The sequence below is a fragment of the Chiloscyllium punctatum genome, chromosome 36 (assembly GCF_047496795.1).
Source record: "Chiloscyllium punctatum isolate Juve2018m chromosome 36, sChiPun1.3, whole genome shotgun sequence".
Taxonomy (NCBI): Eukaryota; Metazoa; Chordata; class Chondrichthyes; order Orectolobiformes; family Hemiscylliidae; genus Chiloscyllium; species Chiloscyllium punctatum.
This window is the reverse complement of record NC_092774.1, coordinates 73,311,292-73,382,801: the sequence shown is the minus strand read 5'-3', so window position 1 is coordinate 73,382,801 and position 71,510 is coordinate 73,311,292. Positions and strand designations below refer to the sequence as shown.

The 71,510-nt window shown below is 47.6% G+C and overlaps 1 long non-coding RNA gene and 6 other non-coding genes across 7 annotated transcripts; 6 read left to right on the top strand and 1 right to left on the bottom strand.

The window, feature by feature from the left end:
• The first annotated feature begins 9,317 nt into the window (after positions 1-9,317).
• Positions 9,318-9,391, top strand: trnan-guu (transfer RNA asparagine (anticodon GUU)). The gene has a single exon. It is a non-coding gene; the product is annotated as a tRNA-Asn (tRNA).
• A 2,483-nt stretch (positions 9,392-11,874) lies between these two features.
• On the top strand, positions 11,875-11,946 carry trnae-uuc (transfer RNA glutamic acid (anticodon UUC)). Its single transcript has one exon. It is a non-coding gene; the product is annotated as a tRNA-Glu (tRNA).
• A 4,773-nt stretch (positions 11,947-16,719) lies between these two features.
• On the bottom strand, positions 16,720-16,791 carry trnaw-cca (transfer RNA tryptophan (anticodon CCA)). Its single transcript has one exon. It is a non-coding gene; the product is annotated as a tRNA-Trp (tRNA).
• Positions 16,792-20,836: 4,045 nt separating this feature from the next.
• LOC140460684 (uncharacterized) lies at positions 20,837-38,531 on the top strand. Its single transcript, XR_011954281.1, has 3 exons — positions 20,837-21,107; positions 27,254-27,358; positions 37,059-38,531. It is a non-coding gene; the product is annotated as an uncharacterized lncRNA (long non-coding RNA).
• A 3,416-nt stretch (positions 38,532-41,947) lies between these two features.
• Positions 41,948-42,019, top strand: trnam-cau (transfer RNA methionine (anticodon CAU)). The gene has a single exon. It is a non-coding gene; the product is annotated as a tRNA-Met (tRNA).
• An 8,035-nt stretch (positions 42,020-50,054) lies between these two features.
• On the top strand, positions 50,055-50,126 carry trnam-cau (transfer RNA methionine (anticodon CAU)). Its single transcript has one exon. It is a non-coding gene; the product is annotated as a tRNA-Met (tRNA).
• Positions 50,127-55,483: 5,357 nt separating this feature from the next.
• Positions 55,484-55,555, top strand: trnam-cau (transfer RNA methionine (anticodon CAU)). The gene has a single exon. It is a non-coding gene; the product is annotated as a tRNA-Met (tRNA).
• Positions 55,556-71,510: the final 15,955 nt, after the last annotated feature.

Genomic DNA, 71,510 nt, shown 5'->3' with positions numbered 1-71,510 from the left:
ACTTAGGGAAGCTCAAATCCCATAAAAGGGTCGAGCAGAAGGGCTGGATTTACTCAGCAAGTCTGGCACCAGTTATGGAGATAAAAACAGTTCGTACTTCGGGTCATTGAATGATCTTACATCAGGGACAAACTTTTGTGGAAGCTGCAAGAGTAAAAGGCACTGGTGTAACTTCAACATCTGGGTGAACTCTCTCAGCCATGGGGGTCAGGCTGACTCAGCATTCTGGTCCTGCTCATTACCTGTTAAATTCTCAATTTGTTGTTCTTGTTATATTTCAACATGGTTGACATATTCCTATGTTTTAAAATGAAATTCCAGCAGACAGGAATTTTCCATGTAAGTAATCATACATTAGAGGGTTTGGAACGTGAATGTAACTTTTAAACAGAAAGTATTTATTCATGCATGGGGTGTGGGCATCGCTGGCAATGCCAGCATTTATACCCATCCTTAACCACCCTGTGGTTGGTTGGAAAAGTGAATGAAGGTGTCTGAGATTGTCTTGATCAGCACAGCAATCTCAAATATGGGTGTGCTCAGGTAGAAGTACCGTCCACTCCCACAGCCAAGTCTGCATTCACTTCAATTATAGATGCGATCTAAACCTCCCAGGACAAGGACAGCATGGGATGACAATCAGAATAAAGCTTCCTCTACTCTTGAATTTCAAGTGAAGCTACCTCAACACTGTCCCCAACAAACACTGCCAAGACAGAAACAGCATTGGGTTAGATACAGAGTAAAACGTCCTCTTCACTTCCCCATTCATACAGTCCCAGGACAATGACAGCAGAGGGTTAAATAAACAGTAGAGTTTCTTCCATTCTGACTGACACTTAGTACGTCCTACACCAATCCTCAAGGAAAATTCAGAACTGAGACTGTTATCTGGTACTGAATTCACACATCCTAACGGGAATGACAGCAACAGAAAATCATGTAGTGAAACACAGATAAAACACACACAATGTACAACAAAACTAGACTGTTATTGGGATCAAAGACATAGTCCCTGCAGTGATCCGAATGTGAGCTGAACAAATTTCACACTTGAACAATATTCTCTGGGAATGCAATGTCCACCTCACTGCTGTCTATTCAGTCCTCTGCTCTCGTTCAGGGCTGAGTTGCGGCTGAACACATTGTGGCGTGGGGGTCAAGAGGTTGGACAGTTAAGGTCAACTTGGATTAAGGGCATCCTTTGTCATGCCAGTGAGGTGGAGGGTCGCTCATTTACTCAACTTATAATCGGGGACAAGGGGATATCAGGCTGGGCTTGTATCAGTTTGAGTTTAGAAGAAACAGATGATCCGATGGAGCTGTATAACATCTGGAGAGGACTTAATGTAAATGTAATGTCAACTCAATTCTAGACAGAGACTAGTCTCTCATTTAAGATAGGAGAGTTTTGTTTTTCTCTCAAGTGTTCTCGAGTCTTTGAAATTCACTTCTTTCGAGAGCAGCATGTGGTGGTGGCGCGGTGGTTAGCACTGCTGCCTCACGGCATCAGTGACCTGGGTTTGATCTCATCCTAGGGCCGACTGTCTGTGTAGAGTTTGCACATTCTCCCCTTGTGTCTGCATTGGCTTCCTCTGGTGCTCTGGCCTCCTCCCACGGTCCAATGGACGTGCAGTTGACGGTAGATTGACCATGGGAGATGCAGTGTTACAGGGATAGGGTAACGAACTGGGTCTGGGTGGGACGGTCAGTCAATGTTGACTCGATGGGCTGAATGGCCTACTTGCACGCAATTGGCCTATATCAATCAATAGTATGCACTTGCTTTATGGTTACCGACATCAAATTACATGAGTGGTTTTGGCTAATTCATCTCTTATTATCGTATTCAACCAACTACAGCATCTAGAAACTTACTTAATCACAATATCCAATATCTGCAGAGTACCTTTTCTTTTTGTCACGACCATGATCTTGAACTCTGACGTGTGACCTCCTCATTGCTATCAAAGTTCTTTATTTATACCGACATTGTCATGGTTTTACTTTGTCGAATGTCTTCCTGGCATTTGCTGTTAAGACCCGATATTCTGCCCTCGGCAACATTTTCCCTTACAATTCTATACTAAGGATTTCATGAAAAACCTCAGAGTGTGGTGAGACTGCGGAACTCACTACCATAGTGAATAGTTAGGGTGGAAGACACGACAACTAAGGGTAAGCAACCCAATACAAATGACTGTCACTGTCACCAGATTCACAACACAGTGAAATTTAAACATGCAATGTCCCTCAATTTCTCAACTGTTCCGAACCAGACTTGATGAAGAACAGATCTTGCACATCAACATTATGATTTAAACAAAAACCAATAATTATAAATATGGCAAGTTTGCTCGGGCAAAGTTAAAGAAGATAATCTAATTAATGCCAATGATTTAAACCCTTTGATCAAGTCCCCCACCATCTCAGAGACTGAAACTTAAGCGGCAATTTAAGAAATATTTTTTTTTAAACTTAACAATTCAAGCAAACAGTTTCCAACATGGATTGCCAAGCCTTTGTGCAATTGTTTGGACTATGACTGTTTCACAGACACGTAACTGTAAATCTAATTTAAAAGTCACTGCTGAACACCCCAGTGTTCTGCCATTTTTTACAGGCTGGTACTCATTCCCAGAGAGAGCCAACAATGCTTTAACTGGACAGTCGAATCTAGAGAGAACAGCTCCTGGTATCAACGAGCAGCAGCGCCCACTGCAAGCAAATTTGCAGAGGTGGGGGAGCACGACGGCATAAAACAAAAAAAAATCCGACCGACTCTCCCTTGAAAAGCAATGTCAGAATGTGCAGGGGTTCCGTCCTCGCAGTGGACAACAGCAGCTTCACCAGCAGAATCCGATTGTTGGGAGCACTGGTGTGTGCGCTGGTGCTTCTGCAAGGTGCAGAATGATGAGAACCTCCGCTTCCACTCGGGGCAGGTGAACGGCCTCTCCCCGGTATGGCCCCACCTGTGCCTCAGCAGGTGGGAGGAATTGCTGAAGGCCTTCCCGCACTCTGGGCAGGGGAAGGGCCTCTCCCCCGTATGGACCCGAATGTGGGATGCCTGGGTAAAGCCCTTCCCGCACTTGAGGCAGGAGAACGGGCTCTCCCCGGTGTGGACCCGCTGTTGCCTCAGCAGGGCAGAGGTATCATTGAAGGCCTTCCCGTACTTGGAGCAGCTGAAGGGCTTCTCTCATATGTGGACCCGGCGGTGGGTCAGTAGGACGGAGGAATAGCTGAAGGCTTTCCCGCATTCGGGGCAGGAGAATGGCCTCTCGGCTGTGTGGACCCACTGGTGCCTCTGTATAAAGTAGGAACTTCTGAAGGTCTTCCCGCACTCAGAGCAGGAGAACAGTCTCACCCCGGTGTTACTGTGCCCATGAGTCTCCAGGTCAGATGGGAAATGGAAGCCTTTCCCACAGTTGCCACATTTTCATGGCTACTCCACAGGACGGGATTCCTTGGGTTTCTCAATGACCGAAGCTTCAGCTGCACACAAACGCGTGTCCAGCACCTCCCTGCCGTGAATTCCATTTCCCAGTCTGTATAATTTTTACTGGCTCCACAATCAGAGTGCTGCAACAGTAGGGTCTCTCTTCCAGTCTCACTGATGCTGAAAAAGCTTGGTTCCTTCTCACAGAATCATCGTCGAAAATTGTTATAGTCCCGATGGATTCAGTGACTGCCAGACATTGACGTGAAATTGAGGACTGCAAATGCTGGAGAGTCAGAGTCAAAGCACAGCAGATCAGGCAGCATCTGAGGAGCAGCAGAGTCAATGTTTCAGGCAAAGCTCGTCATCTATTGATATTGAAACGTCCGTCTTCAGATCTTCAGATAATCTGTAAAATGAGATTACAAAAGTCATCACTGTCAGTCCAGGTTAGAAATTCCAAACAAGCAATTCTACTTTCCGCAGAACATTCTTTTCTTTTTCCACAAAATTGAAAGCACCATCCCACCCCCTCTCCCCCCTCTATTCTCACTCCGCTCAAACTAATCCTCCCGACGGTCCTGATACAGGATCTTACAGAGACCGAAAAGTGAAAACATCGAGACTGACACCTCTGAATTTTGGATACCTCCACCTGAAAGTTAGTATCTTTCACGACATCTAGGAGTGAATAAGTCTGATTTTGGGAAGCAAAAAAAAGTGTCAATTCAGGATGAACCTTCAATGCAACCTCTTTAGAAACAACCAGACACGAAATGGTTAACATCTGGGGAGGTGGAAGTGGGGAGATGGAGGAAATGAGATATCAAGGCATTGACACCGACACCAGACAGAAACTGAACACACAGGCATGGCAAACATTACGGGCAAGCCAGAGTCATAGAGATACACAGCACAGAAACAGGTCCTTCAGTCCAACTCATCCATTGCGACCAGATAGCCTAAATTAATCTCGTCTCATTTACCAGCACTTGGCTCATATCCCTCTGAACTCTTCCTATTCATATACCCATCCAGATGCCTTTTAAATGTAATAATTGGACCTACATCCACCACTTCCTCCGGCAGATCATTCCTTACACTTGCCTCTCTCACCCCAAACATATTATTCTTCTATTCTGGACTTCTCCCATCCCAGGGAAATGAACTTGTCTATTTATCCTATCCATGCCTCTCATGATTCTCTCAACGTCTGTAAGATCACCCCTCAGCCTCTGGTATACCGGGGAAAATAGCTGAAGCAATGCGTTTAATTTTAGCTTCACACTCACTGAACTTTACTCCCGTGTAAAACATTGTTTCCCTCCCCCACACTGTCCATGGGAAAAACCAAGAGTGCTGAGACTCTGGATTTGGGAGAATGCCACGTAGAATTCCCGCAATGTGGAAACACGCAATTCAGCCCAACAAGTCCACATCGACCATCCAAAGCGTAACCCATGTGGACACTTTCCCCTATCCCATTCCACTACACTTCCTGCACACTATGGACCCATTTAGTATGGCCACTTCTCCCGAAACTGCACATCATTAGATTTTGGGAGGAAACCAGAGCACCCGGAGGAAACCCAGCAGACACGGCAGGGAGAATGTGCAAACTCCACACAAACAGTCGCCCCAAGGCTGGAATCGAAAGCGGATCCCTGGCGCTATAAGGCAGCAGTGCGAACCACTGATGCATCGTGCTGCCCATGGGTGCAGAAAGAGGTGGGGGCTGGGAACTTTGTTAATTGTACCACACAGTGGTTGTTGAGTATGGTTAAATCTCACGGGATCTAGGGAGCGCTAACCAACTGGGTACAAAATTTAGAAGCGCGTTGTTGTAGATGCTGGAATCCTTTATGAAAACAACAAATGCTGGAGATCACAGTGGGTCAGGCAGTGCTGTGCTACTCTATGACTGGACAGTGTGGACGTGGAGATGATGTTTCCACTAGGAGAAGGGTTGAGGATGCCAAGTCATTGAGGCATTTCAGACAGAGATAGGTTCTTGATTAGTAAGGGGTCAAGGGTTATGAGGAGAGGGCAGCAGAATGGGAAAGAGAAACATATCATCCATGATCGACTGGTGGAGCAGACTCGATGGGCCAAATGGCCTCATCCTGCTCCTGTGTATTATGGTCTTAAAGCTGGGCATATGACTTAAGGGGTTCTCACAAACTATTTCAGAATCCCGAAGAGGAGTTGTTGGACTCGAAAGTTTAACTCTGCTTTCTCTCCACAGATGCTTCCAGTCCTGCTGAGTTTTTACCGTGTTCTCAGTTTTTGTTTCAGATTTCCAGCATCCACAGTTCTTTGTCTTATTTATCAAATTCATTTCTTGCCCTTCCCAAGTGTCTGGAACTTCATCTCCCTGATCTACAAACTGTTCACTTACCCTAGAAATGACCACTACCTCCTTATCAAAGTAGACCCCTTTGTTGCAAAATGATTGTTCAATTCTGTGACCAAAATTATTGCATTCGTAATTACTTACACCAGGGACTCTCAATATCTCAGGCCAGAACACAGCTGGATTGTTTCAGACAGTACATTTATGTGATTTGATGCAATTCCCTATTCCCGACCTTTCCAGCGTGTTGCAGGGAATGGAGGGTTTGAGTTAAGAAGAAGCTGGGACATTTTTCCAATGGAGCCGAGGAAGTTGTCAGATAACTTTATAGATTTTTAAAATCAGGAGGGGTATAGATAATGTGTCATTTTCAGGAGGCTCAGAATATTTTATTGCTCCAGAAGGTGTAAAAGGGGGTCAAAGCTTCAACAGAAATCGAGCAGAGCTGAGAACAGACAACATTTAACTCTGTGGGAACAGGGAGATCAGAGGACAGAGAAATCAGGACCTGAAATCCGAGCTGACACCAGACTACCATGCTATCAGTGCTTTGATTAGCAGTGCCCACCCTCTACCATTACTGAGCTTCTCACTCGACTTGAATGCCACGTATCCCTTCGATATTCCGGATCCAACCCTTGTCATTCTGAAGCCACATCTCTGTAAGGAGTCTCAGATCATAATTATTCTCTTCAATGTGTGCTGTCAATTAATTCGCTTTTGTAACAATGCAGCACACATTCACATACTGAGCTTTTAGTTTTATTTTTTGTGATGGTTAGAATCCAGTTTTGATTGCTAGTACATTTATTCTCCTTGTCCCTTTCTATCATTCTCTGGTATTTGGTTTCCAAATCACTACATTGCTCACTGGCCTTGATTTGGATTGGCTGTGCTAAATTGCCCAGTGTCCAGGGATGTGCAGGTCAGGTGGGTTAGCCATGGGAAACGCAGGGTTATCGATTTAAAGTAATAGATGGAGTAGGCCATTTGGACCATCGACCCTGCTCCGCCATCCATTAAAATCATAGCGGATCAATCAATCGTCTCAGCTCCTCTTAATTGCATTATCCCAACTACCCTTAAGTCCCTTACCACGCAGAAAACCCATCCAACAGTGTCTTAATGAAGCTGCCTCTACTGCTTCCTTGAGCACAGAATTCCATTAATTGACCATTAACCACATAGGTCCTGCCCTTAATTGCCTCATCAAAATGCAACAGCTCATATTTGTCTAAATTAAACTCCATCCACGACTCCTTGGCCCATAGGCTCATCTGATCAATTATAATTTATATTAAACTTTCTTTCCTACCTTATTCCCTCAAAGCTGAAAATCTCCATCCCACACTCTAACCCGCCATTCTCACTTTGTTGAATCTAATCACGGATGTCCTCATCCTGAAATGTTTGGTTCATGCTGATTAACAGGCCCACATTCAAGGGAGCTCTAACTGAAACGTACAGAACATTGAACGGCCTGGACAGAGTGGACATTGGGAAGATGTTTTCATTGGGAGGAGAAACTAATACCCATGGGCATAGCCTCAGCATAAAGGGAGAATGGAGATTAGGAGCAATTTCTTTAGCCAGAGAGTGGTGAATCTATGGAATTCATTGTCACAGAAAACTGTGGAGGCCAGGTTACTGAGTATGTTTAACATTGAGATAGAGATGTACAGCACAGAAACAGACTGTTTGGTCCAACTTGTCCATGCCGACCAACTATCCCAACCCAATCTTGTCCCACCTGACAGCACACGGCCCCATATCCCTCCAAACCCTTCCTATTCATACACCTCCCCAAATGCCTTTTAAATGTTGCAATCGTACTAGACTTCAACACTTCCTCTGGCAGTTCATTCACTAAACGTATCATACTCTGCGTGAAAAAGTTGCCCCTTAGATCTCTTTTGTATCTTTCCCCTCTAACGCGAAACCCATGCTCTCTCGTTCTGGACTCCCCCACCCCAGGGAAAAGACTTTGTCTATTAATCCTATCTATGCCCCTCATGATTTTATACACGTACAGTTACGACGTTGAAACGACATTTGGATAAGTACATGAATACGAAAGGTCCGAAGGTTTATGGGCCAAACACTGCGACGAGTTTAGTTTGAGAACATACTCAGCATGGACTGGTTGGATGAAGGGTCTGTTCAATGCTGTCTGCCTCTGTGACTGATCTGTACTGGTCTTAAAACCATTTTCTTACCTCCCCCCATAAGCATCCACTTCTTTGTTGTTCAAAACTCAGATGAACTTAGCCTTGAATATGTTCAATGACCCCACTTCTGAACTCAATTCCTCTTCGTAATATACCACTTGCCTTGCTCATTACCTGCTGCATCTGCACGACAACTGGCATTGACTGGTGTGGAGGGACTCTGAGAGCCTTAGTACATCCATACATCATTCCTGATGAAGGGCTTGTGCCCGAAACGTTCACTGTCCTGCTCCTCAGATGCTGCCTGACCTGTTGTGCTTTTCCAGGGCCACATTTTTCGACTTTCACCTCTAGTCCTCACTTTCTCCACATTCCAATATATCACCATTTAAACAATGCACTGCTTTTTTTTTTAACAGCAAAGGCTATAATTTCACATTGCGGCACTGCACTTGCCATGTGTTTGTCAATTGAGACACAGGCCTGGACCAACTTCGGGAAGAGGCAAAAGACTGAGTTCTGACAAAAACCGTAGCATACTCACAACGTCGGCTCTGTTTACCTTTCCACAGATGCTGCTCGACCCGTTGGCTTTCTGCAGTATTCGCTGTGTTTGCTCGACATAAATGCTGCTTTCCACGAAAGAACTTCAATCCCTGTCCTCTGGTAATTGACCCTAGTCAGTGGCAATAGGTTCTTATGATCATTAACCTTCCCATTCACACCACGTCTTCTCCCATCATTGCCAACTTGGGAATGTCTCCACAAAATGGAAATTGCTCATCCCTGGACATGATGCAAATGTTACATTGGGGAAGAGGTCTTAGCAAAATATTGTCAGTTAGCAGGTGGAAAAATGTTCAGGAAGTAAAACACAAATCCCAGTCTCCAGCTTTGTGAATCTTTAGAAACTCTTTGGGAAGTGGAATTAGAGGAGAATGAAGGATGAACTGACGGACTGAGCAGAGACAGTCCAGACACCGTCCCCTTGTTTAAGAGGCTGATTGACTCTGATATTCTCAGGATATGAACTGACCTGAGACATTGAAAGAATTCTCTGCACATCAGGAATTCAAACCCATTCTCGGCTCGGGGCCAATGAGAAAATTCGGGAAGAGGCAAAACACTGAAAGGCTCGGAGGGCGATGGCCCCGGTGAAGGAGAGCTCGTTCCTCGTGACATGGATGTGCCTGCAGATGGTGGGATCAGGCTGTCCCCATGTCTCCATAATGAATGTCCAAGGCTTTATTATGGAAAAGTAAAACTGATAGAAGACAATGATAATTTTGGGCGGGGCAGGTTGAATTATGAATTGATTAGTAGGTTCCTCAAAGACACTGTGCAGACGGTGCCCGGGGTGGTCTCTGTGGCGCAATTGGTCAGCGCGTTCGGCTGTTAACCGAAAGGTTGGTGGTTCGAGACCACCCAGGGACGGAGTGTTTCTTGTTCTCGCTCCTACCGCTTTCTTGGCTGCGAAAGTGCACGTTTTTAATGGTGTCAGGAAAATGTTTCCCAAACGGAAATCTTCTCCACTGAGGCAGCACAAAGGGGTTTCTGAATTGATTGAATTTCTAACGTAAAGGACTGCCGATGCTGAGAATCCGAGACAGAAAGCGAAACTGCTGGAGAAACTCAGCAGGTTTGGCTGGACCTGGATGAGGAAAAAAACGAGTTCTGAAATGTTGTCTCTGATTCTCCTTCCACAGATGCTGCCTGACCTGCTGAGTTGCTCCTGCAATTTCTGTTTTTGTTTTTAACTGAACGTCCATTTCATCTTTCGGGATGAAACACCCAGACTCGCCATTTGCAGATATTTAACCCTTTCGAATCACTGTGAAGTGATTGGATTCAAACAAACTCTGCAATGATTCACTCTTTCTCAGCTCCACAGGCAGAGAGACCTGGGAAATGAAGCTGCCAGTGTGGTTCTGTATTGATGGGCCGAGTGGTGAATGCGATGGACATGAAATCCATTGCGGTTTCCCCACGCAGGTGTGATCCCTGCCGACTACAGTTGAGAAACGACATCAAAAGAAAAGGGAGATTGCTCCACGGTTTTTTTTAAAGATGCAAATCAATGGAGGGGTTGAAATATTTCAATCACATTGGGACTGGTCGGGAATCTGCAACCCACTCCCTGTCAGGGTGGAACAAGCAGATACCCACAGAGCTGCTATTGAGGCTATGAGCCAAGAGTTTGGAAATGAGACTAGACCAGTGAGGGGCGTGAAGTCGTGATCGAAGTTAAGCAGGCACCTGAGGACAAGGGTGTTTTATTTGCCTGTGAAAGATACTGCTTCACAAAGTTGGGACTATGGAAGGGAAGCAGTGACGGTGATTATCTTTGGCTGTTCCTCTTGTGAATGTTCCCATTGCTGCCCATGTCCGTGTTAACGTCAGAACTCTGCTGCATGGCGCCGGCGAAACGGATGACGCATCTGACTCCACCTACCTGTTTGAAATGCAGCTCACAGCTTCTTCACACACACCAATTAATCTTTCTCATTGTCCTGAAGCCGGCATACGGTTTGAATTCCCGAACTGCGGGAATGAGAAACCTTTCACTGTCTCGCGTCAGTAAATGTCCCTAAGAACATCAGAGTCAAGTCACAGCGCTGTCAGAGGAGGGGAAGCTGAAATAGCCCCACACGCTGCTCACGGTCACATTTCACTTTCCCCAACTCACCGCCCCAACCACTGCGGCTCCTCGGAGTGGAAAGGAAACAAACACCAAAACCCAGTCTCAGCTTTGTAAATCTTCAGGAAATAAGAAAACTGTTCATCCCTTCGGGTCTTCCATCCTGGGCTGACTGCGTTGATTTTAAATGGCTGTCCAGTCAGTGCCGATTCGTTTTGGCTGAAAAAAATCTTCCTTATCTCATCCCAGCATTTCTTGCCACAGAGACCTGTGTGGCAGAGTTCATGTATATATTTCCTTATATGGTATTTTGTAAATAACATTCGTTTGCTGGTTGTTTGTATCGGGTATTTCAGGTTCATTAGAGGCTGTTTAAGTGTGTTGGTAGGTTTGTGGGCGACCATGATGCTGAGAGGGTTGAGTTGTCTGGACATCATTTCCCAGATGTCTTTAATGTAAAGTAATGTGGCTAGGGTTTCTGCAGACGTTGTGTCTGCTTGTGTCAGTTTGTTGATGTGAAATTGGCACACTGGGTTTATTGGGTAGGCAAAAGTGAGGACTGTAGATGCTGGAAACCAGAGTTTAGATCAGAGTGGTGCTGGAAAAGCACAGCAGGTCAGACAGCTTCCGAGGATCAGGAAAATCGACGTTTCGGGCAAAAGCCCTTCATCAGGAATAGAGGCAGGACGCTTCCAGGGTAGAGAGATAAATTGGGGGGTGCTGGGCCAAAGGTAGCAAAGAGTACAATAGGTGAATGGGGGTGGGGACGGAGGTGACAGGTCAGAGAGGAGGGTGGAGCGGATAGGTGGGAAGGGAGATTGACAGGTCCTGAGGACAGCGCTCAGCTGGAAGGTTGGAACTCAGGTAAGGTGGGGGGGGAGGGGAAATGAGGAAACTGGTGCAGACCACATTGTTGCTCTGGGGATGAATGTATCCGAGGCAGAAGTTGGGGCGTTCTTCCCCCAGACATCGGGTGGGGAGGGAGCAGCGATGGAGGAGGCCCAGGACATGCATGTCCCTGGCAGAGTGGGAGGGGAGGTTGAAATGTTGGGCCACAGGGCGATGGGGTTGATTATTGCGGGTGTCCTGGAGATGCTCCCTCAAACGTTGTGACTTGACTCTGCGACGGGGCTCCAGTCTCCCCAATGTAGAGGAGACCGCTTCGGGAGCAATGGATACAAGAAACAACTTTGGTGGAAGCCTTCGAACTGCCGTGACCCGGGTTCGATTTCCGGCAGGGAAGCAATTTTCAGTAGAGCTGTCAAACTTCACTGCCGTCTCCCTGGTGGTCTAGTGGTTAGGATTCGGCGCTTTCACCGCTGCGGCCCGGGATCGATTCCCGGTCAGGAAAGCAACTTGCAGTGTATTTTTTTGACTGCCCATTCTCCTTAAATGCGCTGGAGAGTTACTTATTGGTCTTCGGAGTCACTGGGTACTGCACTGTGTTGTGGTTCGTTGAAATAGTGCCTTCTTTCAGATTTGTTTGTATGTGTAGGGGTGATTACTTCTGTAGCTAAGTACTTGGTTCGCGTGTGTTGCTTTCCTGCAGAGGCTGTTTTGAATTTATCATTGACTGTTCGCTCTACTGTGACATCTAGAAATGGCACTTTGTTGTTGTTCTCCTCTTTTGTGAATTTTATGCCAGGAAGGAGATTGTTGATGGCGTTGTAGGTTTCCTCTAATTTGTTTCATTTTTTGATGACAGAAGTGTTTCATGGGCGTTTCGTTGATTTGTTTGTCGGGCTTGTTACTGAATATGAAGTGGGTGGTAAGGCACAGTTCCACGAGGTTGACAGTGCTATCTTTGCTGCTGAAGTTGGTTCTGTGTTTTTGTCTTTAGTTCTTCGAGTAGTGTCTTCAGTTTTCTTTGGCCACGTTGATGTTAATGGATGTGAACAGGGCTGTTATGTCAAAGGACAACATTATTCCATCCTCTTCTATCTTCGTGTCTTTGGTGTTCAGGAATTCTTGGATGGAGTAAATGGAGTGGCATGAATCTTCGACTTGGTGTTTTAGTCCTCAGTGGAGGCCTTTGACTAGTCTGTATATTGGTGTTCCAAGTAGTGAGACTATGGCCTGAGGGGGGCTCCTGGTTTGAAAAAGAGGAGAACAACAATAAACTGCATTCTTCGATGTCACAGTAGAGCGAACAGTCAATGGGGAACTTCAAACTAGCATCGACAGAAAAACAACACACACAAACCAAATACTTAACCACAGAAGCAACCATCCCAACACCCACAAACGAAGCTGCATCAGGACATTATTTCAACGAGCCACTACACACTGCAGCACAGAGAAACTACGAAGACCACAAGAGAAATACGTATATAGTGTATTTAAGGAGAACGCGTCCCCAATAAACCCATTCCGCCGATTTCTCAGTGATGCTTCCAAGCTCACTCTCAAAAATTCGGTTTGTCCCTCCATTCTTTCCTGTTTGTTTTTTGTGGGTTTTGAAAGCGTTCCCAATCCTCTGACTGAGTATTGGAGTTGGGAAGGTAAAAACAATGACTGCAGATGCTGGAAAACAGATTCTGGATTAGTGGTGCTGGAAGAGCACAGCAGTTCAGGCAGCATCCAAGTAGCTTTGAAATCGACGTTTCAGGCAAAAGCCCTTCGTCAGGAATAAAGGCAGTGAGCCTGAAGCATGGAGAGATAAGCTTATCTCTCCATGCTTCAGGCTCACTGCCTTTATTCCTGACGAAGGGCTTTTGCCCGAAACGTCGATTTCGAAGCTGCTTGGATGCTGCCTGAATTGGAGTTGGGAAGTTATGTTGTGGCTGTACAGGACATTGGTGAGACCACTTTTAGAACATTGTGTGCAATTCTGGTGTCCCTCCACTCAGAAGGATATTGTGAAATTTGAAAGGGTTCTGAAGCACCAATGGGTCCACAGAGGGAAAGAGGCCCTTCTGCTGCCCTGAGTGTGGGAAGGCCTTCAGTGATTCCTCTGCCCTGCTGACGGACCAGTTGGTCCACACCGGGGAAGGCTGTTCTCCGGCCCCAAGAGCGAGATGGCCTTCAGCAGGTCTTCCCACCTGTTGAGACACCGGTGGGTCCACACTGAGAGGCCGTTCTTCTGCCCCAACTGTAGAAGGGGCATTGCTCTTTCCTCCGACGTATTGGCCCATTAGTGTGTCCAAATGGTAGAGAGGTCGTTCAGTTGCCCTATGTGCAGGAAGGCCTTCAGCAATCCCTCTGCCCTGCTGAGGCACCAGTCCATCCACACCGGGGAGAAGCCGTTCTCCTGCCCCGAATGTGGGAAGGTCTTTACCTGCTCCTCCACACTGCTGAATCACCAGCTGGACCACACGGGGGTGTTGGGGGGGGGAGGGGACAGTGGCGGAGGAGGGGAGGCCATTCTGCTGCCCTAAGTGTGGGAAGGCCTTCAGCAATTCCTCTGCCCTACTGAAGCAGCAATGTGCCCACACCTGGGAGATGCCCTCCAGCTGGCCCGAGTGTGGGAAGAGGTTCATGTTTTCCTGCAACCTGCGGAAGCACCAGCGGGGGCACCAACTCTTCCAGCAATCAGATCCTACCAGTGATGATGCCTTCAGTCAACTCCCAGGTCTGAACCTCCTGCCAGTTCTGACAGTGGGTGCAGTGGGAGAGTAGGTGGGCTGTTCTGGTCTTCTGCTGGACTGCAATTGCCTTCCCGACACCCCACAATCACAACTCCATGGTGGCTCAGGGTTAGCACTGCTGTCTCATGGTACCAGGAATCCAGGAATAATTCCACCCTTGGGGGTCTGTGTGCAAGTTATGGAGGGTAGGAAAATGGATCTGAGTGGATTAGTTTTCGGAAGATCTGTGCAGATGTGTTCGGCTGAAGGACCTGTTTCCACATTGTGGGGGTTCTATGATTCTATGAGCTTTGCCTTCAGTGGACACTGTTGCTCATTGAGCCCGGGACTGCACATTGCCAATGAAATGATCCAGAGAAACCTAAGACCGCAAGACCATCGGAGAAGAAGTTTGGCCTACTCGGCCATTCGTTAGTAACAAAAGTATTGGATGAGATTAGCTACAGTGTGGAAACAGGCCATTTGTCCCAACAAGTCCACACCGACCCTCCGAAGTGTAACCCATCCAGACCCATTTCCCTCTGACTAATGTACCTAACTCTATGGGCAATTAAGCATGGCCCATCCACATGACCTGCATATCTTTGCTTTATGGAAGAAAACAGGACCACCCAGAGAAAACTCACTCAGACATTCGGGGAAAGTGCAAATTCCTCACAGACAGCCACCCAAGGCTGGAATCAAATCTGGGTCCCCAGCACTGTGAGGCTGCAGTGGTAAACACTGAGCCACTACATATTGCAACCCGAAGTTGGCAAGCCGGGGGTTGGGAGAATACAGCAAGCCAGGCAGCACCAGGATGTGGAGTAGTCAGCGTTTTGGGTATTAACCCTTCTTCATGACTGAAAGAGTGACTTATCTATGAGAAAAGATTTACATGAATGTTGCTGGGGGTTGGAGGGTTTGAGCTGCAGGGAGAGGCTGAATAGCGTGGGGTTGTTTTCACTGGAGCATCGGAGGCAGAGAAGTGACCTAATAGCGGTTATAAAATCATGAAGGGCATGGACAGTGTAATAGACAATGTCCTTTCCTTGGGGTGGGGGAGTCCAGAACTAGAGGGCATAAGTTTAGGGTAAGAGGCGAAACAAATTAAAGGGACAACTTCTTCATGCAGAGGGTGGCATATATATGAAATGAGCTGCCAGAGTATATGGGTCAGGTGCTGTCAAATGGGAGTAGATTAATTTAGGATATCAGGTCAGCATGGACAAGTTGGACCGAAGGGTCTGTTTCCATGCTGTACGTGTCTCTGACTACTGGTCCTGATGTAAGTTTAAAATAGAGTCCAAGTAACTTTGAATAGTTCAATCTTGTTGTGCTCACCTCCTGAAAAGTTTCAGATGAATCCCTCTGAGAGATACTGTTTAAACATGCTGAGTTGGACAAAGTATCCCATCAAGTTCAACACAAACCCAGAGTTGAAGAAGTCAGAAGTCAGAACACCAAGGGGACCAAAACTGATCACAATATTCCAGGTGCGGCCTCATCAACGTCCTGTATAACTACAACATAACTTCCCAACATCTGTACTCAATTCCCTAACTGATGAAGACCAGTGTGCTGAAACCTTTCTTCACTGTCTTGTGTACCGATGTAATCAGAGATATAGGACCTACTTTAAACTGATCCACGATCCAGCTACTGGGAGCACAGAAGTAGAGAATTGCTGCGTGAGTGTGCTGGGTAGATAACCCAGAGGTCGATGGGTAAAAACCATGTGATTCTATTGCTCAATGTCTCTGTAAGCTGCTTTCATATACAAAGGTTCTCTGTTCTGCATCTTGCCTTTGCATCTGCTTCCCAAAGCTTCTTCAGTGGAGACGTGGCCGCTGGAGCCCAGGAACCCCCTGGCGCTAGAGGAAGGTCCAAGGTCCAAGCTCCAAGAAGCGAGGGGGGGGGGGGGGGGGGGGGTAAGGCTGGAAGCTGGATTTGCTCAATGCTTGTATTTTTAACTCATTTAAATGGTACCTACTGTATGGGGCTATGGTTTACATTAAAACCGAAGGATCATATCAGAGTGTTTATATTTAGCAGTGGTAGTTGGTAAAATGCACACTCTGGGGGAGCACTTTCTATGATGCTGCATTTCTTGCCTTCTGCCCTTCCCCCATTTCTTATCTCCCATCTTGATTTTATATTTTTTTGGTCAAATTTAATTTCAGATTAATCAGACTTGCGATTCACTGTGTGCTATTAATTTGTTTGTTCGAATATTTCAAGGCAAAATTAATGCTATAATTTAATTTCTGATGTCAGAGTTTGACATTGAATGTGCAGGTGTGAATACCAGTAAGTTGTGAAAATAAATCAAGAACTTGTGGTTTTTAACAAAAAGAGCAGTTCACTGTTCGACTTCTCACATTGCGGGGAGCTGAGCATTTACCCAAACAATGGGCACACGACCTCCCCAAATCAAATCAAATTGACAGCAAAGCTTCACGTGTGATCGAAAGTTTCCGCAAAGAACTTTCAATACAACCGATATTCGGAGGGAACGTCCTCCTTCCTTTATTTGAAATGTTAGACGTTGATTGTAGTGAGCCTGACGTGATTTGAACACGCAACCTTCTGATCTGGAGTCAGACGCGCTACCGTTGCGCCACAAGCTCACGGATGGCTAGTGCGCTCTATTCATACTTAAGGGAAGTGATCGCACTACAATGATTTTATGTTCATGTCTGTTCTGTTTCGACCCCTTCTCTTTCTGTCTCTATAAACAATTGCCAACTCTCTCTCAATAAAAATCTGAAAGAACTGCGGATGCTGTATATCAGGAACAAAAAACAGGAGTTGCCGGTGACCCTTCCACGGAACAGATGGTGATTGGGAAAATGTCGGTTTATATGCAGGAGATATTGTGGGAGGAAGGCGGAGAACAGGACAGAGCCCAAACCGAAGGAAGAACGGTTGGACAGAAAAAGGAGTTGATAACGATCTGCGTGGAGTGGCGGGGTGGGGGGGGAGGGTGAATAACTGTTAATGGACACTGTTCGTGGTTAAGTAGCGCGTAATGACAGACTATGTGATAACAAGGCTTGGCGTGTGCGGCAGGGACGAGGATACCATGGAGTTCAGGTCCTAGAATTATTGAATTCGATATTGGGACCGGAGGGATACAATGTCCCCAAGTGTAATATTCGGGGCTCTTCGTTCTGCTGGTGCTGAGCTTCGCTGGAACACAACAGCAAACCTGAGACAGAGATGTTGGACAGGGAACAGGGTGGGGTGTGGAATTGGCAGGCAACTGGAAGCTCAGGGTCTTATTTGCAGGCAGAACGTAGATGTTCTGTGCAGCAGTCACCCAGTTTACGGTTCGTTTTCCCCAATGTAGATGACCCCATATTGTGAGCAGCAAATGCAGTAGACTGGGTTGTGGGTAGTGCAGGTAAAGTGCCACTTCACCTGGAAGGTAAGTTTGGCCCCTTGGATAGCGAGGAGGGAATAGGTAAATGGGCTGGTGTCACACATTCGGCACTTGCAGGGGTAAGTGCAATTCAACCTGCAAGTTTACTTTGAGAAAATCCTGGACTTGAACTCCCAAGTCTCTTTGCATTTCGGATTTCTGCATTTTCTCCCCATAATCTTCTGTTCCAACAGTGACTATCTATGTCAGGGCAGCACCAGTGATTTCCTGACATATGGATTGTATTTGGGGATATCAAGGAACGTCAGGAACTGTGAGTATCTCAGGAGCAATCGTTATTCCTGGGGGAGGCAGAGAGGAATGTGGTGTGGTCCTGTAAACTCCAGAACTTTGATAACTTCATGAGTCAGCAATAACTCTTTCTGGACCAAGAAACGAAAGGGCCAATGAGAAACTGCTACCAGGGAGTTCACAAATAACAAACATTAACTATCGCTGGGCAGGAGGAGGCAAAACAATGAGCTGTTCCTTTGGACAGATGAGATAATGGTGTTTAATAACTGTGTGACAAAAGGACAATTAATTCTGCCTGTAGAAGGAAGGCCTTGGCGTAAAGGGGTTAATTTCAGGACAGGCTTTTTCAAACAGGTGGAAAACCCTCAAGGATAAGAAGGTAAGCTACAGACCTGAGGTCTCCAGAAGTGTGGGGAGGTGGTGTCAAAATCTAAAGCCTAGCACACTCACGCAGCATTACTCTGCTTCTGGGCTCTCAGCAGCTGGATTGTGTATCAGTTTAATGTTGGTCCTATATCTCTGACAACATCGGTACACAAGGCAGTGAAGAGAGGTTTCAGCACACTGACCTTCATTGGTTAGGGAATTGAGTATAAATGTTGGCAAGTTATGTTGTAGTTATACAGGACGTTGATGAGGCCGTACCTGGAATATTGTGATCAGTTTTGGTCCCCTTGGTGTTCTGACTTCTGACTTCTTCAACTCTGGGTTTGTGTTGAACTTGATGGGATACTTTGTCCAACTCAGCATGTTTAAACAGTATCGCTCAGAGGGATTCATCTGAAACTTTTCAGGAGGTGAGCTCAACAAGATTGAACTATTCAAAGTTACTTGGACTCTATTTTAAACTTACATCAGGACTAGTAGTCAGAGACACGTACAGCATGGAAACAGACCCTTCGGTCCAACTTGTCCATGCTGACCTGATATCCTAAATTAATCTACTCCCATTTGATAACACGTGACCCATATACTCTGGCAGCTCATTTCATATATGTACCACCCTCTGCATGAAGAACTTGTCCCTTTTTATATATTTCGCCTCTTACCCTAAACCTATGCCCTCGAGTTCTGGACTCCCCCATCCCAGGGAAAAGACCTTGTCTATTACCCTGTCCATGCCCCTCATGATTTTGTAACCTCAATTAGATCACTCCGCTGCCTCCGATGCTCCAGTGAAAACAGCCCCAGCCTATTCAGACTCTCCTGTAGCTCAAATCCTCCAACCCCCAGCAACATTTCGGTAAATCGTTTCTCACAGAGAAGTCAACGTTTCAGTCATGAAGAAGGGTTAATACCCAAAACGCTGACTACTCCACACCCTGGTGCTGCCTGGCTTGCTGGCTCCCAACCTCCTGCTTGCCTACCTCGGATTGCAATATGTAGTGACTCAGTGGTTACACCTGCAGCCTCACAGCGCCAGGGAACCAGGTTTGATTCCAGCCTTGGGTGGTTGTCTGTGAGGAGTTTGCACATTCTCCCAGTGTCTGCGTGGGTTTTCTCTTGATGATCCTGTTTTCTTCCATAAACCAAAGATGTGCAGGTCATGTGGATGGGCCATGCTTAATTGCCCATAGAGTTAGGTACATTAGTCAGAGGGAAATGGGTCTGGATGGGTTACTCTTCGGAGGGTCGATGTGGACTTGTTGGGATGAATGGCCTGTTTCCACACTGTAGCTAATCTCATCTGCACTACTTTTGTCTCTAACTAATGGCAGAGTAGACTCGTCCGGCCCATTGGTCTAACATCTGCTCTGATGGTCTTGCGGTCTTAGGTTTCTCTGGATCATTTCATTGGCAATGTGCAGTCCCGGGCTCAATGAGCAGCAGTGTCCACTGAAAGCAAAGCTCATAGGATCGTAGAACTCCTACAATGTGGAAAAACAGGTCCTTCAGCCGAACACATCTGCACTGATCTTCCGAAGACTAACCAACTCAGATCCATTTTCCTACCCTTCATAAATTGCACACAGACCCCCAAGGGTGGAATTATTCCTGAGTTCCTGGTGCCATGAGGCAGCAGTGCTAACCCTGAGCTACCATGGGGTTGGGTTTGTGGGGTGTAGGGGGGGCAATTGCATTCCAGCAGAAAACAATAACAGCCCAACTACTCTCCCACTGCACCCACTGTCAGAACTGTCAGCAGATTCAGTCCGGGGGGGTGACCGAAGGCAGCGTCACTGGTGGGATCTGATTGCTGGGAGCGTTGGTGCCCCCGCTGGTGCTTCCGCAAGTTGCAGGAAAATATGAACCTCTTCCCACACTCGGGCCAGCTGAAGGGTCTCTCCCCAGTGTGGACACACTGGTGCTTCAGCAGGGTGGAGGAATTGCTGAAGGCCTTCCCGCACTCAGGGCAGCAGAATGGCCTCCCCCTCCCCCACCCGTGTGGACTAGCTGTTGCTTCAGCAGTGTGGAGGGGCAGGTAAAGCACTTCCCACACTCGGGCAGGAGAACGTCTTCTCCCCGGTGTGAACGGACTGGTACTTCAGGGCTGAGGAATTCCTGAAGGCCTTCCAGCACTTCGGGCAACTGAACGACATCTCCCCCATGTGGACCCACCAATGGTAGATTCACTTAGATATAACTGCGTCACTTTACATATTAAGATATCCCTTTGAATGTGCCCACACCCGTTTGAAATGTAATCTCGTCCATTTAAACCTCTTTATTTGCAGAAATACCCATTAAAATGTCCACGTCCGTTTAAAATGCAGATTTCCCCCTTTAGATATGACGCTGTTCCGTTAGATGTCGGAATATCTGTTTAAATTGAGCCGTGAGCTTTCCCAATGTAGACAGGGCTCCTCGGAACGTGGCAGTGTCCCCCCTGCAGCTGCAGAGCGAGACAGGAGAGTTTGTTTTTGTGAATGAGCAGTTGTAGCGCGAGGTGGCTGTTACTTGGTGACGGTGAGGCTTTCCCAGGCCCCGCCCATCCCCCTGAGCTGACGTCACGCGGGGGTGAAGGCTGTTGGGAGGAGAAGTCGCTCGAGCGGGGAAGGGGCGGCCATTAGGAAAATGGCGCCGTGCGGCCCGGGGCAGACACCCGTCACTGGGCACCGCCGCCTTCCTGGTGCAGCTGCTGTGTCACGGCCACACCGCCCGGCTGTACAGCAGGTAGGAGCCGGTGACCATTCTGGAGGCGGATGGGGTTAAGGGCCTGTTTGGGAACCCGTCGGCCGCCTGGGTGGTGGAGTTCTACTGGTCGTGGGGAGGCTCCTGTGTCAACTCTGGGGCCACCTGGAAGGTACTGGGCCCGGGAGGTGAAAGGTGAGGCAGGTTGGGGGGGGGGGGACGGAGGGGAAGGAATGTGGGGCCTGTCTTGTCATAGTGACATTTTACACTCACTTTCTATCTGCTTTTACTGGGGCTTGTGCTGTTTACCCCCTCACTGTTTGTTTAATCCTTGTGCTGTTTCCCCTCAGTGTTTGTTTAATCCTTGTAATGTTACATTGTGCAATTGCTGAGGGTAGTGTGTAAATACTAGTGAAGGAGATTATGCACCAGCATGTATATGTTCCTCAGTTATTGAAGGGGCAGGACCTGTTGAGAATGGCTAGTAAAGTATGTGGTGTACTAAGCCTTATCAACATGGATATAGTTAGTTATTTGTGAAAGTATATTCTTTATTATTTAGATATGGAGATATACAGCATAGAAACAGACCTTTTTGGACCTCCCCATCCATGCTGACCAGATATCCAAAATTAATCTCGTCCCATTTGCCAGCACTTGGCTCACATCCATCTAAATCCTTCCTATTCAGATGCCTTTTAAATGCTGTAATTGTACCAGTCTCCACCACTTCGCCAATTGAGATACAGGCATGGTACAACTTTTCCAGTGTCTGTCTCCTCCCTGGATTCACTCCCATTCCTTTCAGTTGCTCCAAGTCAACAATTGAACCCCAGAATGAAATGTAAATGGAAAAGGGGGATCATTCCAAACATGCACCACCCCATGCTCTGTATGGAAAAGTTGCCCCTTAAAATACCTTTTGTATCTTTCTGCTTTCACCCTAAATCTATGCCCTCTAGTTCTGAATTTTACCCCAACACTGGGTAAAAGACATAAAAACATTGAGCAGCCAGACAAATGCAAAAGCTATAAAATATCGAGCCACATAGGGGGAAAAGATATGGCTCTACCCTTTTTGTTCTCTGATTAGCATTTGTACACCTAAAATCTGTCAAGAACACCAGCATCGCCACAGAGCATATTGTGCACACTCCTCAGTGTCAACACACATGGCGCATGTTTGCCGGCGTCACCAAAACATTGGGCATGTTCCTCACTGTCAGCAGAAAAAGGGTGAGACCTACTTTTGATGGACAAATAAGGAGCACTGGAGGACCGGACGGAGACTTGTCCTCCTGCCATTCAGATCTCCCCTAGCAGTGAACGCGGAAGGTTGGCCATGAGCTTCTGAAGCTCCTGCTCTTCTCTCTGAATGAAGATTGAACTTCACCCCAGACTACAACTTCCTTCCTCTGTCCAACATCTGTGAGTATGGCACTCTCTTCTCAACCCCTTTTCCATTTACATCTCATTCTGGGGTTCAATTGTTGACTTGGAGCAACTGAAAGGAATGGTAGTGAATCCAGGGAGGAGACAGACTCTGGAAAGGTTGGTCCAGGCCTGTGTCTCAATTGGCAAAATAGACAGACAGGAGATTGGAAGAACGCAGCAAGCCAGGCAGTATCAGGAGGTGAAGTCGACATTTCGGGTGTAACCCTTGTTAAGGACTGGGGTGGGGGGGGTGGGCACAGGGAGAACTGCAGAACAAGGGTGTGCGGGGGGCAGGGTGATGAAGTGGGGAAAGGTGGAGACAGGTAGAGCGTACGACCTGGTTGGTGAATGGGAGGAAGGAATCTAGTTGGTGGCAGGCTGGGAAGGGAGTTGGGGGATGGGTAGGCAGGTTATTTGAAATTGGAAAATTCAATGTTGAATCCTCCGGGCTGTGGACTGTTCAGGCGGAAGATGAGGTGTTCCTCCAATTTGCGGTTTGGTTCATTGTGGCAATGGAGGAAGCTAAAGATGGTCATGTCAGAAAGGGAGTGGGAAGGCGAATTAAAATGGGCGGTGACTGGGAGGTCAGGTCGGCCTTTGCAGACGTGGCTATGATACTTGGCAAACCGTTCCCCAAGTTTAAGCTCAGTCGCCCCGATGGAGGGAAGACCACAGTTGGCAAACACATGGTAAATACAGTACCCCAATGTAAAGTTACAGCCTTTGCTGTGAAAATAGACAGAAAGGTGTATTGTTTAACTGGTGATATATTGGGATATGGAGAAAGTGAGGACTGGAGATTAGAGTCAAAAAGTGTGGTGCTGGAAAAGCACAGCAGGTCAAGCAGCATCTGAGCAGTAGGACAGTCGAAGTTTTGGGCACAAGCCCTTCATCAGGAATGATGCGTGGATGTTCAGAGGGGCATCAGTGTCCTTCTGTGCCAGTTGTCAGACAGGTGCAGCAGGCAATGAGCAAGACAAGTGGTGTATTAGCAAGAGGAATTCCGATCGGAAGTGGGAATGTCTTCCTACAGTTAGGGGGTCATTGAATATATTCAAGGCTGAGTTCATCTGATTTTTATGTGAATGTTTATGGGGAAGGCAAGAAAGTGGTTTTAAGACAAGTATAGAACAGTACCAAAGTCAGACAGCACAGAAACAGACCCTTCAGTCCAACTAGTCCATGTTGACTGTTCTCAAACTAAACCAGTCCCGCCTGCCTGTGTTTTGGCCCATAACCCTGAACATTTCCTATTCATGTATTTATCCAAATGTCTTTTAAACCTTGTAACTGTACCTGCGTCCACCACTTCCTCTAGACATTCAGTCCACAAAAAATTGTGCCCTTCAAGTCTTTTTAAAATCTCTTTCTCCTCTCACCTTCAAAATTTGCTCCCTAATCTTGAAATCCCTACCCCAGGGGAAGGACATCCGTCGTTCACCTCCTCAGTCCCCTCATGATTTTATAAACCTCTATAAGGTCACCTCTTCACCTCCTATGCTCCAGTGAAAAAGTCCCAGCCTATCCACCTAGATGTAGGTAGATCCATATCCTGTCATGATCTGTTCAATGCTGCTACCAATTCTCACAGAGTGTCCACGACAGCAAGAGTCCACAAGACAAAGGAAGAAATTAGGCCACCAGGTCTGCTCATTCCATTCAATTGTGGTTGATCAGTTTCTCAATCCCATTCTTCCACTTTTAGCGAAGTGAAAATGGAGAGAGTGAATGTGGGGTGGAGATTTTCGGCTTCAAGGGAATGAGAGAGGAAAGAGAGTTCACTATTAATTAGACTTTATGGGATCGGTAGATGAGCCGAGGAGTTGCAGTTGGAGTTTAATTTAGAGAAATCAGAGGTTTACATTTTGGTCAAGCAATCCAGGCAGGACTGACACAGTTAAGGGGAGTTTTGCAGAATAAAGAGACCTTGGAGTGCAGGTCCATAGTTCCTTGAAAGTGGAGTCTCACGTGGAGAGAATAATGATGAAGGCAATTGGTTTGCTTCATTGTTCAGGGCATTGAGTATAGGAGTTGGAAGGTCATGTTATACATCCTTCCTTCTTGAACGTGTGGTATCTAACTGCTTAATTGTTCCTAGTGAATACAGCCCACACTTCCCGCTGCTGCCATAACATGGTTTGTTTGGAAGCACTAACTTTCAGAGTGCTGTTCTTTCAGGCGGTTGTGGAGACGAAGGTCATGATCACAGAATTTATAGTCAACGGAGTCCAGTTCATGGAGATGTGATACATTAAACAATTTAGATTAAATCTTCCATCTTTTAGAATGGGGTTCTGTTCTTTGGTATGTTAATCCCAGAACCTGTTTTCAGTAACTTTCTCAAGAACGTAATTTAAATGCAGAGCTTTTCGATCAAAAATGTCAAACTGACTCGACATTGGGACGCAGACAGAATTCACACCTATTGAAGGGTAGGCTGGGACTTTTTTCACTGGAGCAAAGGAGGTTGAAAGGTGAAGGTGTCGGGTCCCTCATTAGCATGTTTGCAGATGACATTCAGATTGATGGAATATCAGATAGTGAAGGGGACTGTCAGATGATACAGCAGAATATAGATTGGAGAGTTGGGAAGAGAAATGGCAGATGGAGTTCAATCCAGACACACGTGAGGTGATGCATTTTGGAAGATGCAATTCAAGAGCGAACTATACACAAAGGTCCTGGGGGAAATTGATGTACAGAGAGGTCTGGGTGTTCAGGTCTATTGTTCTCTGAAGGTAGCAACGCATGTCAGTAGAGTGGTCAAGGCAGCATACAACACGCGTTCCATCATCAGACGGATTGAGTAAAAGAGTTGGCAGGTCAAGTTAAAGTTATAAGATTTTGGTTCGATCGCATTTGGAATACAGCGTACAATTCCAGTCGCCAGATTTCCAAAAGGATGTGGATGCTTTGGAGAGGGTGCAGAGGAGGTTCACCAGGATGTTGCCTGTTATGGAGAGTGCTAGCTATGAGGAGAGGTTGAGGGGAGCGGGGGAGGAGACTTGATTGAGACCTATAAAACTATGAGAGGTGTAGACAGGGGTCGACAGGAAGAATATCTTTTCCCAGAGTGGGAGACTTAATTACTAGGGGTCATGAGTTCAAAGTAAGAGGGGAAAGGTTTGAGGGAGATAAACATGGAAAGTTCTTTACGTAGAGGGTGGTGGGGGGCCCAAATGCATCGCCGGTGGTAGGGGTGGGAATCGATAGCATCATTTTTAAGATGTATCCAGACAGGTACATGAATGGGCAGAGAGCAAAGGGATACAGATCCTTAGAAAACAGGCAGCAGGTTTAAATCGAGGATCTCGATCAGAATAGCCTTGGAGGGCTGAAAGGCCTGTTCCTGTGCTGTAAGGTTCTTTGTTCTCTTTATAGAGATTGACAAAACCATGAGGGGCATAGATAAGGTGAACGGCATGTGTCGTTTCAAGATTAGAGAGCAAATTAAAGGGAGAGGAGAAAGATTTTAAAAACACACGAGGTGCACCTTTTATTTATATCAGCGAATGGTTTGTGTGGAATGAATGTCCAGAGGAAATGGTGGATGCAGGTTGAGAAACAACGTTTAAAAGACATTTGGATAAGTACATGAACAGGAAAGGTTCAGAGGAATATGGCCAAACACAGGCAGGTGGGACTAGTTTAGTTTGTGAATATAGTCAGCATGGACTAGTTGGGCTGAAGGGTCTGTTTCTCTGCTGTCTGACTCTATAACTGTTCTATAACTGACTCTATAACTGGTCTTAATCATTTTACTTGCCTTCCCCCATAAACATCCACTTCATTGTTGTTCTAAAATCAGATGAACTCAGCCTTGAATATATTCAATGACCCCCTAACTGCAGGAAGACTTCTGAACTCAATTACTCTCGCTAATATACCACTTGCTTTACTGATTGTTTGCTGCACCCGTTTGACAACTGGCAGTAAATTGTGTGGAAGGACACTGAGGCCCCTTTGTATATCCACACAGCATTCCTGATGAAGGGCTCATGCCTGAAACGTCGATTCTCCTGCTCTTCGGATGCTGTCTGACCTGCTGTGCTTTTCCAGTTCCACACTTTTCGACTCTGATCTCCAGCATCTGTTGTCCTCACTTTCTCCACATCCCAATATATCACCATTTCAACAACGCACCTCCTTTCAGCAGTTAGTTTTTCATAAGAGGCTATAACTTCACACTGTGGGACTGCATTTGCTGTGCGTTTGCCAATTGAGACACAGACCCTGGACTAACGTTTCCCGACTCTGTCCCCTTCCTGGAATCACACGCTTTCTTTTCAGTTGCTGCAAGTCAACAATTGAACTCCAGAATGAAAAAAATGAAATGGAAAAGAGGATAAGAAAAGAGAGTGCTGTACTCACAAATGGTGGATAGAGGAAGGAAGTTGCAGTCTGAGATGAAGCTCGATCTTCAGTCGGAGTGAGAGGAGCAGCTTCAGAAGCTCATGGTCTACCTTCCGCTTTCAGACAATTGGGGAGCTCTGATTGGCAGGAGGACCAGGCTCCTTGCGGCCCTCCCTGGCTTCCCATTGGTCCATTTGAAGAAGGATCTGCAGACAGTGAAGAGCACGCGCGGATTTTGCTGAACCGGCGAACATGCGCAGTATGATCTATGGAGATGCTGTTCCTGACGGATCTAAAGTGTCCGAATGTCACATTTTCTTCCCCCTCCTCCCCACCTTCGCTCGACATAACCACGCGCGTACCCCTCGCTATTTTTGGTGTTCATCTTACCTACACCCCTCATGGTTTTATAAATTCAATGAGGTCACCCCTCAACCTCCTGTGCTCCAATGAAAAGAGTCTCAGCCTCTCCTTATAACTCAAACCCTCCAGTCTTGGTAACATCCTGGTAAGTCTTTACCGAACCCTCTCTAATAGTATTCTTCCCATTACAGGGCCACCAGAAGCGTTCTCGGTACTCTGAAAGTGGCCTCACCAACATCTTGTACAACATCTGAATGATGTCCCAGCTCCTTTATTCAATGGTGTGAACAATTAAGGTAAGTGTGCTGAATGCCTTCTGAACCAATGTAAAAAACGTTGCCCCCCTCCGTCCTTTTTAAATCTTCACCCTGTCATCTTAAAAATATACTCCCAGACTTTGAACTCCCCTACCCTTCAGGAAAAGACACTGTTTATTCACCTTATCTTTGTCCCTCATGACTTCATAAACCTCCATAACCTCCACCCTCAACCTCCCACACTCCAGTGAAAAAAAGTCCCAGCCTATGCCGTCTATAAATCATTCTGGCAACATCATAGTTAAAAAAAGGTGAGCTTTAAGAATTGACTGAAAGGGCAGTGAAGATTCAACCAGCTGACAGTGGATCTGAAATCACAGGTAGGTCAGATCAGATCAGGTTCGGACAGCAGGAAACCAGATACGTTTTTACAACAAACCCCAACAGTTTCGTCATTAGACTCTTAATTCCAGATTTATATTGAATTCAGATTCCACCATCTGCCGTGATAGGTTTTGAACCCAGGTCCCCAGAACATTACCTGGGTGAATAGTCTGGTGATAATAAATTCGGCCATCACCTCCCCTGGACACATTGGCATATTGTGTTTAGAGGTAACAAAGGAGCAAGAGGTTTCAGCAGCTGCGAAGTTGTTGATATTACACAAGGGAACATCAGCACTCTCAGTAATGGCACACACTGAAGCCAGGACCCTGTTTCAGAGGTAAGGGCTCAGGAACCATAAGAAATAGGAAGAGGAAAATGCCATTCAACCCCTTGAGCCTGCTTCGCCATTCGATAGGATTGTGGCTGATCTGACATTCTCCACTTGCACTTTCCTGCCCTTTTCCTGTAACTGTTCATCCCCCGACTGATCACGAATCTATCGATCCTAGTTTTTAATGTGACATGAAGGCTGTCAACAGAGTTACTGAGATGGGGTAGGGGGGAGCTCAGGTCGAACATGGGGACTAAAACAATGGCTTCACACTTCACAATATTTAACTAAGGGAATGTTTATAGTTTATAGCTAAAACTACCAGAAGAAGGGCTCATGCCAGAAACGTGGATTCTCCTGCTCCTTGGATGCTGCCTGACCTGCTGCGCTTTTCCAGCAACACATTTTCAGCTCAGATCTCCAGCATCTGAAGTCCTCACTTTCTCTGAAACAATCCCATGGAGTCTCACAGAGTGACACAGATGTACAGCACGGAAACAGACCCTTCGGTCCAACTCGTCCATGCAGCCCAGATATCCTAACCTAATCTAGTCCCATATGCCAGCACTTGGCCCAAATCCCCATGAAACCTTCCTATTCATATACACATCCAGATCCATTTTAAATGCTGTAATTATCCAGCCTCCATCACTTACTCCAGCAGCTCATGCCGTACGTGCATCACCCTCTGCGGGAAAAGGTTGCCCCTTAAGTACATTCTATATCTTCCCCCTCCCCTCCCTAAAACTATGCCCTCTCGTTCTGGACTCCCCCATCCCAGGGAAAAGAACTTGTCTGTTTGCCATATCCATATCCCTCATGATTTTACAAACCTCTATAAGGTTACCCCTTAGCCTCCGACGCTCCAGAGAAAACAGTCGATTCAGCCTAGCCCTATAGCTCAACCCTCCAACCCTGGCAACACCCTTGTAAATCTTTTCTGCACCTTTTCTAGTTTCACAACATCTTTCCGATAGGAAGCAGACCAAAATTACATGCAATATTCCAAACATGGCCTGACCAATGTTCTGTACAGTGGCAACATGAGCTCCCAACATCTATCTTCGATGCTCTGACCAACAAAGGAAAGCATACCAAACACCTTGTTTACTATCCAATCTGCCTGCGTCTTTACTTTTAAGGAACTATCAACCTGAACTCCAAGGTCTCTTTGCTCAGCAACACGTCCAAGGAACTTCCCATTAAGTGTAAAAGTCCTGCTCTGATTTGTTTTTCCAAAATGCAGCACTTCATATTTATCTATATTAGCCTCCATCTGCCACTTCTCAGCCCATTGGCCCATCTGATCTACGTTCCGTTGAAATCTGAGGTAACCTTCTTTGCTGTCCACAACACGTCCAATTTTGGTGTCATCTACAAACGGACTAACTATACCTCCTCCGTTTACATACAAATCATTTATATAAATGACAAAAACTAGCGCACCCAGCATCGATCCTTGTGGTACACCATTGGTCACAGGCCTTCAGTCTGAAAAGCAACCCTCCATCACCACCCTCTGTCTTCTGCCTTCTAGCCATTTCTGTATCCAAATGGCTAGTTGTCCCTGCATTCCATGAGATTAAACCTTGCTCACCAGTCTCCCATGTGGAACCTTGATGAATGCCTTCCTGAAGTCCATATAAATCACGTCCATCGCTCTGCCCTCATCAATCCACTTTGTACTTCTTCAAAAAACTCAATCATGTTCGTGAGACATGATTTCCCAAGCATAAAGCCATGCTGACTATCCTTAATCAATTCTTGACTTTCCAAATACATGTAAATCCTATCTCTCAGGATAATCTCCAAAAACTTGTCCGTCACGGATGACTGTCTCACTGGTCTATAGTTCCCTGGCTTTTCCTTACCACATTTCTTAAATAGTGGCACCACGTTAGTCACCCTCTAGCCTTCCGGCACCTCACCTGTGACTATTGATGATACAAATATCTCAGTGAGAGGCCCAGCAATCACTTCCCCAGTTTCCCACAGAGTTCTAGGGTCCTCCTGATCAGGTCCTTGGGATTTATCCACTTCTATGAATTTCAAGATATCCAGCAATTTCTCATCTGTAATATGGACATTTTTTTCAACATGTCACCATCTACTTTCTCACATTCTATATCTTCCATGCCTTTCTCCACAGTAAACACTGTTGCAAAATATCCGATGAGTATCCCCTCCCCCCCCCACCCCTCCCCCGCCCCACTCGGTCTACTGCAGCTCCACACAAAGGCCGCCTTGCTGATCTTTGAGGGGCGCTATTCTCTCCCTTGTTATACTTTATTCCTTAACGTATTTATAAAAACCCTTTGGGTTATCCTTAACTCTGTTTGCCAAACCTATCTCATGTCCCCTTTTAGCCCTCATGATTTCTCTCTTAAGTATGCTGTACTGTCTTTATTCTCTAAGGAGTCACTCGATCTCTGTCGATCACGGACGTATGAATCCTTCGTTATCTTTACCAAAATCTCAATTTCTCTGGTCATCCAGCATGCCCTACACCGACCAGCCTTTCCTTTCACCCTAACAGGAATATACTGTGTCTGGACTCTTGTTATCTCATATTTGAAGGCTTCCCATTTTCCAGCAATCCTTTAACCTGCAAACAACTGCCACCAATCAGCTTTTGAAAGATCTTGCCTAATACCTGAGTCGTCCTCCAATTTAGAACTTCAACTTTTAGATCTGATATATTATTTTCAATCACTATTCTAATGTTAATAGAATTATGGTTGCTGGCCCTTAGGTTTTGCACCCTCGCCAGTATGTACATCCTCATTGTGAATTAGAAAATTTCCTTGTGCACACTTAAAAAAATTCTCTATTTGGCGGATAAGTAAATGGGCAGAAGTTATAACTTGGGTCAACTCTTCCTTCATTCCCATCAACCCTAACCCCATTCCCACCCCAATAGTCCAACGGCACTTTACCTTGCAACTGCCGAATGTGTGACACTAGCCCATTTACCTGCTCCGTCCTCACTATCCAAGGGCCAAACTTACCTTCCAGGTGAAGCAGCACTTTACCCGCACTTCCCACAACCCAGTCTACTGCATTTGCTGCTCATAATGTGGCCTCATCTACAATGGCGAATACGAAACATAAACTGGGTGACTGCTGCACAGAACATCTACGTTCTGCCCGCAAAAAGACCCTGAGCTTCCAGTTGCCTGACAATTCCACACCCCATCCTGTTCCCTGGCCATCATCTCTGTCTACGGTTTACTGCAGTGTCCAGTGAAGCTCAGCACCAGCAGAACGAAGAACACCGAATATTTCACTTGGGGACCATACATCCTCCGGTCCCAATATCGAATTCAATAATTCTAGGGCCTGAAATCCATAGTATCCTCGTCCCTTCCACACCCACCAAGACTTGTTATCACACAGTCTGTCATTGCACACTATGTATTCTGAGCCACGAACAGTCACCATTCACCCTCCCACACGGATCGTTATCAACTCCCTTTCCTGTCCAACAATTCTTCCCTCGCTTTGGGGTCTGTCCTGATCTATCATTTACTGCATCCGCCTTCCTCCCACAATATCTCCTGCATATAAACCAACGTTTTCCCAATTACAATCAGTTCTGTGGAAGGGTCACCGGCAACTCCTGTCTTTTTTGTTTCTGATATACAGCATCCACAGTTCTTTCAACTTTTTATTGAGGTAGAGTTGGCAATTGTTTCGGGAGACAGAAGGAGAGGGGTGAGAGACAGAACAGACATGAACTATTGATCTCTGTTGTTACTCATAATGTAAAATCATTGCAGTGCGATCACTTCCCTTAAGTATGAATAGAGGGCCAGTGGCATCTGTGAGCTTGTAGCGCAAAGGTACCATATCGGACTCCAGATTAGGTGGTTGCGTGTTCGAATCACGTCAGACTCACTGCCGTCATGGTTGTGCAAAATGCTCGTCTTCCCCCCAGGTCATCACGAGGTTTAAAGGCAGTCGTTTCTCTCTGGGCAGCTGCTTCGTTCAGTTGGTAACAACGCGGTGTGAATACCGTAATACCAGTGTTCTTACTGCATAATCCAAAGACTCCCGTCTTGATATTTCAATCTTTCAGGAGAGTGACAGCGAGTTCAGATAGAAATATTTCCCACCAACATCAAATCCTTTCCTCTCACTGGACACAGTTAAAATTATCTTTATTCATCAGAAGGAGTGGAAACCCTAGTCTGACGGCCTCTCCCCACATTAACAGTGAGCCTGAATTTTATAAACGGTGTCAGTAAAATCCAGTGGCGGACACTGATTTGGTTCAATCGATTTTTTTGCCAAGCGTAATTCACCGAGAGGATGCTGCTGTGTGAAACAGCGTGGAGAATTACTGCAGGGCCTCCTGCGTATGGGACACACCGCAACTGATGTGTTTCACCTTCACCAGTTTATTCCTATCTCGGAGAAGAGAGGTTTGATGATTCGGATCATAGCAGCCAGACAGAGAACAGGAGAAGAGCACTCAGACATTCGCCAGCTTGACACCACAGCTGGGTCATCGTGGCCGTGTATCAGTATGGGATAGGAATCTGCATCTACTGACTGGAAGCACAGCAAATTGGAGTGCTGGTGGGACTATCACACAGGAGAAAACTGCTTCGACCTATCAACTGGAGTGGTTCCCAATGCGCAACTCCGCTCACCTCAACTGAATAACTGTAAACAAATTACTCAGTGATTCAAAGGAATACTCCGTTTTGAATCTGCATTGTGTCATGTACCTTCGAGAATGATGTCAAAACACCTTCATTGCTGTGATGGAGTATCCTGTTGGGCAGAATATATCCATTGTCAAATTTCCTACGTTCTTTTGGTCCAACTCCGATTTCACTCAGAATCACAAAATGTGTGACAGCGCAGACTGAGGCCATGCAGCCCACCTTAGCTCTGCTGGTTCAACACAATTTGTAAATAAGAGTCTCATTCTGTCGCCTTCTCCCTGGAAATCTGCACATTGTTACATTGAACATGCCCACCGAATTCCCTTTTGTGTCCATTGAATCTGCCTCTTTGTCACTGTCCGACAGCGACTTACTGACCCCACTCCCTGTGCGAAAACGGTCTTCCTAATGTCACTTTTACTTATTTTCCTGATGACTTTAAATCTCTGCCAAATCGTTCTCGATCCTTTCAGGCCTGGGAGGATTTTCACTGCATTATTTCCTCTGTCTAAAACCCTTACGACGTGGAAACCTTCAATCATACCAGCTTTCAGCCCTCTGTTCACCAAAGAGAGCTGCCCCAAACTTTCCAATCTCCCTTCATTGCTGACATTCCTCAGGACGGCTCCACTCACGTTAACCTGTTCAGCGCCGTCAGCAATTACTTCACATCCCCGCTTCCTGAAGTATCACCCTCAGAATTGAGCGTAATACAGGTGGAGGATTCATTCAGACTCGGATTGCGCGGGCGAAAAATCTGCAATGCTTGTTCTCACTTTCAACACGTTTTTCCCTTCGCCGTGTTCACTGCAATGGCAGCTCTGCGCCGTCCCTAATTCAGGCAGTCCGATCTTATTTAACGAAGCGGCTTTAATTGACAAAATTGATCGGGCATTTTTGTTCATGTCAATTTAAGGAACGATGGCTCGCCTGGGATCGGAACCCGGGAGCTCTCACACGGCTGCATATGCTCGAAGACCCAAAGCTAGAATCACATTCCAGACTAACGAGCCACCAGCCATGGGTGCACCCAGTTCCTGAAACAGCTGAGACTTGCTCAATACGAAATTCATTGTACATTGCTCCCAGAATTGCAAGCAGGGAAGAGTTTCAAGAACATCTGCTTCGCAATCTGTCTCCCTGCTCCCAGGACGCTGCTGTTTGTCCCGTCCCCAGGGACCGGGCTCTCTCCATTAGCGGATAATTGAACCATTTTGTTTCTACTTACAAGCTGTGCTGGTGGAAGGCAGAGCCCATTCACTCTTCTGCTCTCTCACACTATTACGTGAGGCAGGAGAAGTCAGGTACAGTCATGCGTAGGAAATGGGCAACTTTGAACTTGATCCAAAGGTCCTGTTAATGGAGAGACAGAAAGATGCTGTGCTGTCGGGACAGAGAGAAATGGACACCGGAGACTCTTCCCTCAGGTAAATTGATATGAGTGCATTTTTGTGCAGCCTGCTTGGTGTTCAGAATTTGTCTTGACACAGCAATCCTGCAGAAAGTCATTTATAACACGGACGTTGGTTTCTTTACTACAGGAAATGGACTAAAACAGCAAGTCATGTGTTTCAAATTCACAGGTTCATTGCCATCTGATAGAAGAGTTTTCACACGAGATCAGGCCACAGCGAAAGAGAACAGGACAAGACAACTCAGAGCTCCACAAGGGTGCCAGCGCAACTGTGTAAATTTGACTTGTGTATTGATATTGAGCTCAGACACCCGATGTTTTGGGAAGCAAAGGAAAAGAACAGAGCGCCGTGAGAGATATTTAGACACGCAGGAAGTCGTTTGAAGGCAAGATGCTGAACAGAGGACCATCACAAATGAAAGTCGCTCAAGGAGGCATTGAACAATAGCAGAGGATGGTTTCGATCCATCGACCTCTGGGTTATGGGTCCAGCACGCTCCCGCTGCGCCACTCTGCTCCTACGCACAACGTCCCCTCCACAGGTCCCTTCAGCCTTTCGTCTGGCGCGTGGCATGCACGTTCGAGACTGATGTCAAAGATCTTCACTGCTGTCGTCTTTTATAGTGTTGCGCAGACGTATGGAGGCTGTGTAAATATAAACTTTTTCTAACTTCCCACATTCTCTTGTCAGTTCACTCTAAATAGTCGCCATGCGGCCCACCTTCGCTCTGCTGGGTCGACACAGGAAGTAAACGTGGGTCTCTATTCGTATCATTCTCTTGCCTTCTCCATGTAATTCTACACATTGTTACTTTAAACATGATCACCGAATTCCCGTTTACGTCGAATGAATCTGCCTCTTTGTCAGTGTCAGTTAGGGATTTACTGACCCCAACCACTCCCTGTACGAAAGCATTCTTCCTAATGTCACTTTTGGTTCTTTTCCTCATGACTTTAAAACTCTGCCGAATCGTTGCCGATCCTTTCAGGCGTGGGAACATTTTGACTACATTACTTTGACTGTCTAGACTTCGCATAACTTGAAAAGCTTCAATTGGGCCAGATTTCAAACTTCTGTCCTCCGAAGAGATCTGTCCCAAATTTCCAATCGACCCTCATCGCTGACATCCCTCAAACACTGCACCACTCACGTCAACCTATTCAACGCTGTCTCCAACCATTTCACTTCCCTGTTTTCTGCCCCATTCGTATTCCTGGCAGCCCAACCTCGTTTCACAAAGGTGCTTTTTGAGAAAATTAATGGGGCATTTTTGCACAAATCAAGTTATGAGACGCAGCCTTTTTTGGGAGTTGAATCTAGGACCGCGCATAAGTCTGCACAGTTAAAGAATCTACCTGAGCATCATGCCCCTAGACCAACAAGCCAAACCTTGTGTATTGATATTGAGCTCAGACACCCGAAGTTTTGGGAAGCAAACGACATGGCAAGGAAAAGAACAGAGCGCCGTGAGAGATATTTAGACACTCAGGAAGTCGTTTGAAGGCAAGATGCTGAACAGAGGACCATCACAAATGAAAGTCGCTCAAGGAGGCATTGAACAATAGCAGAGGATGGTGGGGCTATTTCCTCACCTCACACCTCTTGAGCTAGCTGAGACTTGCTTAGTGTGAAATACATTTGACATTGCTCGAAGAATTGCAAGTGACGAAGAGTTTCCAGAACAGCTGCTTCTCATTCTGTCTCCCTGCTGCTGTTTGTCCCGTCCCCAGGAACCGGGCTCCCTCCACTGTTTCGAAACTTTTCTCTGACACCCGAGTGGCCAGTGACAAGCATTGCCCTCCTCAACATAGGATACAGAGAACAGGAGACCCCTCAGAGGTTTTCATCTCAACTGTGCACATTGGACCAGTATATCATGGTGAAATATTTATGTCGAAGCTTTTTTGGGAAGCGGATGTGAAGGCAAGGTGCAGAACAGAGCGCCGTTATACGGGAAAGCTGCTAAAGACGACGTTGAATGAATAGGAGAGAATGGTCTCTCTTTTGGGTTATGATCCCAATAAGCACGATTTGTGCCATTCTCCTGCATTGCTCGGCAGTTTTTCCAGAGAAGTATTTAGCTTTTCATCTGGTGTGTGTCAGGCACGTTTGAGAATGACGTCAAAGGATCTTCTCTGCTGTCGTGTCATTTGTTGTTGTGCAGACATATCGTCGATGTGCAAAAATAAACTCTGTCTAAATTCCCACATTCTGTTTTTCGAACTATGATTTCGCTCAGAATCACTAATTTTCAAAACTCTCAATATTCAAACTTTAACAAAGTGCTCATAGAAATGATTAGTGAACACCTGGAAGAAATTCTTCCAAACTTACCTGGGGAATTTCGCTTTGAGAGGTCTTGAACTTTAAGTGGAAGGAAGGGAAGTTTGCCTCGAGGCTGTTTAATGTGGAGATGTGTTCTCCATGTAAACTGGTCGTAGTTGACCATCCCAGTGCTTCCCGATGCAGGGCTGCCTGACCCCCAGGGAGGTTTACTTGGAGCAACTGGAGAGAATCCAGAGATGGAGCAGATTCTGCAAAGGTGCTCAAATACTTTCTATCTCTCTTTTACTTATTTTCCTTGTGTATTCCCTCAGTTTGGCACGCATGCAGTTTGCACCCTGGAAAATGATTGCTTTTTTCCTCATGTTCACGATGAAAAGTGTAGTTTCTCTTGGAACTGAGCCACATTGAAAGGATTGGCATATTGATATATATATGTACACGGATTTAGTTTAATATCAGATTAGATTTGAATGAAGTTTTCCTCTAAACACACCTAAGCCTATCTGGCTGCATGAGGGATTTCAGGTTTCTGTGTGCTGGGTATTATGTGATCAGCAGGCATCTGGCACACTACAGGAACTGCCACCTATGTTATGTTCGTTTAAGTGTACTGCCAATGATCACTTATTTTGTGATTTTTTTTGCAGGAAGACGTGCCGAAAGAAATCTGAAAACAAATGATACATCAACTTCTGACAGAGCCTCTTGATTCATTGGGACTTGAATATCAGCAGCCATTCCAATCAAGAAGACATGGTTACTTTTATTTGCTTGAGAGATTTTGGACACTGTTGAGACAGGAAGAATACTGAGACAGAGAGTGAGGGAGATTCAGTGCGCTGACTGTGAAAAGTGCTTCACACCATTTACTCAGCTTGGGGGAATCAAAGTCTCATCCCTGACGGTGGGGATAGACTATGTCCCCGTTCTGATTGTAATATCAAACCCAGACCAACACAAGGAAAGCTCCCCCAATGGGGAAACTGTGGAAATGTGGGGACTGAGGGAAAGGATTCCCTTCCCCATCCGTGTTGGAAACCCACAGACGTATTCACAGCGGGGAGAGGCCATTCACCTGCTCGGTGTGCAGGAAGGGCTTCAGTCGGATCAGCCATCTGGAGACGCACGAGTGGGTCCACAAGTGAGAGAAGCCATTCACGTGCCCCATGTACGGAAGGGGGTTCACTCAGTCAGCTGCACTGCTGCCCCACCAGTGGGTCCACACCGGAGAGAGGCCATTCACCTGCTGTCAGTGCCGGAAGGGATTCACCTGCTCCTCCTCCCACCTGCGGAGGCACCAGCGCGTTCACGTGCCATTGCAGGGGGGATGGAAGGAGCGATGGCCGAGCGCTGCGAACAACCCAGCTCTGGGGACTCTCAGGTTCGAATCCCGTCGCGGCAGAAGGCAGAATTGGGATTCGCTCAGTCATCTGGACTTCAGAATCTAAGGATGAAACCGTTTTCAGAGGGCAAAAACCCACCTGATTCACTCATGTCCTTTTCAGTGATGGAAATTACCGTTGTCAGAAAGGATTCACTCAGTCGTCCCAGCTGCATGCTTTACCCGGCTGTACGAAGGATCCAGTTACAAATCGACAATTCAACTGACCAATAATAAAGAAAGTGTGGTGGGAGGAGTGGGGCTGAGGGTGTGCACTTTGAGCTTCAGGTGCGTTTATATAAGAAAAGCTACTATTTGTACGCCTTGTGATGTGGAGATCTGAAGCTGCAACAAAGTTGGGTCGCAGTAAAGGTTACCTGAAATTACCGTCAGGCTTAAACTCTCATTGAAAGCTGGGAAATCCAACAGCTTCTCATTTCTTTCAGCCACCAGGACCGAGTTTCCAATGTCGTGTCTCAGAAGGAACAGTGAATGAGTAGATGGTATTGTTCGAAATTGTAAATTTTTTAGCTGCAGCTTTATTGTTTCATTGACATTGCATGGTTTACTGGCAACAGTGGGAGGTGCGGGCTGTATTCACTTGAAACAAAGTTTTAAAATGACACAAACACCAGGGTAGAGTCCAACAGGTTTATTTGGAAGCACTAGGTTTTGGAGCGCTGTTCCTTCATCAGGTAGCTGTTGAGTAGAATGGTAAGACACAGAATATATAGCAAAAGATTATAGTGTCATGCAACATAAATGATACATTGAAGAAACCTGTGAAGTCTTTCATCTTTTAAAATGGGTTGCAGATTTCAGTTCATTAATCTGTAAATCCTAGAACTTATTTTTAGTAACATTCTCCAGGTAACTTAATGTTTTATAAAGGGAGGTGACACCTGAGTTCAGATAACGCATGAGAGCTGTGAGGTTAGAGTCGTTCTGTATCCCAGTCTTGAGTCAGACTTTTTCTATTTCCAAACATATAATCCTGCAAATGCAATTCACCCCAAAGGCTTCTATGTGTGAGTGCATTCATGAGACAGAGCGTCTGCGTGTGTGTGTGTGTGTGTGTGTGTGCAAGCTGGGTAAAGTGTGCATGTGATGGAGTATAATTGTGTGAGAAGGTGTGTGCATGAATGTTAGTGTGAGGGGTTTATCAATGTGTTTCTGAGAGAGAGCCTGTCGATCAGAGACGGTCCACATGACCGTGTGAGTACGTCTGTGTGTGTGTGTGTGTGTATGTGTGTGTGTGTGTGTGTGTGTGAGAGAGAGAGAGAGAGAGAGAGAGAGAGAGAGACAGAGAGAGATATAGGGTTTTTGTGTATTGTGTAGCTGGGTCTCCTGTAGTGAGACATGAATCCAAGGTTTGAGCTGAATTCATTCTCGTGTGTTCCAAACTTGTTATCAGCCTCTGCTCGGCCACTAGATATGATTAAGCAGTTAAGCAGTTTCACAACACACACTGGAGACGGCAAGGTGAAGGCTTATGTCTGAAACGTTGATTCTCCTGATCCTTGGATGCTGCCTGACCTGCTGTGCTTTTTCAACACCAGACTCTCGACTCTGATCTCCATCATCTGCAGTTCTCACTTTCTCCTCATGGGCGAGGTGGGATTTGTCTTTTATTCACTCATTCACTCTTACAGCCTATCCTTGGTTGTGGCCCAACTGTGCATCTGTCCCCCACTCTTCGGACGGATACCACCGATTGGGAATAACCTCAGAGAGAGAGAGGGACAATTGACAGACAGTCGCCGTGGAATCCATGGGCTGAATGGCTTCTGTCTGCGCGAGAATGATGCTACGTGTTAATGCCGTCCCACTGCCTGTCTCTGGGGCAGACAGGCTGAGGGAGCAAAACTGGTTCATTTTTAACCGTCCCTTCCGTGTTGGACTGCCTGCAGTCCCTCAGCTCAGGGCGGTGGGGATGACTCTCAGTGAGTGAACGTTTCACACGGATTCTCTTCATCTGGGACACTTGGGGCTCAGATGTTAACTACTGCGCGGTCGCAGCAAAGAAAGCGATGCCCACTTTGCAATAGACTTTCCGTAAGATTGCTGCGTGAAGACGATTTCTGAACACCAAGCAGGCTGCACAACAATGTATATTTTCCTGGGCGAAAAGTCCTCGGTGTTCATTTCTCTCTGTCCTGCCAGCACAGCATCTTTCTGTCTCTCCGATAACAGACCTTTGGAGAAAGTTCACAATCAAAGTTGTTCATGTTCCCCGCATTAATGTAACTGACACCTCTCACCCCAAGAGTTTCAGAGAGAGAGAGAGAGAGAGAGAGGGAGAGAGAGCAGAAGAGCGAATGGACTCTTACCCTCTCCCAACCCTACATTCCCCCACCACCCTCCCCAAAGAACAACGTGCAAGTAGAAATAAAATGGTTTAATTATCCGCCAGTGGAGATAGTCCAGTTCCTGGGGATGAGACAAACATCAGCCCCCCGGGGACAGAATGTCAAGCAGATGTTCTGGAAACGCTTTGCTGCTTGCAATTCTTGCAGCAATGTGGAATGTACTTCACACTGAGCAAGTTTCAGCTGGCTCAGAGTCGCCAATGTTCATTGCTGTGTTTGCCGCCAGCTCAGAGAGAGAACAATAGGCAGGACGTAGGAGTGAATAACGATCCGCGTGAGAGGGCGAATAACTGTTAATGGAGACTGTTAGTGGCTAACAATACGTCGTGTGTCATAGCAGACGAGGTGATCAATAGGAGTCTTTCGTGTGGTAGGGGTCAAGGACATGGGGTAGTTCAGGCCCTATAGTTATAGAACTCGATATTGAAGACCGGAGGGCTGGAAGGGCTCCAAGTGGAAAATGAGATGTTGTTCCTTCATCTGGAGCTAGAACACTGCTGCAAGCCTGAGACAGGGATGTTGGCCAGGGAACAGGGTGATGTGTTAAAGTGGCAGGCAACCGCAAGGTCAGGGCCTTTAGTTTCTGCGGGCAGAAGCGGGATGTTCTGCGAAGCAGTCACCCAGTTTATGCTTCATGCTACGTTGGGGAAACGACACTGTGAGCAGAGAATGCGGTGGAATGAAATAGCAGCAGGGAGACTGGATGAGAAGCAGCTGTTCGGGAAAGTCTTTGCCGCTTGCTCAAATGTATTTCATACTGAGCATGTCTCAGGTCGCTCAAGAGGTCTGGGGCATTACCTGCGTGCGTGCTTTCTGGCTCGTTGGTCTAGGCGTATGATTCTCGCTTAGGGTCTGTTACTGCGCTGATTTGCGAGAGATCCCGGACGAGCCCGTGTTTTTTTTTAACTTGACTTGTGCAAAACTGCCTGATTGACTTTCTCAAAAAGCACCTTCGTGAAACCAGCGTGGGCTGCCTGGAGTACGAATGAGGCAGAAAACAGAGAAATGAAATGGTTGGAGATCGTGTTCAACAAGCTACTTGGATGCTGCCTGAACTGCTGTGCTCTTCCAGCACCACTAATCCAGAATCTGGTTTCCAGCATCTGCAGTCATTGTTTTTACCATAGTGCTCAACAGGTTGACGTGAGTGGTGCGGTGTTTGAGGAATGTCAGCAATCAAGGTAGATTGGAAAATTGGGACAGCTCTCCTCGGAGAACCGAACATTTCCAAGTCATGAGGGACCTAGAAACAGGAAATAATGTTGTGAAAATGCTCCCACGCCTGAAAGGATCCATAACGATTCGGCAGAATTTTAGAGTCACGAGGAAAAGAAGTAAAAGTGACATTAGGAAGAACGTTTTCGTACAGGGAGTGGTGAGGGTCAGTAAGTCCCTGTCTGACATTGACAAAGAGGAAGATTCAATGGACCCAAAAGGGAATTCGGTGGTCACGTTCAGATGTGCAGATTTCCGCTGAGAAGGCGAGAGAATGAAATGAAACGACTAGAGTCACACGTTTACTTAAGCGTAGAACCAGCAGAGCGAAGGTGGGCCGCAGAGCCTCCGTCTGCGCTGTGACACATGTTGTGATTCAGTGTGAAATCACAGTTCGACCGACAGAATGTGGGAATTTAGAAAAAAGTTTATATTTACACAGCCTCCATACGTCTGCGAAACAGCATATCACACGACAGCAGTGGAGGTCTTTGACATCAGGCTCGAAGGTGCCTGCCGCGTGCCAGACAAAAACCTGAAGTGTTCTGCGCAACGAGCGTCTCCAAGCGGCAGCAGAGTGGCGCAGCGGGAGCGTGCTGGGCCCATAACCCAGAGGTCGATGGATCGAAACCATCCTCTGCTATCGTTCACTGTCACCTTGATCTGCTTTCTTCAGCAAGCTGCCTTTGCATCTACTTGCCGATGTTCATATCGATCCACTCCATTCAAACGGCATGGGTTTTAGAGGTCTCAGTGATATTCTGTTCTTGGTCGGTTTCCTCTGAACTGAATCGCAAAACCGGTTCTCTTCGATGCTAATGAGCTGGTAAAGTTGAAACTCAGACATCGTCCCCCACTATTAGGACGGATACCACCGATTGTGAATAACCTCAGAGAGAGACAAGTGACAGACAGTCGCCGTGGAATCCATGGGCTGAATGGCTTCTGTCTGCGCGACAATGATGCTACGTGTTGCTGAGGGAGCAAAAATGGTTCATTTTTAACCGTCCCTTCCGTGTTGGACTGCCTGCAGTCCCTCAGCTCAGGGCCGTGGGGATGACTCTCAGTGAGTGAAGGTTTCACGCGGATTCTCTTCATCTGGGACACTTGGGGCTCAGATGTTAACTGCTGCGCGGTCGCAGCAAAGAAAGCGATGCCCACTTTGCAATAGACTTTCCGTAAGATTGCTGCGTGAAGACGATTTCTGAACACCAAGCAGGCTGCACAACAATGTGAATTTACCTGGGCGAAGAGTCCTCGGTGTTCATTTCTCTCTGTCCTGCCAGCACAGCATCTTTCTGTCTCTCCGATAACAGACCTTTGGAGAAAGTTCACAATCAAAGTTGTTCATGTTCCCCGCAATAATGTAACTGACACCTCTCACCCCAAGAGTTTCAGAGAGAGAGAGAGAGAGAATGAGGGAGAGAGAGCAGAAGAGCGAATGGACTCTTACCCTCCCCCAAACCTACATTCCCCCACCCCCCCTCCCCCCAGAACAACGTGCAAGTAGAAATAAAATGGTTTAATTATCCGCCAGTGGAGATACTCCTGTTCCTGGGGAAGAGACAAACATCAGCCCCCCGGGGACAGAATGACAAGCAGATGTTCTGGAAAGGCTTTGCTGCTTGCAATTCTTGCAGCAATGTGGAATGTACTTCACACTGAGCAAGTTTCAGCTGGCTCAGAGTCTCCAATGTTCATTGCTGTGTTTGCCGCCAGCTCAGAGAAAGAACAATAGGCAGGACGTAGGAGTGAATAACGATCCTCGTGAGAGGGCGAATAACTGTTAATGGAGACTGTTAGTGGCTAACAATACGTCGTGTGTCATAGCAGACGAGGTGATAAACAGGAGTCTTTCGTGTGGTAGGGGTCAAGGACATGGGGGGGTTCAGGCCCTATAGTTATAGAACTCGATATTGAAGACCGGAGGGCTGGAAGGGCTCCAAGTGGAAAATGAGATGTTGTTCCTTCATCTGGAGCTAGAACACTGCTGCAAGCCTGAGACAGGGATGTTGGCCAGGGAACAGGGTGATGTGTTAAAGTGGCAGGCAACCGCAAGGTCAGGGCCTTTAGTTTCTGCGGGCAGAAGCGGGATGTTCTGCGAAGCAGTCACCCAGTTTATGCTTCATGCTACGTTGGGGAAACGACACTGTGAGCAGAGAATGCGGTGGAATGAAATAGCAGCAGGGAGACTGGATGAGAAGCAGCTGTTCGGGAAAGTCTTTGCCGCTTGCTCAAATGTATTTCATACTGAGCATGTCTCAGGTCGCTCAAGAGGTCTGGGGCATTACCTGCGTGCGTGCTTTCTGGCTCGTTGGTCTAGGCGTATGATTCTCGCTTAGGGTCTGTTACTGCGCTGATTTGCGAGAGATCCCGGACGAGCCCGTGTTTTTTTTTAACTTGACTTGTGCAAAACTGCCTGATTGACTTTCTCAAAAAGCACCTTCGTGAAACCAGCGTGGGCTGCCTGGAGTACGAATGAGGCAGAAAACAGAGAAATGAAATGGTTGGAGATCGTGTTCAACAAGCTACTTGGATGCTGCCTGAACTGCTGTGCTCTTCCAGCACCACTAATCCAGAATCTGGTTTCCAGCATCTGCAGTCATTGTTTTTACCATAGTGCTCAACAGGTTGACGTGAGTGGTGCGGTGTTTGAGGAATGTCAGCAATCAAGGTAGATTGGAAAATTGGGACAGCTCTCCTCGGAGAACCGAACTTTTCCAAGTCATGAGGGACCTAGAAACAGGAAATAATGTTGTGAAAATGCTCCCACGCCTGAAAGGATCCATAACGATTCGGCAGAATTTTAGAGTCACGAGGAAAAGAAGTAAAAGTGACATTAGGAAGAACGTTTTCGTACAGGGAGTGGTGAGGGTCAGTAAGTCCCTGTCTGACATTGACAAAGAGGAAGATTCAATGGACCCAAAAGGGAATTCGGTGGTCACGTTCAGATGTGCAGATTTCCGCTGAGAAGGCGAGAGAATGAAATGAAACGACTAGAGTCACACGTTTACTTAAGCGTAGAACCAGCAGAGCGAAGGTGGGCCGCAGAGCCTCCGTCTGCGCTGTGACACATGTTGTGATTCAGTGTGAAATCACAGTTCGACCGACAGAATGTGGGAATTTAGAAAAAAGTTTATATTTACACAGCCTCCATACGTCTGCGAAACAGCATATCACACGACAGCAGTGGAGGTCTTTGACATCAGGCTCGAAGGTGCCTGCCGCGTGCCAGACAAAAACCTGAAGTGTTCTGCGCAACGAGCGTCTCCAAGCGGCAGCAGAGTGGCGCAGCGGGAGCGTGCTGGGCCCATAACCCAGAGGTCGATGGATCGAAGCCATCCTCTGCTATCGTTCACTGTCACCTTGATCTGATCAGCAAGCTGCCTTTGCATCTACTTGCCGATGTTCATATCGATCCACTCCATTCAAACGGCATGGGTTTTAGAGGTCTCAGTGATATTCTGTTCTTGGTCGGTTTCCTCTGAACTGAATCGCAAAACCGGTTCTCTTCGATGCTAATGAGCTGGTAAAGTTGAAACTCAGACATCGTCCCCCACTATTAGGACGGATACCACCGATTGTGAATAACCTCAGAGAGAGACAAGTGACAGACAGTCGCCGTGGAATCCATGGGCTGAATGGCTTCTGTCTGCGCGACAATGATGCTACGTGTTGCTGAGGGAGCAAAAATGGCTCATTTTTAACCGTCCCTTCCGTGTTAGACTGCCTGCAGTCCCTCAGCTCAGGGCCGTGGGGATGACTCTCAGTGAGTGAAGGTTTCACGCGGATTCTCTTCATCTGGGACACTTGGGGCTCAGATGTTAACTGCTGCGCGGTCGCAGCAAAGAAAGCGATGCCCACTTTGCAATAGACTTTCCGTAAGATTGCTGCGTGAAGACGATTTCTGAACACCAAGCAGGCTGCACAACAATGTGAATTTACCTGGGCGAAGAGTCCTCGGTGTTCATTTCTCTCTGTCCTGTGTCTTTCTGTGTCTCCGATAACAGACCTTTGGAGAAAGTTCACAATCAAAGTTGTTCATGTTCCCCGCAATAATGTAACTGACACCTCTCACCCCAAGAGTTTCAGAGAGAGAGAGAGAGAGAATGAGGGAGAGAGAGCAGAAGAGCGAATGGACTCTTACCCTCCCCCAAACCTACATTCCCCCACCCCCCCTCCCCCCAGAACAACGTGCAAGTAGAAATAAAATGGTTTAATTATCCGCCAGTGGAGATACTCCTGTTCCTGGGGAAGAGACAAACATCAGCCCCCCGGGGACAGAATGACAAGCAGATGTTCTGGAAAGGCTTTGCTGCTTGCAATTCTTGCAGCAATGTGGAATGTACTTCACACTGAGCAAGTTTCAGCTGGCTCAGAGTCTCCAATGTTCATTGCTGTGTTTGCCGCCAGCTCAGAGAAAGAACAATAGGCAGGACGTAGGAGTGAATAACGATCCTCGTGAGAGGGCAAATAACTGTTAATGGAGACTGTTAGTGGCTAACAATACGTCGTGTGTCATAGCAGACGAGGTGATAAACAGGAGTCTTTCGTGTGGTAGGGGTCAAGGACATGGGGGGGTTCAGGCCCTATAGTTATAGAACTCGATATTGAAGACCGGAGGGCTGGAAGGGCTCCAAGTGGAAAATGAGATGTTGTTCCTTCATCTGGAGCTAGAACACTGCTGCAAGCCTGAGACAGGGATGTTGGCCAGGGAACAGGGTGATGTGTTAAAGTGGCAGGCAACCGCAAGGTCAGGGCCTTTAGTTTCTGCGGGCAGAAGCGGGATGTTCTGCGAAGCAGTCACCCAGTTTATGCTTCATGCTACGTTGGGGAAACGACACTGTGAGCAGAGAATGCGGTGGAATGAAATAGCAGCAGGGAGACTGGATGAGAAGCAGCTGTTCGGGAAAGTCTTTGCCGCTTGCTCAAATGTATTTCATACTGAGCATGTCTCAGGTCGCTCAAGAGGTCTGGGGCATTACCTGCGTGCGTGCTTTCTGGCTCGTTGGTCTAGGCGTATGATTCTCGCTTAGGGTCTGTTACTGCGCTGATTTGCGAGAGATCCCGGACGAGCCCGTGTTTTTTTTTTAACTTGACTTGTGCAAAACTGCCTGATTGACTTTCTCAAAAAGCACCTTCGTGAAACCAGCGTGGGCTGCCTGGAGTACGAATGAGGCAGAAAACAGAGAAATGAAATGGTTGGAGATCGTGTTCAACAAGCTACTTGGATGCTGCCTGAACTGCTGTGCTCTTCCAGCACCACTAATCCAGAATCTGGTTTCCAGCATCTGCAGTCATTGTTTTTACCATAGTGCTCAACAGGTTGACGTGAGTGGTGCGGTGTTTGAGGAATGTCAGCAATCAAGGTAGATTGGAAAATTGGGACAGCTCTCCTCGGAGAACCGAACATTTCCAAGTCATGAGGGACCTAGAAACAGGAAATAATGTTGTGAAAATGCTCCCACGCCTGAAAGGATCCATAACGATTCGGCAGAATTTTAGAGTCACGAGGAAAAGAAGTAAAAGTGACATTAGGAAGAACGTTTTCGTACAGGGAGTGGTGAGGGTCAGTAAGTCCCTGTCTGACATTGACAAAGAGGAAGATTCAATGGACCCAAAAGGGAATTCGGTGGTCACGTTCAGATGTGCAGATTTCCGCTGAGAAGGCGAGAGAATGAAATGAAACGACTAGAGTCACACGTTTACTTAAGCGTAGAACCAGCAGAGCGAAGGTGGGCCGCAGAGCCTCCGTCTGCGCTGTGACACATGTTGTGATTCAGTGTGAAATCACAGTTCGACCGACAGAATGTGGGAATTTAGAAAAAAGTTTATATTTACACAGCCTCCATACGTCTGCGAAACAGCATATCACACGACAGCAGTGGAGGTCTTTGACATCAGGCTCGAAGGTGCCTGCCGCGTGCCAGACAAAAACCTGAAGTGTTCTGCGCAACGAGCGTCTCCAAGCGGCAGCAGAGTGGCGCAGCGGGAGCGTGCTGGGCCCATAACCCAGAGGTCGATGGATCGAAGCCATCCTCTGCTATCGTTCACTGTCACCTTGATCTGATCAGCAAGCTGCCTTTGCATCTACTTGCCGATGTTCATATCGATCCACTCCATTCAAACGGCATGGGTTTTAGAGGTCTCAGTGATATTCTGTTCTTGGTCGGTTTCCTCTGAACTGAATCGCAAAACCGGTTCTCTTCGATGCTAATGAGCTGGTAAAGTTGAAACTCAGACATCGTCCCCCACTATTAGGACGGATACCACCGATTGTGAATAACCTCAGAGAGAGACAAGTGACAGACAGTCGCCGTGGAATCCATGGGCTGAATGGCTTCTGTCTGCGCGACAATGATGCTACGTGTTGCTGAGGGAGCAAAAATGGTTCATTTTTAACCGTCCCTTCCGTGTTGGACTGCCTGCAGTCCCTCAGCTCAGGGCCGTGGGGATGACTCTCAGTGAGTGAAGGTTTCACGCGGATTCTCTTCATCTGGGACACTTGGGGCTCAGATGTTAACTGCTGCGCGGTCGCAGCAAAGAAAGCGATGCCCACTTTGCAATAGACTTTCCGTAAGATTGCTGCGTGAAGACGATTTCTGAACACCAAGCAGGCTGCACAACAATGTGAATTTACCTGGGCGAAGAGTCCTCGGTGTTCATTTCTCTCTGTCCTGCCAGCACAGCATCTTTCTGTCTCTCCGATAACAGACCTTTGGAGAAAGTTCACAATCAAAGTTGTTCATGTTCCCCGCAATAATGTAACTGACACCTCTCACCCCAAGAGTTTCAGAGAGAGAGAGAGAGAGAATGAGGGAGAGAGAGCAGAAGAGCGAATGGACTCTTACCCTCCCCCAAACCTACATTCCCCCACCCCCCCTCCCCCCAGAACAACGTGCAAGTAGAAATAAAATGGTTTAATTATCCGCCAGTGGAGATACTCCTGTTCCTGGGGAAGAGACAAACATCAGCCCCCCGGGGACAGAATGACAAGCAGATGTTCTGGAAAGGCTTTGCTGCTTGCAATTCTTGCAGCAATGTGGAATGTACTTCACACTGAGCAAGTTTCAGCTGGCTCAGAGTCTCCAATGTTCATTGCTGTGTTTGCCGCCAGCTCAGAGAAAGAACAATAGGCAGGACGTAGGAGTGAATAACGATCCTCGTGAGAGGGCAAATAACTGTTAATGGAGACTGTTAGTGGCTAACAATACGTCGTGTGTCATAGCAGACGAGGTGATAAACAGGAGTCTTTCGTGTGGTAGGGGTCAAGGACATGGGGGGGTTCAGGCCCTATAGTTATAGAACTCGATATTGAAGACCGGAGGGCTGGAAGGGCTCCAAGTGGAAAATGAGATGTTGTTCCTTCATCTGGAGCTAGAACACTGCTGCAAGCCTGAGACAGGGATGTTGGCCAGGGAACAGGGTGATGTGTTAAAGTGGCAGGCAACCGCAAGGTCAGGGCCTTTAGTTTCTGCGGGCAGAAGCGGGATGTTCTGCGAAGCAGTCACCCAGTTTATGCTTCATGCTACGTTGGGGAAACGACACTGTGAGCAGAGAATGCGGTGGAATGAAATAGCAGCAGGGAGACTGGATGAGAAGCAGCTGTTCGGGAAAGTCTTTGCCGCTTGCTCAAATGTATTTCATACTGAGCATGTCTCAGGTCGCTCAAGAGGTCTGGGGCATTACCTGCGTGCGTGCTTTCTGGCTCGTTGGTCTAGGCGTATGATTCTCGCTTAGGGTCTGTTACTGCGCTGATTTGCGAGAGATCCCGGACGAGCCCGTGTTTTTTTTTTAACTTGACTTGTGCAAAACTGCCTGATTGACTTTCTCAAAAAGCACCTTCGTGAAACCAGCGTGGGCTGCCTGGAGTACGAATGAGGCAGAAAACAGAGAAATGAAATGGTTGGAGATCGTGTTCAACAAGCTACTTGGATGCTGCCTGAACTGCTGTGCTCTTCCAGCACCACTAATCCAGAATCTGGTTTCCAGCATCTGCAGTCATTGTTTTTACCATAGTGCTCAACAGGTTGACGTGAGTGGTGCGGTGTTTGAGGAATGTCAGCAATCAAGGTAGATTGGAAAATTGGGACAGCTCTCCTCGGAGAACCGAACATTTCCAAGTCATGAGGGACCTAGAAACAGGAAATAATGTTGTGAAAATGTTCCCACGCCTGAAAGGATCCATAACGATTCGGCAGAATTTTAGAGTCACGAGGAAAAGAAGTAAAAGTGACATTAGGAAGAACGTTTTCGTACAGGGAGTGGTGAGGGTCAGTAAGTCCCTGTCTGACATTGACAAAGAGGAAGATTCAATGGACCCAAAAGGGAATTCGGTGGTCACGTTCAGATGTGCAGATTTCCGCTGAGAAGGCGAGAGAATGAAATGAAACGACTAGAGTCACACGTTTACTTAAGCGTAGAACCAGCAGAGCGAAGGTGGGCCGCAGAGCCTCCGTCTGCGCTGTGACACATGTTGTGATTCAGTGTGAAATCACAGTTCGACCGACAGAATGTGGGAATTTAGAAAAAAGTTTATATTTACACAGCCTCCATACGTCTGCGAAACAGCATATCACACGACAGCAGTGGAGGTCTTTGACATCAGGCTCGAAGGTGCCTGCCGCGTGCCAGACAAAAACCTGAAGTGTTCTGCGCAACGAGCGTCTCCAAGCGGCAGCAGAGTGGCGCAGCGGGAGCGTGCTGGGCCCATAACCCAGAGGTCGATGGATCGAAACCATCCTCTGCTATCGTTCACTGTCACCTTGATCTGGTTTCTTCAGCAAGCTGCCTTTGCATCTACTTGCCGATGTTCATATCGATCCACTCCATTCAAACGGCATGGGTTTTAGAGGTCTCAGTGATATTCTGTTCTTGGTCGGTTTCCTCTGAACTGAATCGCAAAACCGGTTCTCTTCGATGCTAATGAGCTGGTAAAGTTGAAACTCAGACATCGTCCCCCACTATTAGGACGGATACCACCGATTGTGAATAACCTCAGAGAGAGACAAGTGACAGACAGTCGCCGTGGAATCCATGGGCTGAATGGCTTCTGTCTGCGCGACAATGATGCTACGTGTTGCTGAGGGAGCAAAAATGGTTCATTTTTAACCGTCCCTTCCGTGTTGGACTGCCTGCAGTCCCTCAGCTCAGGGCCGTGGGGATGACTCTCAGTGAGTGAAGGTTTCACGCGGATTCTCTTCATCTGGGACACTTGGGGCTCAGATGTTAACTGCTGCGCGGTCGCAGCAAAGAAAGCGATGCCCACTTTGCAATAGACTTTCCGTAAGATTGCTGCGTGAAGACGATTTCTGAACACCAAGCAGGCTGCACAACAATGTGAATTTACCTGGGCGAAGAGTCCTCGGTGTTCATTTCTCTCTGTCCTGCCAGCACAGCATCTTTCTGTCTCTCCGATAACAGACCTTTGGAGAAAGTTCACAATCAAAGTTGTTCATGTTCCCCGCATTAATGTAACTGACACCTCTCACCCCAAGAGTTTCAGAGAGAGAGAGAGAGAGAAAGAGGGAGAGAGAGCAGAAGAGCGAATGGACTCTTACCCTCCCCCAAACCTACATTCCCCCACCCCCCCCCCTCCCCCCAGAACAACGTGCAAGTAGAAATAAAATGGTTTAATTATCCGCCAGTGGAGATACTCCTGTTCCTGGGGAAGAGACAAACATCAGCCCCCCCGGGGACAGAATGACAAGCAGATGTTCTGGAAAGGCTTTGCTGCTTGCAATTCTTGCAGCAATGTGGAATCTACTTCACACTGAGCAAGTTTCAGCTGGCTCAGAGTCTCCAATGTTCATTGCTGTGTTTGCCGCCAGCTCAGAGAAAGAACAATAGGCAGGACGCAGGAGTGAATAACGATCCTCGTGAGAGGGCGAATAACTGTTAATGGAGACTGTTAGTGGCTAACAATACGTCGTGTGTCATAGCAGACGAGGTGATAAACAGGAGTCTTTCGTGTGGTAGGGGTCAAGGACTTGGGGGGGTTCAGGCCCTATAGTTATAGAACTCGATATTGAAGACCGGAGGGCTGGAAGGGCTCCAAGTGGAAAATGAGATGTTGTTCCTTCATCTGGAGCTAGAACACTGCTGCAAGCCTGAGACAGGGATGTTGGCCAGGGAACAGGGTGATGTGTTAAAGTGGCAGGCAACCGCAAGGTCAGGGCCTTTAGTTTCTGCGGGCAGAAGCGGGATGTTCTGCGAAGCAGTCACCCAGTTTATGCTTCATGCTACGTTGGGGAAACGACACTGTGAGCAGAGAATGCGGTGGAATGAAATAGCAGCAGGGAGACTGGATGAGAAGCAGCTGTTCGGGAAAGTCTTTGCCGCTTGCTCAAATGTATTTCATACTGAGCATGTCTCAGGTCGCTCAAGAGGTGTGGGGCATTACCTGCGTGCGTGCTTTCTGGCTCGTTGGTCTAGGCGTATGATTCTCGCTTAGGGTCTGTTACTGCGCTGATTTGCGAGAGGTCCCGGGTTCAAATCCCGGATGAGCCCGTGTTTTTTTTTAACTTGACTTGTGCAAAACTGCCTGATTGACTTTCTCAAAAAGCACCTTCGTGAAACCAGCGTGGGCTGCCTGGAGTACGAATGAAGCAGAAAACAGAGAAATGAAATGGTTGGAGATCGTGTTCAACAAGCTACTTGGATGCTGCCTGAACTGCTGTGCTCTTCCAGCACCACTAATCCAGAATCTGGTTTCCAGCATCTGCAGTCATTGTTTTTACCATAGTGCTCAACAGGTTGACGTGAGTGGTGCGGTGTTTGAGGAATGTCAGCAATCAAGGTAGATTGGAAAATTGGGACAGCTCTCCTCGGAGAACCGAACTTTTCCAAGTCATGAGGGACCTAGAAACAGGAAATAATGTTGTGAAAATGCTCCCACGCCTGAAAGGATCCATAACGATTCGGCAGAATTTTAGAGTCACGAGGAAAAGAAGTAAAAGTGACATTAGGAAGAACGTTTTCGTACAGGGAGTGGTGAGGGTCAGTAAGTCCCTGTCTGACATTGACAAAGAGGAAGATTCAATGGACCCAAAAGGGAAGTCGGTGGTCACGTTCAGATGTGCAGATTTCCGCTGAGAAGGCGAGAGAATGAAATGAAACGACTAGAGTCACACGTTTACTTAAGCGTAGAACCAGCAGAGCGAAGGTGGGCCGCAGAGCCTCCGTCTGCGCTGTGACACATGTTGTGATTCAGTGTGAAATCACAGTTCGACCGACAGAATGTGGGAATTTAGAAAAAAGTTTATATTTACACAGCCTCCATACGTCTGCGAAACAGCATATCACACGACAGCAGTGGAGGTCTTTGACATCAGGCTCGAAGGTGCCTGCCGCGTGCCAGACAAAAACCTGAAGTGTTCTGTGCAACGAGCGACTCCAAGCGGCAGCAGAGTGGCGCAGCGGGAGCGTGCTGGGCCCATAACCCAGAGGTCGATGGATCGAAGCCATCCTCTGCTGTCGTTCACTGTCACCTTGGTCTGATCAGCAAGCTGCCTTTGCATCTACTTGCCGATGTTCATATCGATCCACTCCATTCAAACGGCATGGGTTTTAGAGGTCTCAGTGATATTCTGTTCTTGGTCGGTTTCCTCTGAACTGAATCGCAAAACCGGTTCTCTTCGATGCTAATGAGCTGGTAAAGTTGAAACTCAGACATCGTCCCCCACTATTAGGACGGATACCACCGATTGTGAATAACCTCAGAGAGAGACAAGTGACAGACAGTCGCCGTGGAATCCATGGGCTGAATGGCTTCTGTCTGCGCGACAATGATGCTACGTGTTGCTGAGGGAGCAAAAATGGTTCATTTTTAACCGTCCCTTCCGTGTTGGACTGCCTGCAGTCCCTCAGCTCAGGGCCGTGGGGATGACTCTCAGTGAGTGAAGGTTTCACGCGGATTCTCTTCATCTGGGACACTTGGGGCTCAGATGTTAACTGCTGCGCGGTCGCAGCAAAGAAAGCGATGCCCACTTTGCAATAGACTTTCCGTAAGATTGCTGCGTGAAGACGATTTCTGAACACCAAGCAGGCTGCACAACAATGTGAATTTACCTGGGCGAAGAGTCCTCGGTGTTCATTTCTCTCTGTCCTGCCAGCACAGCATCTTTCTGTCTCTCCGATAACAGACCTTTGGAGAAAGTTCACAATCAAAGTTGTTCATGTTCCCCGCAATAATGTAACTGACACCTCTCACCCCAAGAGTTTCAGAGAGAGAGAGAGAGAGAATGAGGGAGAGAGAGCAGAAGAGCGAATGGACTCTTACCCTCCCCCAAACCTACATTCCCCCACCCCCCCTCCCCCCAGAACAACGTGCAAGTAGAAATAAAATGGTTTAATTATCCGCCAGTGGAGATACTCCTGTTCCTGGGGAAGAGACAAACATCAGCCCCCCGGGGACAGAATGACAAGCAGATGTTCTGGAAAGGCTTTGCTGCTTGCAATTCTTGCAGCAATGTGGAATGTACTTCACACTGAGCAAGTTTCAGCTGGCTCAGAGTCTCCAATGTTCATTGCTGTGTTTGCCGCCAGCTCAGAGAAAGAACAATAGGCAGGACGTAGGAGTGAAGAACGATCCTCGTGAGAGGGCAAATAACTGTTAATGGAGACTGTTAGTGGCTAACAATACGTCGTGTGTCATAGCAGACGAGGTGATAAACAGGAGTCTTTCGTGTGGTAGGGGTCAAGGACATGGGGGGGTTCAGGCCCTATAGTTATAGAACTCGATATTGAAGACCGGAGGGCTGGAAGGGCTCCAAGTGGAAAATGAGATGTTGTTCCTTCATCTGGAGCTAGAACACTGCTGCAAGCCTGAGACAGGGATGTTGGCCAGGGAACAGGGTGATGTGTTAAAGTGGCAGGCAACCGCAAGGTCAGGGCCTTTAGTTTCTGCGGGCAGAAGCGGGATGTTCTGCGAAGCAGTCACCCAGTTTATGCTTCATGCTACGTTGGGGAAACGACACTGTGAGCAGAGAATGCGGTGGAATGAAATAGCAGCAGGGAGACTGGATGAGAAGCAGCTGTTCGGGAAAGTCTTTGCCGCTTGCTCAAATGTATTTCATACTGAGCATGTCTCAGGTCGCTCAAGAGGTGTGGGGCATTACCTGCGTGCGTGCTTTCTGGCTCGTTGGTCTAGGCGTATGATTCTCGCTTAGGGTCTGTTACTGCGCTGATTTGCGAGAGATCCCGGACGAGCCCGTGTTTTTTTTTTAACTTGACTTGTGCAAAACTGCCTGATTGACTTTCTCAAAAAGCACCTTCGTGAAACCAGCGTGGGCTGCCTGGAGTACGAATGAGGCAGAAAACAGAGAAATGAAATGGTTGGAGATCGTGTTCAACAAGCTACTTGGATGCTGCCTGAACTGCTGTGCTCTTCCAGCACCACTAATCCAGAATCTGGTTTCCAGCATCTGCAGTCATTGTTTTTACCATAGTGCTCAACAGGTTGACGTGAGTGGTGCGGTGTTTGAGGAATGTCAGCAATCAAGGTAGATTGGAAAATTGGGACAGCTCTCCTCGGAGAACCGAACATTTCCAAGTCATGAGGGACCTAGAAACAGGAAATAATGTTGTGAAAATGCTCCCACGCCTGAAAGGATCCATAACGATTCGGCAGAATTTTAGAGTCACGAGGAAAAGAAGTAAAAGTGACATTAGGAAGAACGTTTTCGTACAGGGAGTGGTGAGGGTCAGTAAGTCCCTGTCTGACATTGACAAAGAGGAAGATTCAATGGACCCAAAAGGGAAGTCGGTGGTCACGTTCAGATGTGCAGATTTCCGCTGAGAAGGCGAGAGAATGAAATGAAACGACTAGAGTCACACGTTTACTTAAGCGTAGAACCAGCAGAGCGAAGGTGGGCCGCAGAGCCTCCGTCTGCGCTGTGACACATGTTGTGATTCAGTGTGAAATCACAGTTCGACCGACAGAATGTGGGAATTTAGAAAAAAGTTTATATTTACACAGCCTCCATACGTCTGCGAAACAGCATATCACACGACAGCAGTGGAGGTCTTTGACATCAGGCTCGAAGGTGCCTGCCGCGTGCCAGACAAAAACCTGAAGTGTTCTGTGCAACGAGCGTCTCCAAGCGGCAGCAGAGTGGCGCAGCGGGAGCGTGCTGGGCCCATAACCCAGAGGTCGATGGATCGAAACCATCCTCTGCTATCGTTCACTGTCACCTTGATCTGCTTTCTTCAGCAAGCTGCCTTTGCATCTACTTGCCGATGTTCATATCGATCCACTCCATTCAAACGGCATGGGTTTTAGAGGTCTCAGTGATATTCTGTTCTTGGTCGGTTTCCTCTGAACTGAATCGCAAAACCGGTTCTCTTCGATGCTAATGAGCTGGTAAAGTTGAAACTCAGACATCGTCCCCCACTATTAGGACGGATACCACCGATTGTGAATAACCTCAGAGAGAGACAAGTGACAGACAGTCGCCGTGGAATCCATGGGCTGAATGGCTTCTGTCTGCGCGACAATGATGCTACGTGTTGCTGAGGGAGCAAAAATGGTTCATTTTTAACCGTCCCTTCCGTGTTGGACTGCCTGCAGTCCCTCAGCTCAGGGCCGTGGGGATGACTCTCAGTGAGTGAAGGTTTCACGCGGATTCTCTTCATCTGGGACACTTGGGGCTCAGATGTTAACTGCTGCGCGGTCGCAGCAAAGAAAGCGATGCCCACTTTGCAATAGACTTTCCGTAAGATTGCTGCGTGAAGACGATTTCTGAACACCAAGCAGGCTGCACAACAATGTGAATTTACCTGGGCGAAGAGTCCTCGGTGTTCATTTCTCTCTGTCCTGCCAGCACAGCATCTTTCTGTCTCTCCGATAACAGACCTTTGGAGAAAGTTCACAATCAAAGTTGTTCATGTTCCCCGCATTAATGTAACTGACACCTCTCACCCCAAGAGTTTCAGAGAGAGAGAGAGAGAGAAAGAGGGAGAGAGAGCAGAAGAGCGAATGGACTCTTACCCTCCCCCAAACCTACATTCCCCCACCCCCCCCCCCTCCCCCCAGAACAACGTGCAAGTAGAAATAAAATGGTTTAATTATCCGCCAGTGGAGATACTCCTGTTCCTGGGGAAGAGACAAACATCAGCCCCCCCGGGGACAGAATGACAAGCAGATGTTCTGGAAAGGCTTTGCTGCATGCAATTCTTGCAGCAATGTGGAATCTACTTCACACTGAGCAAGTTTCAGCTGGCTCAGAGTCTCCAATGTTCATTGCTGTGTTTGCCGCCAGCTCAGAGAAAGAACAATAGGCAGGACGCAGGAGTGAATAACGATCCTCGTGAGAGGGCGAATAACTGTTAATGGAGACTGTTAGTGGCTAACAATACGTCGTGTGTCATAGCAGACGAGGTGATAAACAGGAGTCTTTCGTGTGGTAGGGGTCAAGGACATGGGGGGGTTCAGGCCCTATAGTTATAGAACTCGATATTGAAGACCGGAGGGCTGGAAGGGCTCCAAGTGGAAAATGAGATGTTGTTCCTTCATCTGGAGCTAGAACACTGCTGCAAGCCTGAGACAGGGATGTTGGCCAGGGAACAGGGTGATGTGTTAAAGTGGCAGGCAACCGCAAGGTCAGGGCCTTTAGTTTCTGCGGGCAGAAGCGGGATGTTCTGCGAAGCAGTCACCCAGTTTATGCTTCATGCTACGTTGGGGAAACAACACTGTGAGCAGAGAATGCGGTGGAATGAAATAGCAGCAGGGAGACTGGATGAGAAGCAGCTGTTCGGGAAAGTCTTTGCCGCTTGCTCAAATGTATTTCATACTGAGCATGTCTCAGGTCGCTCAAGAGGTGTGGGGCATTACCTGCGTGCGTGCTTTCTGGCTCGTTGGTCTAGGCGTATGATTCTCGCTTAGGGTCTGTTGCTGCGCTGATTTGCGAGAGGTCCCGGGTTCAAATCCCGGATGAGCCCGTGTTTTTTTTTAACTTGACTTGTGCAAAACTGCCTGATTGACTTTCTCAAAAAGCACCTTCGTGAAACCAGCGTGGGCTGCCTGGAGTACGAATGAAGCAGAAAACAGAGAAATGAAATGGTTGGAGATCGTGTTCAACAAGCTACTTGGATGCTGCCTGAACTGCTGTGCTCTTCCAGCACCACTAATCCAGAATCTGGTTTCCAGCATCTGCAGTCATTGTTTTTACCATAGTGCTCAACAGGTTGACGTGAGTGGTGCGGTGTTTGAGGAATGTCAGCAATCAAGGTAGATTGGAAAATTGGGACAGCTCTCCTCGGAGAACCGAACTTTTCCAAGTCATGAGGGACCTAGAAACAGGAAATAATGTTGTGAAAATGCTCCCACGCCTGAAAGGATCCATAACGATTCGGCAGAATTTTAGAGTCACGAGCAAAAGAAGTAAAAGTGACATTAGGAAGAACGTTTTCGTACAGGGAGTGGTGAGGGTCAGTAAGTCCCTGTCTGACATTGACAAAGAGGAAGATTCAATGGACCCAAAAGGGAATTCGGTGGTCACGTTCAGATGTGCAGATTTCCGCTGAGAAGGCGAGAGATTGAAACGACTAGAGTCACACGTTTACTTAAGCGTAGAACCAGCAGAGCGAAGGTGGGCCGCAGAGCCTCCGTCTGCGCTGTGACACATGTTGTGATTCAGTGTGAAATCACAGTTCGACCGACAGAATGTGGGAATTTAGAAAAAAGTTTATATTGACACAGCCTCCATTCGTCTGCGAAACAGCATATCACACGACAGCAGTGGAGGTCTTTGACATCAGGCTCGAAGGTGCCTGCCGCGTGCCAGACAAAAACCTGAAGTGTTCTGTGCAACGAGCGTCTCAGAGTGGCGCAGCGGGAGCGTGCTGGGCCCATAACCCAGAGGTCGATGGATCGAAAGCAGATCACTGTCACCTTGATCTGCTTTCTTCAGCAAGCTGCCTTTGCATCTACTTGCCGATGTTCATATCGATCCACTCCATTCAAACGGCATGGGTTTTAGAGGTCTCAGTGATATTCTGTTCTTGGTCGGTTTCCTCTGAACTGAATCGCAAAACCGGTTCTCTCCGATGCTAATGAGCTGGTAAAGTTGAAACTCAGACATCGTCCCCCACTATTTGGACGGATACCACCGATTGTGAATAACCTCAGAGAGAGACAAGTGACAGACAGTCGCCGTGTGAATCCATGGGCTGAATGGCTTCTGTCTGCGCGACAATGATGCTACGTGTTGCTGAGGGAGCAAAAATGGTTCATTTTTAACCGTCCCTTCCGTGTTGGACTGCCTGCAGTCCCTCAGCTCAGGGCCGTGGGGATGACTCTCAGTGAGTGAAGGTTTCACGCGGATTCTCTTCATCTGGGACACTTGGGGCTCAGATGTTAACTGCTGCGCGGTCGCAGCAAAGAAAGCGATGCCCACTTTGCAATAGACTTTCCGTAAGATTGCTGCGTGAAGACGATTTCTGAACACCATGCAGGCTGCACAACAATGTGAATTTACCTGGGCGAAGAGTCCTCGGTGTTCATTTCTCTCTGTCCTGCCAGCACAGCATCTTTCTGTCTCTCCGATAACAGACCTTTGGAGAAAGTTCACAATCAAAGTTGTTCATGTTCCCCGCATTAATGTAACTGACACCTCTCACCCCAAGAGTTTCAGAGAGAGAGAGAGAGAGAGAAAGAGGGAGAGAGAGCAGAAGAGCGAATGGACTCTTACCCTCCCCCAAACCTACATTCCCCCACCCCCCCTCCCCCCAGAACAACGTGCAAGTAGAAATAAAATGGTTTAATTATCCGCCAGTGGAGATACTCCTGTTCCTGGGGAAGAGACAAACATCAGCCCCCCCGGGGACAGAATGACAAGCAGATGTTCTGGAAAGGCTTTGCTGCTTGCAATTCTTGCAGCAATGTGGAATCTACTTCACACTGAGCAAGTTTCAGCTGGCTCAGAGTCTCCAATGTTCATTGCTGTGTTTGCCGCCAGCTCAGAGAAAGAACAATAGGCAGGACGCAGGAGTGAATAACGATCCTCGTGAGAGGGCAAATAACTGTTAATGGAGACTGTTAGTGGCTAACAATACGTCGTGTGTCATAGCAGACGAGGTGATAAACAGGAGTCTTTCGTGTGGTAGGGGTCAAGGACATGGGGGGGTTCAGGCCCTATAGTTATAGAACTCGATATTGAAGACCGGAGGGCTGGAAGGGCTCCAAGTGGAAAATGAGATGTTGTTCCTTCATCTGGAGCGAGAACACTGCTGCAAGCCTGAGACAGGGATGTTGGCCAGGGAACAGGGTGATGTGTTAAAGTGGCAGGCAACCGCAAGGTCAGGGCCTTTAGTTTCTGCGGGCAGAAGCGGGATGTTCTGCGAAGCAGTCACCCAGTTTATGCTTCATGCTACGTTGGGGAAACGACACTGTGAGCAGAGAATGCGGTGGAATGAAATAGCAGCAGGGAGACTGGATGAGAAGCAGCTGTTCTGGAAAGTCTTTGCCGCTTGCTCAAATGTATTTCATACTGAGCATGTCTCAGGTCGCTCAAGAGGTGTGGGGCATTACCTGCGTGCGTGCTTTCTGGCTCGTTGGTCTAGGCGTATGATTCTCGCTTAGGGTCTGTTACTGCGCTGATTTGCGAGAGGTCCCGGGTTCAAATCCCGGACGAGCCCGTGTTTTTTTTTAACTTGACTTGTGCAAAACTGCCTGATTGACTTTCTCAAAAAGCACCTTCGTGAAACCAGCGTGGGCTGCCTGGAGTACGAATGAGGCAGAAAACAGAGAAATGAAATGGTTGGAGATCGTGTTCAACAAGCTACTTGGATGCTGCCTGAACTGCTGTGCTCTTCCAGCACCACTAATCCAGAATCTGGTTTCCAGCATCTGCAGTCATTGTTTTTACCATAGTGCTCAACAGGTTGACGTGAGTGGTGCGGTGTTTGAGGAATGTCAGCAATCAAGGTAGATTGGAAAATTGGGACAGCTCTCCTCGGAGAACCGAACATTTCCAAGTCATGAGGGACCTAGAAACAGGAAATAATGTTGTGAAAATGCTCCCACGCCTGAAAGGATCCATAACGATTCGGCAGAATTTTAGAGTCACGAGGAAAAGAAGTAAAAGTGACATTAGGAAGAACGTTTTCGTACAGGGAGTGGTGAGGGTCAGTAAGTCCCTGTCTGACATTGACAAAGAGGAAGATTCAATGGACCCAAAAGGGAATTCGGTGGTCACGTTCAGATGTGCAGATTTCCGCTGAGAAGGCGAGAGAATGAAATGAAACGACTAGAGTCACACGTTTACTTAAGCGTAGAACCAGCAGAGCGAAGGTGGGCCGCAGAGCCTCCGTCTGCGCTGTGACACATGTTGTGATTCAGTGTGAAATCACAGTTCGACCGACAGAATGTGGGAATTTAGAAAAAAGTTTATATTTACACAGCCTCCATACGTCTGCGAAACAGCATATCACACGACAGCAGTGGAGGTCTTTGACATCAGGCTCGAAGGTGCCTGCCGCGTGCCAGACAAAAACCTGAAGTGTTCTGCGCAACGAGCGTCTCCAAGCGGCAGCAGAGTGGCGCAGCGGGAGCGTGCTGGGCCCATAACCCAGAGGTCGATGGATCGAAGCCATCCTCTGCTATCGTTCACTGTCACCTTGATCTGATCAGCAAGCTGCCTTTGCATCTACTTGCCGATGTTCATATCGATCCACTCCATTCAAACGGCATGGGTTTTAGAGGTCTCAGTGATATTCTGTTCTTGGTCGGTTTCCTCTGAACTGAATCGCAAAACCGGTTCTCTTCGATGCTAATGAGCTGGTAAAGTTGAAACTCAGACATCGTCCCCCACTATTAGGACGGATACCACCGATTGTGAATAACCTCAGAGAGAGACAAGTGACAGACAGTCGCCGTGGAATCCATGGGCTGAATGGCTTCTGTCTGCGCGACAATGATGCTACGTGTTGCTGAGGGAGCAAAAATGGCTCATTTTTAACCGTCCCTTCCGTGTTAGACTGCCTGCAGTCCCTCAGCTCAGGGCCGTGGGGATGACTCTCAGTGAGTGAAGGTTTCACGCGGATTCTCTTCATCTGGGACACTTGGGGCTCAGATGTTAACTGCTGCGCGGTCGCAGCAAAGAAAGCGATGCCCACTTTGCAATAGACTTTCCGTAAGATTGCTGCGTGAAGACGATTTCTGAACACCAAGCAGGCTGCACAACAATGTGAATTTACCTGGGCGAAGAGTCCTCGGTGTTCATTTCTCTCTGTCCTGCCAGCACAGCATCTTTCTGTCTCTCCGATAACAGACCTTTGGAGAAAGTTCACAATCAAAGTTGTTCATGTTCCCCGCAATAATGTAACTGACACCTCTCACCCCAAGAGTTTCAGAGAGAGAGAGAGAGAGAATGAGGGAGAGAGAGCAGAAGAGCGAATGGACTCTTACCCTCCCCCAAACCTACATTCCCCCACCCCCCCTCCCCCCAGAACAACGTGCAAGTAGAAATAAAATGGTTTAATTATCCGCCAGTGGAGATACTCCTGTTCCTGGGGAAGAGACAAACATCAGCCCCCCGGGGACAGAATGACAAGCAGATGTTCTGGAAAGGCTTTGCTGCTTGCAATTCTTGCAGCAATGTGGAATGTACTTCACACTGAGCAAGTTTCAGCTGGCTCAGAGTCTCTAATGTTCATTGCTGTGTTTGCCGCCAGCTCAGAGAAAGAACAATAGGCAGGACGTAGGAGTGAATAACGATCCTCGTGAGAGGGCAAATAACTGTTAATGGAGACTGTTAGTGGCTAACAATACGTCGTGTGTCATAGCAGACGAGGTGATAAACAGGAGTCTTTCGTGTGGTAGGGGTCAAGGACATGGGGGGGTTCAGGCCCTATAGTTATAGAACTCGATATTGAAGACCGGAGGGCTGGAAGGGCTCCAAGTGGAAAATGAGATGTTGTTCCTTCATCTGGAGCTAGAACACTGCTGCAAGCCTGAGACAGGGATGTTGGCCAGGGAACAGGGTGATGTGTTAAAGTGGCAGGCAACCGCAAGGTCAGGGCCTTTAGTTTCTGCGGGCAGAAGCGGGATGTTCTGCGAAGCAGTCACCCAGTTTATGCTTCATGCTACGTTGGGGAAACGACACTGTGAGCAGAGAATGCGGTGGAATGAAATAGCAGCAGGGAGACTGGATGAGAAGCAGCTGTTCGGGAAAGTCTTTGCCGCTTGCTCAAATGTATTTCATACTGAGCATGTCTCAGGTCGCTCAAGAGGTCTGGGGCATTACCTGCGTGCGTGCTTTCTGGCTCGTTGGTCTAGGCGTATGATTCTCGCTTAGGGTCTGTTACTGCGCTGATTTGCGAGAGATCCCGGACGAGCCCGTGTTTTTTTTTTAACTTGACTTGTGCAAAACTGCCTGATTGACTTTCTCAAAAAGCACCTTCGTGAAACCAGCGTGGGCTGCCTGGAGTACGAATGAGGCAGAAAACAGAGAAATGAAATGGTTGGAGATCGTGTTCAACAAGCTACTTGGATGCTGCCTGAACTGCTGTGCTCTTCCAGCACCACTAATCCAGAATCTGGTTTCCAGCATCTGCAGTCATTGTTTTTACCATAGTGCTCAACAGGTTGACGTGAGTGGTGCGGTGTTTGAGGAATGTCAGCAATCAAGGTAGATTGGAAAATTGGGACAGCTCTCCTCGGAGAACCGAACATTTCCAAGTCATGAGGGACCTAGAAACAGGAAATAATGTTGTGAAAATGCTCCCACGCCTGAAAGGATCCATAACGATTCGGCAGAATTTTAGAGTCACGAGGAAAAGAAGTAAAAGTGACATTAGGAAGAACGTTTTCGTACAGGGAGTGGTGAGGGTCAGTAAGTCCCTGTCTGACATTGACAAAGAGGAAGATTCAATGGACCCAAAAGGGAAGTCGGTGGTCACGTTCAGATGTGCAGATTTCCGCTGAGAAGGCGAGAGAATGAAATGAAACGACTAGAGTCACACGTTTACTTAAGCGTAGAACCAGCAGAGCGAAGGTGGGCCGCAGAGCCTCCGTCTGCGCTGTGACACATGTTGTGATTCAGTGTGAAATCACAGTTCGACCGACAGAATGTGGGAATTTAGAAAAAAGTTTATATTTACACAGCCTCCATACGTCTGCGAAACAGCATATCACACGACAGCAGTGGAGGTCTTTGACATCAGGCTCGAAGGTGCCTGCCGCGTGCCAGACAAAAACCTGAAGTGTTCTGTGCAACGAGCGTCTCCAAGCGGCAGCAGAGTGGCGCAGCGGGAGCGTGCTGGGCCCATAACCCAGAGGTCGATGGATCGAAGCCATCCTCTGCTATCGTTCACTGTCACCTTGATCTGATCAGCAAGCTGCCTTTGCATCTACTTGCCGATGTTCATATCGATCCACTCCATTCAAACGGCATGGGTTTTAGAGGTCTCAGTGATATTCTGTTCTTGGTCGGTTTCCTCTGAACTGAATCGCAAAACCGGTTCTCTTCGATGCTAATGAGCTGGTAAAGTTGAAACTCAGACATCGTCCCCCACTATTAGGACGGATACCACCGATTGTGAATAACCTCAGAGAGAGACAAGTGACAGACAGTCGCCGTGGAATCCATGGGCTGAATGGCTTCTGTCTGCGCGACAATGATGCTACGTGTTGCTGAGGGAGCAAAAATGGTTCATTTTTAACCGTCCCTTCCGTGTTGGACTGCCTGCAGTCCCTCAGCTCAGGGCCGTGGGGATGACTCTCAGTGAGTGAAGGTTTCACGCGGATTCTCTTCATCTGGGACACTTGGGGCTCAGATGTTAACTGCTGCGCGGTCGCAGCAAAGAAAGCGATGCCCACTTTGCAATAGACTTTCCGTAAGATTGCTGCGTGAAGACGATTTCTGAACACCAAGCAGGCTGCACAACAATGTGAATTTACCTGGGCGAAGAGTCCTCGGTGTTCATTTCTCTCTGTCCTGCCAGCACAGCATCTTTCTGTCTCTCCGATAACAGACCTTTGGAGAAAGTTCACAATCAAAGTTGTTCATGTTCCCCGCAATAATGTAACTGACACCTCTCACCCCAAGAGTTTCAGAGAGAGAGAGAGAGAGAATGAGGGAGAGAGAGCAGAAGAGCGAATGGACTCTTACCCTCCCCCAAACCTACATTCCCCCACCCCCCCTCCCCCCAGAACAACGTGCAAGTAGAAATAAAATGGTTTAATTATCCGCCAGTGGAGATACTCCTGTTCCTGGGGAAGAGACAAACATCAGCCCCCCGGGGACAGAATGACAAGCAGATGTTCTGGAAAGGCTTTGCTGCTTGCAATTCTTGCAGCAATGTGGAATGTACTTCACACTGAGCAAGTTTCAGCTGGCTCAGAGTCTCCAATGTTCATTGCTGTGTTTGCCGCCAGCTCAGAGAAAGAACAATAGGCAGGACGTAGGAGTGAATAACGATCCTCGTGAGAGGGCAAATAACTGTTAATGGAGACTGTTAGTGGCTAACAATACGTCGTGTGTCATAGCAGACGAGGTGATAAACAGGAGTCTTTCGTGTGGTAGGGGTCAAGGACATGGGGGGGTTCAGGCCCTATAGTTATAGAACTCGATATTGAAGACCGGAGGGCTGGAAGGGCTCCAAGTGGAAAATGAGATGTTGTTCCTTCATCTGGAGCTAGAACACTGCTGCAAGCCTGAGACAGGGATGTTGGCCAGGGAACAGGGTGATGTGTTAAAGTGGCAGGCAACCGCAAGGTCAGGGCCTTTAGTTTCTGCGGGCAGAAGCGGGATGTTCTGCGAAGCAGTCACCCAGTTTATGCTTCATGCTACGTTGGGGAAACGACACTGTGAGCAGAGAATGCGGTGGAATGAAATAGCAGCAGGGAGACTGGATGAGAAGCAGCTGTTCGGGAAAGTCTTTGCCGCTTGCTCAAATGTATTTCATACTGAGCATGTCTCAGGTCGCTCAAGAGGTCTGGGGCATTACCTGCGTGCGTGCTTTCTGGCTCGTTGGTCTAGGCGTATGATTCTCGCTTAGGGTCTGTTACTGCGCTGATTTGCGAGAGGTCCCGGGTTCAAATCCCGGATGAGCCCGTGTTTTTTTTTAACTTGACTTGTGCAAAACTGCCTGATTGACTTTCTCAAAAAGCACCTTCGTGAAACCAGCGTGGGCTGCCTGGAGTACGAATGAAGCAGAAAACAGAGAAATGAAATGGTTGGAGATCGTGTTCAACAAGCTACTTGGATGCTGCCTGAACTGCTGTGCTCTTCCAGCACCACTAATCCAGAATCTGGTTTCCAGCATCTGCAGTCATTGTTTTTACCATAGTGCTCAACAGGTTGACGTGAGTGGTGCGGTGTTTGAGGAATGTCAGCAATCAAGGTAGATTGGAAAATTGGGACAGCTCTCCTCGGAGAACCGAACATTTCCAAGTCATGAGGGACCTAGAAACAGGAAATAATGTTGTGAAAATGCTCCCACGCCTGAAAGGATCCATAACGATTCGGCAGAATTTTAGAGTCACGAGGAAAAGAAGTAAAAGTGACATTAGGAAGAACGTTTTCGTACAGGGAGTGGTGAGGGTCAGTAAGTCCCTGTCTGACATTGACAAAGAGGAAGATTCAATGGACCCAAAAGGGAATTCGGTGGTCACGTTCAGATGTGCAGATTTCCGCTGAGAAGGCGAGAGAATGAAATGAAACGACTAGAGTCACACGTTTACTTAAGCGTAGAACCAGCAGAGCGAAGGTGGGCCGCAGAGCCTCCGTCTGCGCTGTGACACATGTTGTGATTCAGTGTGAAATCACAGTTCGACCGACAGAATGTGGGAATTTAGAAAAAAGTTTATATTTACACAGCCTCCATACGTCTGCGAAACAGCATATCACACGACAGCAGTGGAGGTCTTTGACATCAGGCTCGAAGGTGCCTGCCGCGTGCCAGACAAAAACCTGAAGTGTTCTGCGCAACGAGCGTCTCCAAGCGGCAGCAGAGTGGCGCAGCGGGAGCGTGCTGGGCCCATAACCCAGAGGTCGATGGATCGAAGCCATCCTCTGCTATCGTTCACTGTCACCTTGATCTGATCAGCAAGCTGCCTTTGCATCTACTTGCTGATGTTCATATCGATCCACTCCATTCAAACGGCATGGGTTTTAGAGGTCTCAGTGATATTCTGTTCTTGGTCGGTTTCCTCTGAACTGAATCGCAAAACCGGTTCTCTTCGATGCTAATGAGCTGGTAAAGTTGAAACTCAGACATCGTCCCCCACTATTAGGACGGATACCACCGATTGTGAATAACCTCAGAGAGAGACAAGTGACAGACAGTCGCCGTGGAATCCATGGGCTGAATGGCTTCTGTCTGCGCGACAATGATGCTACGTGTTGCTGAGGGAGCAAAAATGGCTCATTTTTAACCGTCCCTTCCGTGTTAGACTGCCTGCAGTCCCTCAGCTCAGGGCCGTGGGGATGACTCTCAGTGAGTGAAGGTTTCACGCGGATTCTCTTCATCTGGGACACTTGGGGCTCAGATGTTAACTGCTGCGCGGTCGCAGCAAAGAAAGCGATGCCCACTTTGCAATAGACTTTCCGTAAGATTGCTGCGTGAAGACGATTTCTGAACACCAAGCAGGCTGCACAACAATGTGAATTTACCTGGGCGAAGAGTCCTCGGTGTTCATTTCTCTCTGTCCTGCCAGCACAGCATCTTTCTGTCTCTCCGATAACAGACCTTTGGAGAAAGTTCACAATCAAAGTTGTTCATGTTCCCCGCAATAATGTAACTGACACCTCTCACCCCAAGAGTTTCAGAGAGAGAGAGAGAGAGAATGAGGGAGAGAGAGCAGAAGAGCGAATGGACTCTTACCCTCCCCCAAACCTACATTCCCCCACCCCCCCTCCCCCCAGAACAACGTGCAAGTAGAAATAAAATGGTTTAATTATCCGCCAGTGGAGATACTCCTGTTCCTGGGGAAGAGACAAACATCAGCCCCCCGGGGACAGAATGACAAGCAGATGTTCTGGAAAGGCTTTGCTGCTTGCAATTCTTGCAGCAATGTGGAATGTACTTCACACTGAGCAAGTTTCAGCTGGCTCAGAGTCTCCAATGTTCATTGCTGTGTTTGCCGCCAGCTCAGAGAAAGAACAATAGGCAGGACGTAGGAGTGAATAACGATCCTCGTGAGAGGGCAAATAACTGTTAATGGAGACTGTTAGTGGCTAACAATACGTCGTGTGTCATAGCAGACGAGGTGATAAACAGGAGTCTTTCGTGTGGTAGGGGTCAAGGACATGGGGGGGTTCAGGCCCTATAGTTATAGAACTCGATATTGAAGACCGGAGGGCTGGAAGGGCTCCAAGTGGAAAATGAGATGTTGTTCCTTCATCTGGAGCTAGAACACTGCTGCAAGCCTGAGACAGGGATGTTGGCCAGGGAACAGGGTGATGTGTTAAAGTGGCAGGCAACCGCAAGGTCAGGGCCTTTAGTTTCTGCGGGCAGAAGCGGGATGTTCTGCGAAGCAGTCACCCAGTTTATGCTTCATGCTACGTTGGGGAAACGACACTGTGAGCAGAGAATGCGGTGGAATGAAATAGCAGCAGGGAGACTGGATGAGAAGCAGCTGTTCGGGAAAGTCTTTGCCGCTTGCTCAAATGTATTTCATACTGAGCATGTCTCAGGTCGCTCAAGAGGTGTGGGGCATTACCTGCGTGCGTGCTTTCTGGCTCGTTGGTCTAGGCGTATGATTCTCGCTTAGGGTCTGTTGCTGCGCTGATTTGCGAGAGGTCCCGGGTTCAAATCCCGGATGAGCCCGTGTTTTTTTTTAACTTGACTTGTGCAAAACTGCCTGATTGACTTTCTCAAAAAGCACCTTCGTGAAACCAGCGTGGGCTGCCTGGAGTACGAATGAAGCAGAAAACAGAGAAATGAAATGGTTGGAGATCGTGTTCAACAAGCTACTTGGATGCTGCCTGAACTGCTGTGCTCTTCCAGCACCACTAATCCAGAATCTGGTTTCCAGCATCTGCAGTCATTGTTTTTACCATAGTGCTCAACAGGTTGACGTGAGTGGTGCGGTGTTTGAGGAATGTCAGCAATCAAGGTAGATTGGAAAATTGGGACAGCTCTCCTCGGAGAACCGAACTTTTCCAAGTCATGAGGGACCTAGAAACAGGAAATAATGTTGTGAAAATGCTCCCACGCCTGAAAGGATCCATAACGATTCGGCAGAATTTTAGAGTCACGAGCAAAAGAAGTAAAAGTGACATTAGGAAGAACGTTTTCGTACAGGGAGTGGTGAGGGTCAGTAAGTCCCTGTCTGACATTGACAAAGAGGAAGATTCAATGGACCCAAAAGGGAATTCGGTGGTCACGTTCAGATGTGCAGATTTCCGCTGAGAAGGCGAGAGATTGAAACGACTAGAGTCACACGTTTACTTAAGCGTAGAACCAGCAGAGCGAAGGTGGGCCGCAGAGCCTCCGTCTGCGCTGTGACACATGTTGTGATTCAGTGTGAAATCACAGTTCGACCGACAGAATGTGGGAATTTAGAAAAAAGTTTATATTGACACAGCCTCCATTCGTCTGCGAAACAGCATATCACACGACAGCAATGGAGGTCTTTGACATCAGGCTCGAAGGTGCCTGCCGCGTGCCAGACAAAAACCTGAAGTGTTCTGTGCAACGAGCGTCTCAGAGTGGCGCAGCGGGAGCGTGCTGGGCCCATAACCCAGAGGTCGATGGATCGAAAGCAGATCACTGTCACCTTGATCTGCTTTCTTCAGCAAGCTGCCTTTGCATCTACTTGCCGATGTTCATATCGATCCACTCCATTCAAACGGCATGGGTTTTAGAGGTCTCAGTGATATTCTGTTCTTGGTCGGTTTCCTCTGAACTGAATCGCAAAACCGGTTCTCTCCGATGCTAATGAGCTGGTAAAGTTGAAACTCAGACATCGTCCCCCACTATTTGGACGGATACCACCGATTGTGAATAACCTCAGAGAGAGACAAGTGACAGACAGTCGCCGTGTGAATCCATGGGCTGAATGGCTTCTGTCTGCGCGACAATGATGCTACGTGTTGCTGAGGGAGCAAAAATGGTTCATTTTTAACCGTCCCTTCCGTGTTGGACTGCCTGCAGTCCCTCAGCTCAGGGCCGTGGGGATGACTCTCAGTGAGTGAAGGTTTCACGCGGATTCTCTTCATCTGGGACACTTGGGGCTCAGATGTTAACTGCTGCGCGGTCGCAGCAAAGAAAGCGATGCCCACTTTGCAATAGACTTTCCGTAAGATTGCTGCGTGAAGACGATTTCTGAACACCATGCAGGCTGCACAACAATGTGAATTTACCTGGGCGAAGAGTCCTCGGTGTTCATTTCTCTCTGTCCTGCCAGCACAGCATCTTTCTGTCTCTCCGATAACAGACCTTTGGAGAAAGTTCACAATCAAAGTTGTTCATGTTCCCCGCATTAATGTAACTGACACCTCTCACCCCAAGAGTTTCAGAGAGAGAGAGAGAGAGAGAAAGAGGGAGAGAGAGCAGAAGAGCGAATGGACTCTTACCCTCCCCCAAACCTACATTCCCCCACCCCCCCTCCCCCCAGAACAACGTGCAAGTAGAAATAAAATGGTTTAATTATCCGCCAGTGGAGATACTCCTGTTCCTGGGGAAGAGACAAACATCAGCCCCCCCGGGGACAGAATGACAAGCAGATGTTCTGGAAAGGCTTTGCTGCTTGCAATTCTTGCAGCAATGTGGAATCTACTTCACACTGAGCAAGTTTCAGCTGGCTCAGAGTCTCCAATGTTCATTGCTGTGTTTGCCGCCAGCTCAGAGAAAGAACAATAGGCAGGACGCAGGAGTGAATAACGATCCTCGTGAGAGGGCAAATAACTGTTAATGGAGACTGTTAGTGGCTAACAATACGTCGTGTGTCATAGCAGACGAGGTGATAAACAGGAGTCTTTCGTGTGGTAGGGGTCAAGGACATGGGGGGGTTCAGGCCCTATAGTTATAGAACTCGATATTGAAGACCGGAGGGCTGGAAGGGCTCCAAGTGGAAAATGAGATGTTGTTCCTTCATCTGGAGCGAGAACACTGCTGCAAGCCTGAGACAGGGATGTTGGCCAGGGAACAGGGTGATGTGTTAAAGTGGCAGGCAACCGCAAGGTCAGGGCCTTTAGTTTCTGCGGGCAGAAGCGGGATGTTCTGCGAAGCAGTCACCCAGTTTATGCTTCATGCTACGTTGGGGAAACGACACTGTGAGCAGAGAATGCGGTGGAATGAAATAGCAGCAGGGAGACTGGATGAGAAGCAGCTGTTCTGGAAAGTCTTTGCCGCTTGCTCAAATGTATTTCATACTGAGCATGTCTCAGGTCGCTCAAGAGGTGTGGGGCATTACCTGCGTGCGTGCTTTCTGGCTCGTTGGTCTAGGCGTATGATTCTCGCTTAGGGTCTGTTACTGCGCTGATTTGCGAGAGGTCCCGGGTTCAAATCCCGGACGAGCCCGTGTTGTTTTTTAACTTGACTTGTGCAAAACTGCCTGATTGACTTTCTCAAAAAGCACCTTCGTGAAACCAGCGTGGGCTGCTTGGAGTACGAATGAGGCAGAAAACAGAGAAATGAAATGGTTGGAGATCGTGTTCAACAAGCTACTTGGATGCTGCCTGAACTGCTGTGCTCTTCCAGCACCACTAATCCAGAATCTGGTTTCCAGCATCTGCAGTCATTGTTTTTACCATAGTGCTCAACAGGTTGACGTGAGTGGTGCGGTGTTTGAGGAATGTCAGCAATCAAGGTAGATTGGAAAATTGGGACAGCTCTCCTCGGAGAACCGAACTTTTCCAAGTCATGAGGGACCTAGAAACAGGAAATAATGTTGTGAAAATGCTCCCACGCCTGAAAGGATCCATAACGATTCGGCAGAATTTTAGAGTCACGAGGAAAAGAAGTAAAAGTGACATTAGGAAGAACGTTTTCGTACAGGGAGTGGTGAGGGTCAGTAAGTCCCTGTCTGACATTGACAAAGAGGAAGATTCAATGGACCCAAAAGGGAAGTCGGTGGTCACGTTCAGATGTGCAGATTTCCGCTGAGAAGGCGAGAGAATGAAATGAAACGACTAGAGTCACACGTTTACTTAAGCGTAGAACCAGCAGAGCGAAGGTGGGCCGCA